Source organism: Lampetra planeri, chromosome 3 (assembly GCF_965212315.1).
Source record: "Lampetra planeri chromosome 3, kcLamPlan1.2.h2, whole genome shotgun sequence".
Classification (NCBI taxonomy): Eukaryota; Metazoa; Chordata; class Hyperoartia; order Petromyzontiformes; family Petromyzontidae; genus Lampetra; species Lampetra planeri.
In genome coordinates this window covers 19,396,164-19,457,111 of record NC_136109.1, presented here as the reverse complement: position 1 = coordinate 19,457,111, position 60,948 = coordinate 19,396,164, and the positions used below count along the sequence as shown (strand labels likewise).

The window sequence follows — 60,948 nt, the reverse complement described above, 5'->3', positions numbered from 1 at the left end:
GGATTTGAACATGGGCCCTTCTGAGTTGAGTTCTTCTGGCAACAGCGACGCTTAAATCACACACCCAAGAGGCGGCCAGGTGGCTCAGATCCTGGTCCTGCGCTCAAATTTAGATAAATTTCATCTCCAAAACTAAATTGTTTGACTGTAATGCGACAATTGCTGTAGCAGGGAGGGTGGGAAAGTGGTGTCCGCTTTTGTGTGGACCCAGGGGTCATTCATTTGAAGGGATCTCAGAAGTAGCTCTGTGGAATCCGCTCCCGTGCACCACCATTCTCCAACACGAAGGGCCGCACTGCTCGGCGAGACCGGAATGGGTACGAGGTCTCAAGCCGTGACGGTAACTGCACAATCAGGATAAGATTGTGGAATACGAAAGTGTAAAAACAAGCACACCACAATCAACTTTTTTGAACAAAATATATTTATTTATCTCCTGATGGACATCTCTCACACCACACAAGCATTCGATTTTAGAAATGTGCTCGGAAATTGCCAGTGTATCACAGCAAACCTGACGCACGAAAATGTGGCTCTGGATTTCACGGATTCATTGAATGAAATGGGACGGTCACACAGCAGTGTCTAACACTAGAGGGCGGTCTCCATTCGTGATCACTCACAGCCACCTTGGCAGCCATGCAATGATCCATCAATTCATTCATTAACTGTTGATCCTTATCACAACGCAAGAATAAATTGTTTTAGATTCGTGAACATGTTCTTTAGACTGACGTTCAAAAACGAACCGAGTACAAACTAGACAGAACAATCGCAACAGTACGAACCAACTCAACAATGCAGAATGATAAAGACACGACGGACAATCAAGACGAGGCAGAATGGGAAAAACCAGGCAACACAGACAGTTCCGACGAGACTGAGCAAGCCCGCACAAATGATACAAGTCATTCACGAATAAATGTAATAATTTTTTCTTGAATCATATCGTGACCCAGAATTGTGGTAATTCATTGCATCACACAGAATGTGAATCGATGGTTTAGCCAAGGAGGTTGGTGTTGATGTTTCCTTAAGGCCATTATCAGTTTACTTACACTCAGATCTAGAACCTGAACCCAGGATTTAATCACTTGGGAGATAACTGTCTCTAATATGGCAGAGGTAGCCAGGTGGCTCAGAGGTCAAGGTGCTGCCACTGCAGAGATCCAGGTTTCAAATCCAGGCAGCTGCCTGTGATTAAACGGAGTTCTCACGTATAAGTGAGTTCATTTTCTCAGCCCGGTAACCAAACAACTCATGGCATTACAAGTAAAAAAAATTAAAATGATCAGTTTGACTGTCATACAACCGTTATGACTCGATGTGGGTAGGTGGAGTGTAAAAGTGCGGCGCCCTGTGGACCAGGGGTCACTTGATGGGATCTCAGAGGTAGCTCTGTAGTATCCCCTTCCGTGGGCTGTTTTCCACATTCGTATCTGTGCGAGAGATACCAATGTGAATACTGAAGTCTCACGACACCAACGGTAAAATTGTGAATAAAAGTGTCTCTACTGTGGACCCGCTAAGATACCTAGGGCTAGAAATCTGGAACTTTGATAGAGACACCTGACCGATAGCTTGACCCCACGAATCCAGGTGAACCTTGATATTAGAGACCTCGATGCAGGGCTTAAACCCAAACACCCCTCAAGAGGTTACTGGTCCCGCACCTCCGATTAGCACAGTTGGCGACGCACAGTGCAAAAGAAGTTCAACACACATAGAACATGGAACGAGCCCAGGACAGAATGCTCCGGGGGTCTCCTTTACTCGCCCTTGTATCGGGGAGGACGCTTCTCCTTGAAGGCGAGGAGACCCTCCACACGGTCCTTGGTCGGGATCACCTGCAAGCCACCGCACAGACACGCGTCATATCACTACAAAAACAAAAAATCCCCCGTCTTAATTTTGGAGCTTTCGTGACTGCAGGAATTAGTCTTTGGTTCTTTCGGTAAAGTCACGTATAAGGATAAAATAATAAATTAAATAATAGCATACTACGACGTTTCGATTGCAACACAAGCAATCATCATCATCAGGTATAAAAGAAATAGCAACAAACATCTAACCAGAAAACTATAGACAGACATATAAGCAGACAGATATCACAAAGATACACAGAGAGAGAACACGTATCGGCACAAAGAGAGAGATCGTCTCTGTGACGAGGCCTCTCTATATTTAAGGCGAGGCCTCTCTATATTGTGCCGATACGTGTTCTCTCTCTGTGTATCTTTGTGATATCTGTCTGCTTATATGTCTGTCTATAGATTTCTGGTTAGATTTTTGTTGCTATTTCTTTTATACCTGATGATGATTGCTTGTGTTGCAATCGAAACGTCGTAGTATGCAATTATTTAATTTATTATTTTATCTTTATACGTGACTTTACCCCGTATCGGCTTAACAGACAGTTGGTGCAAGTGGTGACAGTGAGCACCACCTCTCAAGGCCAGCACGGCATATGAGGGGGTGGGTGGCCAGCACCACACCGCACCAGGTACTCATTTGAGGCTGAATCGACCTAGGACGGGTTCAGATAATAGTCACTGGTGTCGGCCCTCAGCGGGAATCGAACTTCGGTCGTCCGGTTCGTAGCTCAGCGTGCTAACCGCTACACTACTGCCGTCTATAAACTGTCACTACAGTTCACAGACACATGTACAAAGGCATACACATCCACACACTAACAAAGTCTCACACACCCACAAACCCATACACCTTCCATTACTACAGGCCACTTAGCTCCAGGTCCCACCCCATTCCTCAGTTCCAAACACATCTGTCACTACAGTCGACGCATCTGCAAGTCAATGCCATCACACATCATTCCATCTCTCCTCGACCCAGAACGACGCTCCCCGTTATCCCTGGTACCCAGGGAGTTTGTTCACCCAGTCACCCTGACACGGCCAGTGTGAACCGTCTCACCTGCGCGTAGCACGCCTGCTCAAACGCCATGCCCGTGGCCAGGTCCACCTGTGGAAACAGCCACGGGAAGATCCATTAAAGTGAAAGCCCCCCCCCCGCCCGTTCTGCCCATATCACAAGGCTGCGGCCAAACGGAACGGGACTCGCAAACAGAATGTCTTGAGGTCAAATCGTTCCTCCCTAGGGTCCATAAATTCAGTATCATTTTATGGGATGTCAACTGTGGTTGTCCGATTGAGAAACTGTTCCCCATGTCATAGGATGGTGAAATTTACATCGGGAAATGGGTTGTTGTTATTTGTTTTATGAACATTTTGTGTAGCGGTTGCTCAAGGCTAGAGACAGAATGGCGAACGACAAGAGAGCACAGGTAAAAGACAATGCAAATTAAATTGCATTACCCAGCAAAGCCTCCCCGAGTCTCATGGCTCTTTTTGAAGAGGGTCCTGCCAGGTTTTTCGTAGTAGGAGGGGAGGCAGGGGGCGTCGGGGGGGGGGCATGAATGTCATACAGATTCCAATTGAGTAATGCGTGCTTTTTTTTGTTACTTGGCAAATTTTGACCACGAAGCCTGTCACACAATAGCCTACGCTCCTATGAATGACGTCGAAACAACACCTCACACGTGAAGCAGCAAAGGGGCAGCACAAGTGCGATAGAACAACGATGGTGCACGCGAGACATTGCAGACGAAGGCAGGCAGGACAAATGACACGGTACAAAGGGAAACAGGCAACAGACGTGGCAGCACAAATTAAACATTCCAGACTGAGCGCATCCAGACAGAAGAACAATGAGACAGTACATATGACACGACAGAATCCTTGAATTGGGACAATGTATAGCATTTTTAGGGGGAGGGGGGCAGGGGTGGTGAGTCATACAAGCCCGGGGTTTGTGTGTGAACCACGTGTGTGCGATTGTAATCGTGTCCTCGGGGCCCTGACAGTGCATGGTCAAGAGTCTCACCTCAGCACCGCGATCGATGGCCATCTTAGCCATGCGGAGAGCAACAGGGGCCTAGGAGGGAAAAAAGACATACGCACACACACACGTGGGCATGTATATACACACACGTGGGCATGTATATACACACACGTGGGCATGCATATACTCGAACGTGTAAGCATGCTCATACACACACATGGTTTGGCAGTAAGAGTCAACATTACGCAAACGAGAAAGCTTTCCCGGAGAATCGCACAGACGATTGGTGCAATCAATCAATCAAACTTTAATATAGCGCCCTTCAAAAAAAACCTCATCAAATCGTCACTGAGCTCTTGACATGTATACATAACTTGTTACCTGCTGGAATTAACATATTGCTCCAGGTACTCATTTTTGGCTGAGTAATTGCAGGGGAGGCTCAGGAACTGGCTGAAATGTTCGCCGCTGTTACCGGTCATAAGTGGATATCAAACTCAGGTCGCTGGGTTCTTGGCACAGCACGGCACATTAATTACTCCGCTACCACTCCCCACACATACATACATACACGTACATACATGCAAACGCGCGAATATAAATCTATCCCTGTTGATCCAGCCGAACGAGAAGCTGCTTGGCCATGCGGTGGGGCTGGGCATCAGGGCAATGTGACCCAGCCAACGCAATATTGCCTGCCGGAACAGTAAACAGATGGCACTCTACCCCGGCCTCTGGGCATGTGTTGTTGTTACATCATCGGAGAACCTCACATAATCCAACCTGGTTAAACCCCCCCCCCCCCCCCATCAAATGGATCGTGTGGGCAGCAAGCCTCGAGACGGATTGCACCCGGGGCAGTGTCAACGCTTCGACCAGGCACAGGGGTGGTTCTGTCATGCCGCGCGTGCGAGTCACGGTGACCTCTACCGCTCGGCGTCTGCTGATTGAGAGTTTAGTGGAGCCTTCAGTGGGACCCCCAGTGGGAGGCTTTGCAACAGTCCCTGTGTGGAAGGCAGCCTGGCGGAGCCTAGCGTCTCGGTCAGACAGGGTTTAGAGGCAGATTTGCGATCGCTTTGTCAATCCGCTGCGGGACGAAGGCCTGTCCACGTTGTGCCGGTCACGGGGGTGTTGCTCGACCGTTCTTTACCACGGCTGGTCGGCGGCGGTTGGTGAAGCAAAAGCGGCCTACAGGACTGGATTAGGTATTAGCTTTGGCCAGGAATGGGAACGCAGGTCACCGGGTTCGTAGCGCAGTGTGCCAACCACTGCATGGTTATTATATTAATCACCTAAAGACAGAGCGGGTTACTGAATAGCGAGTCTGAATCGCGAGAATTCGTGAAATCTTAGAGGAGCTGTGATTGGTTTCTTGTTCAATTTGTATAGAATAATATTTCACAGCCCCTTGCCAATCCACTGGCGGATGAAGGCCTTCCCAAGCGGTGTCAGTTGCGAGCATTCTTCGACCATACTTCACCACGCTCAGAAGTTTACAATGGCTGCGCATCTCTCTCTCTCTCAGGAGGTTCACAATGGCCGTACTTGCTCTGTGTTCCTACATTGAAAACTCTTTTCTTAAGAACTGCTTTTTGCGTTTAATATTGTTGTCTTTTCCCCGCACCTCTGATTAGCACGGTTGACTACGTTAAGGTGCAAAAGAAGGTCAACAATCATCCCTCTTGAAAAGTTCACAATGGCCCTGGGGGGTGTGCTTGCAGTTAGCATGCTGCGCTACAAACCTGGCAACACGAGTTCGATTCCCGCTCATGGCCAACACCAGTGACGATTATCTAAAACGGTCCTGGGCCTCCCCTAGGTCGACTCAGCCTCAAATGAGTACCTGGTATGTAAGCATCGCACCAGGTACGTCGCACCAGGTGTGGCGATGGCCACCCACCCCCTCGTCTGCCATTGGGGCTCGTTAACAGCACTTGCCCCAACAGTCTGTTAAGGCTATACAGGGGATTTTTGTCTTTTTCGTCTCTCTCACAGGAGGCGTCACGACGAGTCGTCACCTGCGTGCGGATCTCGCGGGCGAGCTCTAGGGCGGAGAGGAAGGCGGCGTCCCCCAGTTGGTTCTGAGCGACGTCTCGCGACACGAGACCCAGCGCCGCCGCCTGGGCCCCGTCCAGCACGCGGGCCGAGAAGATGAGCTCCTTCGCCACGGAGGGTCCCACGAGGCGGGGGAGACGCTGGGTCCCACCTACACGGGGGACGCACGGGGCACAGCTCTTGAGCACGGGGGGTGCGCGGGACACGGCGGGAACACGGGCACAATGGGCGACCGGGACACGAAGACACGCGGACGCAGAGACCCGGGGACATCGGCACACGGAGGGCCTGACACTTGCTGGCGCAATAACGCCGTGGTCTGTGATGTCCCTTGGAGGTGAAGTGGGTGGATCGTGCAGGCTTCTTCCAAACCCACGTGGCTGCACGGCAATCAGGAGGTGGCAGGACAGCAAGTGGTTTAACGAACTCGTTCGTGCGGAGCTTTCAGTGTCGTTAGTTCGTACGCACGGGAGATTTTGCCTGTTGACCTCTTGACCTTGATGTCACACATTTATTTTACAAATACAACAATTACCCACCCACAATGAATCTCAAGTCGCTTTTCAGGGGGGTCCTTGATAGAGCTGTTTGTCCAATTATTATAGTTGTAGTGTGGGGGAAAACCCGCACCGATGAGGGCATGACACCCAGGTTGTCCACAAAGACAAAGATGGGCTAATAAAACCCCCCCGCTGCACTGCCACGTCCTGGCTCTCTCACACTCAACTCAGCGGATTTTCGCAAAGCTGCAGGGTACACCGACCCGAACCCTCCACAATTGTCGGAGGACAGGCATTGCGCCACCAGTGTACGTGCAAGTACTTTATATTCAACACACACACGACATACGTGTAAGTATAATTAGCAAACACTGGGTCCGTTACAATTCTCCCCTCCAGTGATTTGATGAACCATCACGATTTGGGGTCAGAATTCAATTCAGATTCCATTATTTTTTCTCGTTAAAAAAAATAATCTAAATCGTATTTTGTGTAATTGATTCTGTCTTGTTTGTACAATTTCACGTGGATTCCGTCAGTCTAAATGTAAAATTTGTAATAGCAATTTACAGCCTTCATCAATCCACTGCTGGATGAAGATCTCCCCACACCATGGTAATCGTGTCGGTTGTTTAACGACACGTGCCCAGACTGATTCTAGATTTGAAGCTTTCGTGACTGCAAGGATTCATATTCTTAGGTTTTTTCGGTAAAGTCACGTAGGTAAAAAAACATTAAAATTAATAAAAGTAAAATAAAATAAAAATCACGACGTTTCGGAGGCAACACAAGCTTCCGTCTTCAGGTGGAACCGTCACAGCCACGACAGCTGTATCAAGTAAATGAGGTGTGTTGCCTCCGAAACGTCGTGATTTTTATTTTATTTAACTTTTATTAATTTTAATGTTTTTTTATCTACGTGAATTTGCCCACACTGGTCAGTGTGAGTAAGTGAAGGGGTTAGGGTGGGCACTCGTTCAGACACTACTCTCCACTGATAGCCATGACTGGGAATCCAACTCTGGTTACTCGATTCACAGCGCAGCGCGCTAACCGTTGTGCCACTGCTCCATCCCAAAATTATACATATTTTTTACAATTAGTGAATGATCAATTCAAATATGCATAATTATATGCCCGTGCCATGAGCATAATATTTAAATTAATAGATGAATTAACCAATTGTTACAGCACCTAATGTGCATGGTAGATGTATACCTGACCGTACGCATCCATTATCCTCTCTCCACTCTCTTCTTTCCATCTCTCTCACGACCTCCCACTGCTCTCTCCCATTTTGCTGCCCCCCCCCCTCCCTTCTCTACCCGACATTCACACATGACCTACATACGTGTACAAAGTAGGTCAATGCGCTTTTACCAACGCTTGTCTTAACTCTTGAGATCTCGTCCAAAAACTGCGAGCTCATGAATTCAAACCCTGGGTCAGAATGTTCTCCCCGAGGTGGGGGGGGGGGGCAGCAAGGACTGGAGGGGCGGGGGAGTTCACAATGGCTGTGGCAAAAACTATGATCTGGCACCATTGAGATTCTGGGTTCAAGCGCTGGGTCTGGGTCTCTCCCTCACTCTCTTTGGGATCGTAATGGCCTGACAGATACTGAGACAACGCTTGTGAAATGTGGGGTTGAGCCCTGGCTCTGGGTCTCTGTCTCTGTGGGCTCATAATGGTCATTTTGCAGATTGCTGAAACATTACTGTCGAGAAACCGGGTTCAAGCCAGGGGTCTGGGTTTTACTGCGTGATCCATAATGGATGTGACATGATGATGCGTGAGATTCTGTGTTCGAGCTCTGGGTCTGGGTCTCTCTCCATTGGTTCATAATGGCTGTTCCACAGAAGCTGTGTCATCACATACGAGGCCCTGGATTCTTTGTATGGGTGTCTCATTCATAGAAAATAATACAAAGTTGTTTAAGTTTATATTTTTGAGATGGACTGATAAGCCAATGGTTTATTTGAGATTTTTTTTGTACAGGAACCTGGGATGTGCTGCATGCAGACCACTTTAGACACGCAAATCGTCTTTTATTATATCTCTACAAGCTCAAAATGGCAATGCCAACGACGACTTGATGTCGAAGCCATGTAAACATGGTAAAAAAAAAGCCCGGTATTGTATAAAAAAATAAACTGTGCAATAAATTCTAGATTTGAAGCTTTCGTGACTGCAAGGATTACTCTTAGTTTTTTCGGTAAAGTCACGTAGGTAAAAAAAGAAAAAAGAAAAATCACGACGTTTCGGAGGCAACACAAGTCTCCGTCATCAAGTGGGACCGTCACAGCCAGATTTGCTGTATCAAGTGAGGCAGGGATTCCAAGATGCAAGTTCTTAAATAAAAGTTAAGGGGGAGGAGGGGGGGGAGCTTATCAGAATGTGGTAGCCAATGAATGGAACGTATTGGGAGGGGGGGGGGCTAAAAGAGAGCACGAGGTGTACGTGGACATGTTTGTGCACAAGCACCTGTTGGTGCACATGATAGAAGAGAACTGTGCAATAAATGTTAATACATTCAAGGAAATAAAATATTGTGAATCTTTAGAAGCGTATTTTAGTAACTCTGTGGGTAACACCTATTGTGTGACCATGTGCTTGTAGGACACCAGAAGATGGAGGCCAACTGAGAGGGGAGGACGCGTGTGAAGGGAGTGGTGGTGCTGCTGTGACGGGTTCTGGGCTCACCAGCTCCGGGAATGATGCCCAGCTTGGTTTCAACAAGGCCCATCTTGGCTGTAGAGGCTGCGGGAAGAGTTAACGCACGGACGCTGTATTCAGTCGGGACGCCGCGACGGGGAAACACTAATCCAATGTATTGTATGATATGAGATGCGCGACAATCATATTGTTCCTGTTGCAAAATGTCAGCATATTGTGATAACCAATGGTATTTAAAAATATATATGGTAATTTCAAATAAAATTGCTATTACCAAGTTAATTAGTGCTTTAAAAACCATTTTCCAGAGTAATGGACAATTTTGTGATTATATAAACATTCTCGTTTTAATAGTTTGCTTATTTAATTAGTATTTGTTATTGTGTAGCTGGCAGCGTGTGTGTATTATGAACATTATAGATTTTAACGATGCAATGATTACAAGACTTATGGTCGGATTACGTTGAGTGAACTGCGGTTTAACTTTTAAGTTCAAGTTCATTTTATATCATGGGACCTCCTTTGCCAGTACCAAAATATGAGAATATGTTTTCCCCTTTTTTCTGGCAACAAAACAGCTGTGTTAAGATGTTAAAACACCAAACTGAAACCTCTTACAAGGAATCATGTCTGCATTAACCACAATACTTGTGGTCAGAATGCACACAAAAAACACTCTGATAATATATGCATTGTCCTTGAAACTGATCGGTCCACACCAGAGACAGCTTTCTTTTGAGCCTAGTCCCAAACGGTGTTATACCAGAGGATGTCAATAAGTTCATTTTATTTAACCATGTGAGAACTTATTTGGAAGAGTAAACTGGATCATCAAACTGACAAAAGTAAAAGAAATAAAAACTGTATGACACAAAATATGAATTTCCTAACCACTGCACTAGCGACCATACAACAAAGACCACCCGTACACACACACATATGCATACGCATGTACACGCACACGCATGTACACGCATGTACACGCACACGCATGTACACACACGTACACACACACGCATGTACACGCACACGCATGTACACGCACACGCATGTACACGCACACGCATGTACACGCACACGCATGTACACATACCTGCTACACGGATGTCACAGGCGAGGGCCATTTCAAGGCCGCCGCCCAGAGCTGCCCCGTCCAAGGCAGCAATGGTGGGGACCGGCAGGTTTCCTGAGGTCACGGGGTCAGTGGGTCAGCAGTCAGGTCATGAGGTCAGATTACGACACACATGGAGCATGCATGAGCAGGTGGGAGCCCACTGGCCTGTTTGCAAGGGAAACCTGGGTTGAAACACTGAGTGAAAAGTACAATTACAATCCCTGACTTCGGAGTGAGGGGAGTAATTGCATTAGCCAAAGTGTGACTTGGATGAGATTACTTTGGGAAGGAGCTATGCTACGTGATGGCCATCAGAAAGCGGTGCATTCACTTTGTAGTACATCACTTCTCTGTTCCATTACATATGCTCCCCGCCTTCACCAACTCACACTGACCAACACACTTAAGTATGGTCAAATAGCCCCCGCCAAACTGCACAGCGTGGGGGAGGCCCTTTATTCAGCAGCGTAGTGACTAAAGCGCTGTAATTGTAAGGATAGCTACCACAATCCCGTATTACACTGGTCTTTTCTACGTGACATTGAGTGACTTGTGTAGGAAGTTTAATCATATAATTAATCAAGTAACCATATTATTTGAATCAGTAATCACAGTTTGATGACTTAACAAAAAACTAATTCTTACAACATTACTCCTGCCTTAGCCGGGTGCAGGGTGGCATGCGTCACTAATCCAGGACAGTAAAACCTCTCCATTTCCCCGATTTTACTTTCGTGAAATTCAGTTATTAGCGGTTTTATATTTGTATGCCAGTTCAAGCTTCGCACCTTTTTCCTTTGACTATTCGCGATTTTGCAACATCAGAATCAGGGTTTTATTCGCAATGAAAGTTCGCACAGACAAGGAATTTACTTTGGCCGGAAGGTGCATACATTCAACATATAGGAATCTTAAATCTAAAATAAGTGGTTTACAAGTCTAACTATACTAAAGGTACAAGTCTAACTAATACTAAGGAGCTAAAGTATAAATTTCGATTTAAAGCTTTCGTGACTGCAGGGATTCATCTTCTTGGTTCTTTCGGTAAAGTCACGTAGAAGGGAAGTAATAAAATAATAAAAATAAAACATAATAAAATAAAATAACATAATTCTCACGACGTTTCGGCCACAACGCGAGCAGCCGTCCTCAGGTGAAGACCAGGTCTGTCGGGGAGACAGACCTGGTCTTCCGAAAGAACCAAGAAGAGCTAAAGTATGTAAAAATTGAATAAAATACAATCTAAAATATACAATAGCTATAATATACAATATAAAATTACAAAAATGCAAATAGGGTAACATAGTGCAAATATGGCAGGGTGTCATTGTGCAGATATTGTGTTAAAGTCAGTTTGAGTGTTAAAGTCAGTTTGAGCCCCTGGCCTTGTTGAAGAGGCCAGCAGCAGATGGGAAGAAACTGTTTTTGTGGCGTAAGGTTTTGGTCCTGATGGACCGCAGCCTTCTGCCGGAGGGGAGTAGCTGGAACAGAGAGTGTCCAGGGTGGGAGGAGTCGGCCACAATCTTCCTCGCTCGCCTCAGGGTCCTCGAGGTGTACAGGTCCTCGAGGGTAGGCAGATTGCAGCCAATCACCTTCTCAGCAGTGCAGATGATACGCTGCAGTCTGCTCTTGTCCTTGGCAGTGGTAGCAGCGTACCAGATGGTGATGGAGGTGAGGATGGACTCAATGATGGTTGTGTAGAAGTGCACCATCATTGTCTTTGGCAGGTCGAATTTCTTCAGCTGCCATAAGAGGTTCATCCTCTGTTGTGCTCTCTTTATGAGGGAGCTGATGTTCAGTTCCCACTTTAGGTCCTGAGAGAGGATAGTGCCCAGGAAGCGGAAGGACTCCACAGTGTTGACTGGGGAGTCGTACAGGGTGATGGGGGTGAGTGGGGCTGTATTCTTCCTGAAGTCCACAACTATCTCCACTGTCTTAAGAGCATCAAGCTCTAAGTTGTTCTGGCTACACCAGGTCACCAGGTTGTCAGCTTCCCACCTATAGTCAGACTCATCCCCACCAGAGATGAGCCCAATGATGGTGGTGTCATCCGCAAATTTCAAGAGTTTGACGGAGGGATGACTGGAGGTGCAGCTGTTGGTGTACAGGGAGAAGAGCAGAGGGGAAAGGACGCAGCCCTGAGGAGATCCGATGCTGATGGACCGGGAGTCAGAGACTTGTGTTCCCAGCCTAACGCACTGCTTCCTATCAGACAGAAAGTCTGTGATCCACCTGCTGGTGGAGTTGGGCACGTTCAGCTGGGAGAGCTGGTCCTGAAGCAGGGCAGGGATGATGGTGTTGAAAGCCGAGCTGAAGCCCACAGACAGGATCCTGGCGTAGGTTGCTGTGGAGTCCAGGTGCTGTAGGGTCAAGTGGAGGGCCATGTTAACTGTGTCGTCCACAGACCTGTTGGCTCTGTAGGCAAACTGCAGGGGGTCCAGGAGAGGGTCTGTGATAGCTTTGAGATGTGCCAGCACCAGGCGCTCAAAAGACTTCATTACCACAGAGGTTAGGGCGACGGGTCTGTAATCATTAAGTCCTGTTGGCCTTGGCTTTTTGGGCACAGGGATGATGGTGGAGGACTTGAGACAGGCTGGTACATGGCGTGTCTCCAGTGAGGTGTTGAAGATGTTGGTGAACACCGGAGACAGCTGGTCAGCGCAGTGCTTGAGGGTCGCTGGAGAGACAGAGTCTGGCCCAGCTGCTTTGCGGGGGTCCTGCCTCTTGAAAAATATGTTAACCTCTCCCTCCTGAATTGAGAGAGTCATCTCTGTAGTGGGGGGGAGGGGGGAGGCCTCTTGGGTGGGAAGGGGTAGTTCAGGACAGTCCAATTGTCTTTAAAATCTGCAGTAGAACTCGTTCAGGTCGTTGGCCAGGCAGGAGTCGTTAGTGGTGTGGGGGGCTCTGGGCTTGAAGTTGGTGATCTGCCTGAGCCCTCTCCAGACAGAAGCAAAGTCGTTAGCAGAGAACTGATGTTTTAGTCTCTCTGAGTACAGTCGTTTAGCCTATCTCACCGCCTTGCTAACCTGTTCTTCGACTCTTTGAATCTGTCTCTATCCCCACTCCTAAACACTTTCTCCTTCTCCAACCTCAATCTTCTGATCTTTGCTGAAAACCAGGGCTTGTTGTTGTTGAAATTCATCTTGGTGCGTGTTGGAATACAGCAGTCCTCACAGAAGCTGATGTACGACGTCACAGCCTCTGTGAGTTCATCCAGGCTATTGGTAGCAGTCGTGAACATATCCCAGTCAGTACAGTCCAAGCACGCCCGCAGATTCTCCATAGCCTCACTGGTCCACGGTTTCGATGTCCTCACAGCAGGTTTACAGAGCTCTAGTTTCTGCCTGTATGCAGGAATCAGGTGGACCATGGCATGGTCAGAGTGACCCAGTGCTGCTCGGGGGACGGCGTGGTAGGCTCTACTGACTGTAGCGTAGCAGTGATCCAGAGTGTTCCCTTCTCTGGTAGGGCATTTAATGAATTGTTTGTATTTGGGGAGTTCGTGGCTGAGATTACCTTTGTTAAAATCGCCAGTACGATAACCAGGGAATCCGGATTTTCTCGCTCCACACTCAGAATCTGGTCGGCGAGCATTCGTTTGGCCTCTTTAACCTGAGGACCCGGCGGCAAATAAACTCCGACCAAAATGAGCGACGCGAACTCGCGAGGCGAGTGAAAAGGTTTACAGTTGATAAAAAATGATTCCAGGTCCGGAAAACAATGTTGCAGAATCACTGTTACATCTACACACCAGCCACTGTTAGTGTAAAAACAAACACCACCGCCCCTCGTCTTGCCGGACAGTGCTATGTCCCGATCCAATCTTACGAGTTGGAAGCCTGCCAGTTGTAGTGCAGTATCCGGGATCAGATCACACGGCCATGTCTCCGTGAAGCACAAAACAGAAGATGAAAAAAAGTCTCTGTTTTTCACCATCAGTAGCTGAAGTTCGTCCATTTTGTTGCACAGTGAACATACGTTGGAGAGGAAAAAGCTCGGAAGCGCTGTTCGGATCCCACGCCTGCGTAGCCGCACTAGAGCCCCCGCCCGTTCACCCCTTCGGCGGCGTTTCCCTGCTTGAGCAAAGCCGAGCGCGGCTTTGACTAGAACGCCCACTAATTCTGCCGCTGAAAGCAAAAGTGTTTCCCTAATGTTTAAAAGTTCATCTCTTGTTAGAGAACTCCGAAAAACTTGGCAGAACACTGAATTAACAGACAGAACAAGACAAAACAGGGTGCACCAACCGGCCGAGGCTGCCATCATCGGCACCATGGCATCATGGGGGAGGCGAGCTGTACTTGCGCAGTAGAGTAGCATTGTCTTTTTATTTCATTTCCACCATGGGGGTCTAAGCGTCGAGTGAGTGGAGGAAGTGTGAGCGAGAGTAAAAAGTAGAAAGAAGTTATGAGTTTAGCTCCAAAAAGGTGAAGTGTTGGGTTGATGTGCTCATTGTGATAGTGCATCTGCTGACCGCCATTATCATCACACCCCCATCATCGTCAACCAAATTGACAGTGCAATCTACTGATATTTTCTTTTCTTTCTTCTATTTCTTTGGATATTTTTGTTATTATCTATTTGTATTTTTATACAAGTGAATTAAGAATATGGATGCTAATTATGTATAGTGTACTGTTTTTGTTTTGCTGCCTTGCCCAATATTTTATTTGGTGTTGAATAATCTGCAGGAATTGATGTCCTTATGCAATTTGTCCTCAAATACTTTATTTTTTTTAGTGACTTGCTTAACTTTCCTATACTTTGCACTCCTGTTGTTCTATTGTTTGTTGTCGGAAATTTCTGACCCACACCGACTGAACATCTGTGAAAAAAAGCTTCATAGCTCATCGGATTCTTGCAGTCTAAATAAAGATTTTGATTCTGATTAATGTTATGTAACATTTTCATTTTCTCCAGTTTGTTCAGTCAGACACGGGATACCTAACCCCCCATTTCCGATATGAACATAGGTACCTACATTCACGAATTCTAATTTCGCCGCAAATTTTCAAGAACCAAACCCTTGCAGATGTCAAGGCTTGACCGTACAGTGAAGAAGAGGATTGGTGGTTCACACAAAATTCCTGAAACTCACTCCCTACCAGGATATAAGCAGTACAGAAAGTGGATTAATGCCCATATGTATTCCATCTGTACTGACATTGTCACCCCTCAATCGTGTGGGTTTTCTGCTGGTACTACATGTATAAACACTCCTTAATGGGGTTGAGCAATAATCCAAATATAGGATCACAGAGCTTGGGCAATTGTTAGCACTGGTTCTGGCTGCCGTCCCACTTGTCTGTGGATTCCCACGGCTCTTTTAATAATTCTCTCTCTCTGTGGAGAGTGAACGAATACTGCGCACACATTACAAATTCTACGTTATGATTATTATCCAGTAGCGTTGGTTTAGGAGGCCACGCTCTATTGCCGACTCAGAGTCCCGGTCTCCTGGAGTGTCACAGTCAGAGCTCCCCTCAATCCGCTCCCAGCCTTTGCCGACTGTCTCACCGAGGTCCACCGACAACTGTCGAAGGTCTGCCACAAAAGGACCAACTTCGTACTCGGGCATCCGTGCTCTTTCCTTGAGATCGGCCCCTGCAGGAGAATGGAACAGGTGGGGGTAAGAGGTTTGTAAAGAAGGAACACACAGCACAAATGCTCTACAGCTCTTATCTTACAGGGTCTCACACACACACACCGAGGATGCAGGTGCCCTAAGCGACACCACTGCACCGCAAGTGACGTATGTTTTTTATTTATTTATCTTTTACCCAAAATGTATTCTCATTAAGCCACTGGCATCATGTTATGAGACAAGGAGTCCATTTGGGTCTGTTGCAAAGCAGAACAACCATTCGTTGTCTCAGAACGCCTTCGGGTAAGTATGACAGTCAAACCAATATTTTACTTCTAGATTTGAAGCTTTCGTGACTGCAAGGAATCATATTCTTAGGTTTTTTCTGTAAAGTCACGTAGGTAAAACATCAAAATTAATGAAAATAAAATAAAACAAAAAATCACGACGTTTCGGAGGCAACACAAGTCTCCGTCATCAGGTGGGACCGTCACAGCCGAATTAGCTGCATCAAGTGAGGCAATGATTCAAGATGTAATCCCTTATAAGCAAGTTGAAGGGGGGAGGAGAGGGGGGGGGAGCTCATCAGAATGTTAGTACAACTCATCGGGAGGGGGAGGGGGGGGGGCGGGGCCAAAAAAATTGAACGACGGCTTGGACGCGGTTGCTGCTGCACACGCCAACACAATGGACAGAGAGGGGGAGGGGAGGTCTGATACACATGATAGACAAAAGAACGAAAATGCCCATGTTTATACCAATGCTGGCTGAACAATGAAGAGGGTACTGTTAAAAAAACAACTGGGGATGTTAACACTCAGTAAAGTAAAGTAAAATAGTGCCTGTCAGATAAGATGGTCCAAAAAAGTGTAATTAAGTCTTTTTTGAGTGGTTGATAACATCTTTCCAATGATTACTAAGTTTGTACCCATCATCACGGTTGAAATTATGTCTGTGTTTGTATATTTGTATGACAGCTTTGATATAGTATCTTTGTTTACCAAAGTCCCAGTACCGGACACCCTAACAATAATTGAGGACTTAGTCCAACATGGATTGAATTCTGATGCACCTGCGCTGGTTAGGCATTGCCTCACCAACACCTATTTTACCTGGAATGGCACCTTCTACAAACAGAATGAGGGTACCCCTATGGGCTCCCCTTTGTCACCAGTTATAGCCAACATGTTCATGGAAAAGTTTGAATCAAACGCCATCCAGACATCCACCCTGCGTCCTTCCCTGTGGAAGAGGTATGTGGATGACACTTTCGTCATCTGGCCACATGGCCTCCCAGCATTGAACCACTTCTTGGACCACATCAATTCTAGACACCCATCCATCAGATTCACCATGGAAGTGGAGAAAGACGGCAAACTACCATTCTTGGATATTTTGTTTGAGAGGAGGCCTGACGGATCCTTGGGACATTCTGTCTACAGGAAAGCCACCCACACAGATTCCTACTTGAAACCGGATTCCCACCACCACCCATCTCAAAAGAATTCTCTCATCAAAACGCTATACTACAGAGCCCATGGCATTTCTGACAAACACCACCTGACCGGTGAATTAAGACATGTACATCGGGCCCTCAGGATGAACGGATACTCTGACCGTACTATCCGCCAAGCTGTCTCTCCCACCACACATAAACAGCCACATGAAACTCCGACCAAAACCATCACGTTACCATACATAGCAGGCGTGACCAAAGAGATCTCCAAAATTCTAAACAAACATAAGATCCAAGTCCGATTCAGTACAGTGCATAAAATCCGTGATCTGATTCCATCTGTGAAGGATGTCGTTCCTGACTTACAGTATCCTGGAGTCTACAAATTGAGTTGCATTTGTGGTGATTGCTACATTGGAGAAACGAAACGTCATGTTTCTGATCGTGTCCGCGAGCACAAGTCAGATCTGAAACACGGCAGAACTGATTCTTCTGCCGTGGCCGATCATTGCTACAACTCGGTGGGCTCTCATGAAATTGTCTTTTCCGAGACCAAGGTTCTCTGCAAACCTCCCGGCTACCATCAAATGTTTGTACACGAAGCCATACAAATATACAAACACAGACATAATTTCAACCGTGATGATGGGTACAAACTTAGTAATCATTGGAAAGATGTTATCAACCACGCAAAAAAGACTTAATTACACTTTTTTGGACCATCTTATCTGACAGGCACTATTTTACTTTACTTTACCGAGTGTTAACATCCCCAGTTGTTTTTTTAACAGTACCCTCTTCATTGTTCAGCCAGCATTGGTATAAACATGGGCATTTTCGTTCTTTTGTCTATCATGTGTATCAGACCTCCCCTCCCCCTCTCTGTCCATTGTGTTGGCGTGTGCAGCAGCAACCGCGTCCAAGCCGTCGTTCAATTTTTTTGGCCCCGCCCCCCCCCGATGAGTTGTACTAACATTCTGATGAGCTCCCCCCCTCTCCTCCCCCCTTCAACTTGCTTATAAGGGATTACATCTTGAATCATTGCCTCACTTGATGCAGCTAATTCGGCTGTGACGGTCCCACCTGATGACGGAGACTTGTGGTGCCTCCGAAACGTCGTGATTTTTTGTTTTATTTTATTTTATTTTCATTAATTTTTATGTTTTACCTACGTGACTTTACCAATATTTTACGTTCTCACGGCTGGAACATGGCCAAATTAACTGCACAGCCAAATTGAACGCGATGCTTTTTGCGTGCAGTCGTTAGTGACCAGGCTGCGAGCATCAACTCGCGACACGGGGGGGGGGGGGGGGACGTAGTTTAATCACAGGCAGCTGCTGGGATTCAAAACCAGACTCTACGCGGTGCCAGCTTGAAGTCCTGACCTCTAAGCCACCTGCCCAGCTCTGGCTGCCGTGTGTTTCCATACAGTGTCACTGCACAGACCACCACAGCACCATGGCGCCACCACTGTGCCATGACAGCGGTTATTAGATCTACGTAACTTGGAAGATAAAGGACAAAATATTAAGTTGTGGTAAGAGAGACCCTGCACGGATGCATTTGAAATAGCGGAGGCACAATATGAAGCTGTGACAGCATTGACCTTGGAAGGATTGTTCCAGCAGCGAATGGTTATGGACTAAAAATCGAATTAGTGTGAGGATCAGAATTAGTGTTGGGGTCAAAATTCATATTCGTGTTCGAATCATTGTGAGGGCTAGTATTAGTGTTATGGCTGGTATCAGTGCTAGTGTTGGACTTCGGTGTTGAGTGTTATATTTCGTGCTCGTGTTCATGTTAGGGTTAGGGCCAGTGTGAGTGTAAGCATCAGGGCTAAGTAAGGTGTTCATTTCACCTGCACAGAAAATTCCCGGCACCTCGCTCCTCAAAATGACAACTCTCACAGTGCGGTTCCATCTCACAGCCACCATCACCTCCTTAAACTGACGCATTAACAACATCGTGAGAAACATCACCACCAACACCATCATCATCATCGCAAAAAACGAGTGAACCCGTTAAACGCACCAAATTCAATCTCTGATCGACCCAGTACCTAAGACCTACTCTTAACATCTCATCTCACTCCATGCGCAATTGCCATTCCTGCTCCAGTTGCTACTCTAATCACTGTCTAGTCAATACGAGGTTATTTTCATTCGTACAGCGTCCATATCTCAAGACGCTGTACAGAAACAATGGGCATATTTATTGAATAGAGATCGTCAGTCGAAGGCCAAGAATAAAGGGAGATCTTCTTGACCCTGGACCTCCCACTGAGCAAAGGTTGCTTAGGCAGTAGAGCACAGTGGGAGTCAACCCTGAATTGTGAGACCTGCCATTGGGACCGATAAACAACCCACCTGGCCGGGTCTTACGAAGACAGTGATTTGGATGGCTCACATCATTTCTATTCTTGCTTCCCCTGGCGCACTGCCAGTGTATTTTGCAACAAACGACCGCCAAATTTGCTTCAGCTGTCACTGACGACATTCAAGTGGCCATGACAGTCTCTGTCTTTAACTTACGCACATTTAATTAACTCAACTTTTCCACCACCATGATTTAACCTCGGCCGCCTCGAGGCCACGCTTTTTTTTAACGTGAGCTTATAAAAAAAGAACATGTCGTTGTTCATACTTCTCATCTCATATCGACTACAAGGCTGCAATGAACAAATGTAAACATGCCATCATGCAAGGATCAACTTGACTCCGTCAACCACAATTTTGTGAAAATGTAATTAAGTTGGTCAGCTCTTGCCCTTTCTGATCCTATGCCAAAACGGTTTACAACCACTCTTGCAAGAGATCACTTCCACAAATGAATGACGAATTGTTTATTCGAATGCATTTTCCATCCATCATCATCATCAGTGGCAGCAGTAGTAACATCACCATCATGAAAAAAGTAATGATATAAAGAAAATGACCAAACACCAGACAATGAAGGATTATTTTGAACAAGAGTCTTGCAACTTGTTGATGCTTTTAAAAATATATATTTACCATTTTAAAACGATTAACACTATTAGCAGCAGCAACTATGATCAATGGCACGTTACGTACACACGTGTTGTGTACGTGTTGCGTGCATTGTTTTGCACAGTCAACACACTTGGTGTGTATGTGTTGTTGTGCATTGTTATGCTGTATGTGTTATATATGTGATGTGGCATGTGCTGTGCGTGCTATACGTGTGCTGTGCATGCATTATCTATTGTTCACTTGTTCTGAAGGTCCGATTGTACATTGTACATTGTACGACTTACGGCCTTCACCAGGATTTTGCCGAGCGCATTTCTTGCTTCTGGACGATTTAAACCCACGACGACGATTCCTAAAAACACCACAAACACCATCACCACAATCACCATCACCACACACACCATTACCCCACACAGCATCACCACGATAACCAGCACCACACACACCATCACCACGATAACCATCACCACAATCACCGTCACCACACACACCATCACCACTAACACCATCATCACACACACCATCACCACAAGCACCGTCACCACACACACCATCACCACACAATCAGCATTACCCCACACAGCATCACCACAATATCCATCACCACAATCACCGTCACCACAAACAGCATCACCACACACACCATCACCACGATAACCATCACCACAATCACCATTACCCCACACAGCATCACCACGATAACCATCACCACAATCACCATTACCCCACACACCATCACCACGATAACCATCACCACAATCACCGTCACCACACACACCATCATCACATACACCATCACCACAATCACCATTACCCCACACAGCATCACCACGATAACCATCACCACAATCACCGTCACCACACACACCATCACCACAATCACCATCACACACCATTGCCACACACAGCATCACCACGATAACCATCACTACAATCACCGTCACCACACACACCATCACCACAATCACCGTCACCCCACACACACCATCACCACACACAGCATCACCACAATCACCATCACATACCATTGCCACACATATCACATTTATGATGTAGGGCACACAGCTGTACAAACGGGACTCTTAATGAGACACGGCAAAACATGGGCAAACACAATCGATTCTTAAATCAAATCGTTAACATAATTTGCAACAATTATCCCTAATCGAGTCTCAGTATGGGCGTGATGATTCCGCCACGGAAAATAAGAAGCAGTTTTCATTTCAGTACTCTTCTCACAATCCTGTATTCGGAGCACTGAAAATAATCCGCCTTTTTACATAAAAAAAATGCCAAGATAATATGTATCGTGAGGTTTTTCTTTACATTCTCTAGGATTTAAATAATATTCTGCTGAAAACATTACATTAAAAGGAGCACATTTTAAAAAGTTAAAGCAATTTTAAATTAACCGTGTCAGTCTTCTGTTATTCATTAATCTCAATTCTACGACATCGCTGTTCTACACATTCTGAACTTATTCCGCGGTTAAACTCAAATGTTTGTTTGTCACACGGCAACAGCTAACAGCAGCCACTAAGGGGCCATCCATTGAGTACGTACGCATGGAGGGGGGAGGGTGGTTAACCCAAATGCGTACGCTTGCGTATGGGGGGTCTACTGACAATGTACGAACACATAGGAAAAGGGGGGGGGGTGATGCCTCGATAATAATAATGCAGCCGCGTGCGTACAGGGAGGGGGGAGAGGGTCAAGTTTTGACAGATCTTTGCGTGCCTACTAAATGGATGGCCCCTAACAGAAATATTGTTGTGGAGAGGAACCCAGCCAGCAGCCAGCCCACGTTTCCCACTACAAGACACTCGTGTTTTCTTTGCCGCGTCTTAATGAGTATGTTTTGTACGCAATGCGATAGAGGCCGGTACTTCCAACAATTGTAAATCAATCAATCGATTATTTATAATAATTAAATTAAGAATCGCAACAATCGATTCACTGGAGGTGCTGAGTCGTTAAGCCCTCACCAGTGTCGACTAGAGCGGTACCTCACAAGCGGTGTAAGCGGAGTTTTAAAAAGAGATTTGGAAGAGGTTGCTTTGATTGTTGACTCGGATAGGAGAAAATGATTTGGTTTTTTTTGCACTTATTATTAGTAAAATATGTTCCTGAATATTTTTTTCTATAATCTCATATTAAAATTGCTGTTTATTATAAGTAAAACAAATATTTGCTTAATGTATGCATTATTATTACTCCTACAGATGCCGACCTTGCAGAAATGTCGGTGGAAATTATGTTTCTGAGGTCTTTTTGTTAAAACTAGCACGAAGATTTTGATGTGACCGTCTGTCCCGCCAACCAACAACCAAAACTTTGTATGATACAGTACGGTAAAGTATAGCATATGATTACGTCTTTATTATTATTTCCGTTAACCTTCATTGTATAAATAATAGCAGTGGCGGTCACGTCCACATTCCGTGGGGGCTGTTATATTAGGAACACGTTTTGGAGGCTCGTTGGGTCGAGGGAAGCGCTGCTCGTCATTTAGAAACATTAATCCATCTCCCTCGCAACCGTCACGTAGCAACCGTTACGTAGCAACGGTTGCTAAGCAATCCGAGCTCAACCCCCCCCTTCCTCCTCCGAAACCCCCGGTTGCTATGGTGACCGCACCCACCCTCGTCGTCGCCCTCCAGGTACCGCACGGTCACCTCCTCGCGCGGGCCCGGGGAGGGGCCTCCTAGGCTCGCGGCTCCGCCGGCAACGGATCGAGGCAAGCCGGTAGAGAATCCAGCCGAGGACGGGCGTCTGCTAGGCCTCCACGGAGTCGCGCACGGAGCCGGTTTCGGGCGCGCGTCGGCCGCCAGGCGCGCGACGCGACGCGCCCGGGCGAGCAAAGCGACTCGAGAAAACATCGAAGGGAACAGAAAAAATGTGATAAAGAGACGTCCCGTCGGTGTGAGTTTGCGCCTCGCGCAACCACCGTGCCACGGCGTTTTAACGTTGAGCTAATGGGGATATCGTCCCCCCTCCTTCACCCCCCGTGCACTTTAAACCAAGAGGGGGTGGCAGTCTGGCAGAGAGAGGGAGGCTACGCCGGCTGCTGCAGCTGCTGCTGCGATTGGCCTCCTTGATGGGGGTGGCGACAGAGGACGGCGTGCGGGGGGGGGCTCCCGGACCCCCCCCCCCCCCCGGGTCCGAGTGGAGCAAAGGTCGGCGGTGGAGTCTGAGCTGAGCCGGCGAGATTCACTCACGACGAGACAAACACGAAGGTCACCACCCCCCCCACCCACCCCCCGTGTAGCCTTCACGGGATGTTGGGGCCAGTGCTGTTAGCGAGTCGCACGTGTGAAGGACTGTGGCACACGAGAGGGGGGTGGGTGGCCAGCACCACGCCCGACCGCCTTTGTTTCCCCGGTGGCGGTGATCTCACACACCGCACCAGCTACTCATTTGAGGCTGAGTCGACCTAGGGGGACCGGTGCAGATAATTGTCACTGGCGTTGGTGGCCGTAAAGGAAATCGAACTCGGGTTGCTGGGTTCGTAGCGCAGCGCGCGAACCGGTACACACAGAAGCAGCAACGACTCATTCATTGAGTGTCATTCATTTAACCGCTGGTGCCCCCGTTGAGCTGAACAAACTGGCTGTATGGAGAGTGTGAGGACGAACCTGTGAAGCGTGGACTTGTTGAATAAAGGTACCTCCTGGAAACCTTTGTCTGTGAATCGTGACACTACATTAACATGACCTCTGAATATCGATTCAGTATTCTTTATTCAACCATTCCTTGTCCATTATTACGACTACTTTCATGCAATGCTCGTTGTTTCACTGAGAATCGACCAATGTCATCCATGTAACCTTTAGTGACACATTACATGGTTCATATAAACATCGAACAATTAACGTCTGTCGAGTTGGTGTCAACATCTTCTTTGGTTAGTCAGTTTCACATCACATCAGTTTCACATCACATCAGTTTCACATCACACCTCAATGTCTCTTCCTCAACATGTCTTTAGTTCCTTTGCTATAAGTTAGTTCATTAATTATGTGTCCTTGATTTAACCAAGAATGGATCCCAAAGCTGCAGAGTTAGTCTCAAGATAATTTAGACACAAAAGTCACGCACAGCAAATTCGCAAAACAATTGCAGGTATCAATTAGATGGACACAACTGGAACACATTGCAAATTATGTATACCAAGGGGAGAGTTAATGAATGCAGATTTACTATAAAAATGATTAAATAAAGAGTCAGACAAGAGCAGGTTGGAGTGCCTTTGGAAACACTGAACTTCACACTGAAAAGCAACATCGCAATGTGTCCGAATAAGAAAGTGTTTTAATCAATGCGTATTGCTGTGACAGACGGATCACAGGACGTTCACAAAAGAGAACGGAAAGAAAAGTTCCACGCTTCAATTACAGCGAGAGAAATAAAGAAGAACCACGTGGATAAGAGAACAAATGCAAGTTTAAGACATCGTCCCGACTGTTAAGAAAAAAGCAAGTGTGCTTGGGCAGGAATGACACGTTGCTTGAGGGGACAATGGTCGGTGGTCGAAACGAACATGACGGCCAAAAGAGGAAACGCCCCCGATAGTGCACCCACCGTGTAGACGGAGCGATGCAATAAGCTCGTGTGTAGAAGCCACATGGATTTGTTGCACCAAAGACTGAGGTATATCGACTGCTTTTGGAGGCCTTGATACGTCAGTGGATAGATCATTGCTGGTGATAATGCTGAGCATAACTTAACCCAAGAGAAGAGAATTTGGGGTTGGATGGAGTGGGATGCCCAATGCCCCTTAGCTGTGTGGCCCTTGACGCCTGTGGCCTATACAGCTCGGATCTGGTTTCTCATTATCACGGAAACAATCCGCTGTGGGTCATTTCCGGACCAACTCTGGACAGCCCGTGTCCGATTTCTAATTGTCATGGAAGTGTATCGTTTCTGTACTGCCTCCTACAGATGCCGACTTGTAACCTTGCAGACTAGGAGTCTCATTTGGACAAAGTGATCTATGTGTGATCCATCAATCCCAACTCAGGAGCGCGGCCATCATAAGAGTGTTCTACAAATACTCGAGATATTTCAGTTCCACTTTTAAAGACACACACACACATCCACACTAAGACCATGGTCCTCTGCAAGTAATGCCTTATAGACTTTTGGGGAAGGTATTGTTAGCCAGCATGGTATAGAAGGGAATGGTGTGGCTAGCACACCTAGGTCAAATCAGATGAGGCTGAATTGACCGAGGAAACCCAGGAATGGATCATATACCATTTGTTATCCTGGGTTGTGAATCAAACAAATAGTGTTGGGGTGTTAGTGCAGTACCCAATTAACTCACACATGTGCATACACATACCTATGAACACAGATTCAGGTTAACGAGAAATAAGAGGGTTTATTGTCGCTGAGAATAGAAGATATGTCTAAACTTTTCAGCTGAGTCGTCTTCAGGAAATATATTTCCTTGTAATTGAGTTGCTACTCATTATTTAAGTTCACTGGAGCAGCAACTTAATATCTTACACACGCGTGCACGCATACACCCACACACATGTATACATACATTGATGCGGATGTGTGTGCCAGTCTACATTCTGTCTCCATCAGTGTTCACGTGCGATCAGGTGATTAGCCATGTCAATATACAGCAGCGGTGGCCAATCCATGGATCGCAATCCATAGGTGGATCACAAATTATTTTTTGCGTGGATTTCAGGACAAATGAGAAACAAACACTTAACATAAGCACACAGCAATGTTCGTCACCGCTGATGGCGAATACAAATCCTCACTTTAAGGATTCATACGTAAAAAAACAAAAAAACCTTCCACCAATAAATGCCGCTATTACTTTGTCTATAGTATATTACAGGGGCCAACCATCCCATTATTGGTGATAGCTTTGCTGTGGATCGCAAATCCCCCTGAGATCCCCCAACATGGATTACAGTGCTTGGTGTAATGGCCACCACCGATATTCTACAGGGGAAATAACCCAAAATCAATATAGAATTTCTGGTAGAGATATACACCTCACATTGTACGTTCTGGGCTGTTCTGCATACTGTTTGAAGTTTCAGGAATTTTAAAAAATGTTGACATAAAAAACATTGTCAGTCAAAGCGCTCCGATGATGTCACTGCATTTACATGTTAAAATGTATGGGAGCGATTTCACATTTATGTCATGAGTGTTATAACACACTTCATCCTACCTTTAAAATATCCCTTTTTAATAATTTTACAAAGTTTCAAACTCATATCAGACATCCCAGGACACACAGCCTAGGTGTGTATCCACAATATAAGTGCTTATCAGATTTTTGGGTTGCATATTTCTTTGACCTGATAATAACAATATTCACATACACAATTTAGTTTGAGCGATACTGATGGAACTGTAATTGCAATCTCAATTCATCTTTAACTCCTGGTGCGATTGTCAGCATTTGCGGTGGTAATGTGCACGTGTTCATGGTTCCCGGTGTCTTCTGTCCACATCCCCCGTGCTTGTGATGCCAAAGCGACCCCCAGCAGCCACCGCCCCCTCAATTATTGACTGTCGTTTTTGGGGGCTCGTCCGGGACGCTTGAGCGTCAGCCTCCCCCAGTGATGGCCGAGACACTTTGAGCCGTAGCTTGTGAGGCAGCGCACTGCGAGGGGTTTCTGGCCAGGGACGACTTGAGGGTGCGTCGTCCGCTCTGTCCATCACAAACCCATGGGGGTGATTGTCATCCCCATTGCAGTCTTGTGAGGTCATGGAGTCAGACCAGGGAAGATCTTCGTCGTTGTGTCCGTATTTTGCCCCGCCAGAGTGTTTCCCCCCGTGATTGTTTGATTCTGTGCTCCAGCGTCTTTTCCCAGGCGAGTTTCCTTCTAAATTCCATTTTCTCTCTTTGTGGGTGTCAGCCATCTCAGCACAGCATCTGATGTTTGGTTTCTCCACCGACCAGTTGTAGAACCTTTCCGCGCATTTGTCTGTCTTTTCAATCCACTCTCTTTGTCCCCGTACACCTCCGAGCCCGTTTAAAATCACACTTGTCCATATCTCTGGGCTGATGTCCTCCGTCTCTCCTCCCACAGATTTCTTTTCTCCATCTGCTAGAGAAAGAGAAAAATCAGTCAAAAGTTAAAATATGGGAAGTTGACCAGGTGGCACAGGGGGCGAACACCATGTCAGAACACTCAGTCATTAACTGCTGAAATCCTGGATTTGAATCTGTGGGTTTCAGCCACATGTGATTAAGTTGAATATTTCACACTAGGTGAGTTAAAGGTCAAAGTACAGTTATCTGTGACTGCACAAAACAAGCCATAATTAAATATAGATTTTCGCTTTTTTCACTTCATTTTAGATTTTTAAAATTAAGAATTCAGTTTAAGAGGTGACATGTATAGAGTATATAGAATAAGGGTGCCTATAGTGTATAAAATAGACCCATGGAGTCATCTCCCGTAGCTGCTCTCTGACACAAAGCAGTGCACTGCTTACTTTGAGAGTTTTGAATGACAATTTTTTCATCTCACAACACATTACACCAATGGAAAGAAAATCTTGAAAAATCACCAAACAAATTAAGTCAAAGTGTTGCCATGCTGAAATGAGTATAAATATTGAATGATTGCAGATGAGATGCTAAATTATATCTTATGTTAAAGCAGTTTCAACGTCATTTTAAAACACACAAATGGTCAAAGCACTTCACGTGCAGGTACCGGGTGGATTTTTCCATCACGGGACTGTGAATGATGGTGATGTCTCGAGGAGGCCATCATCCACAAGTGGATAGCTTATGGATGATGGTGACGGTGATGATGATTACGATGATACATGATGCTGCTTCAGCGGGAAATGCTCACCATGCTCCTCCCAGCGTCCTCGTTTGGCTTCCGGAGTGGAGTTGCCCTGGCACGCGCCCTCGATGGCACGGGTGGTAGGTGACCCCTCCCCACCTCCCCCAAGACCTCCGACCTCTGGGGACTGACGATCGCCCGTCCAAGGATTCCATCCCCGGACCCTGTCGTATAAGCGGGCGGCGTCCTCTTGTTTGTTGCGGTGCTGGTTTTTGTCATATGGGTGGTGCTGTTGGTCATGGCTGTTGTCTTGCTGGTGGTCGTAGTGCTGCGGCATGGACGGACGGACAGGCGAAGGGCTCTTGACGTCCTCCCCGTGCAAAAGGCCACAGCGGAGTCTAAGTGAAATAAGCTCCGTCTAGAGAGGGAGAGAGAGCAAAGGGAGTGTTCACATTACTGCGTAGGGTTTCAGCGGATTGTGCTGTACAGCGCCACATGCCGTGGGCTCACAGCACACGGAGCAAAACATTGCACATCATGCCAAACGAAGCAAAGTACAAACTCAAAACACATCAGAGAGCTAAGAGAGAGAGGGGGGGGTTCAACATGTGAAGGCGATTTTCACAGATGCAATCCCGATTGAACTAGAAATCAATTCAGTCTGCTCGCTACCCTGAGCGTCTCGCACAGCTGAAGGACACATCGTTTGCCAAGAGTGGCATGTGCATTTGCGAAGGCGAATACAGGCAACGGCGGCGGTGCAGTGGTTACCACGCACGCACACTTGAGTACACGTATGATGCGTGCACGTGTCAAGGCGTATCGGTGCCTGATTGGTCGACTTAACTTGTGGGTGGGGATTACGTGATGATGATGATGTGACACTGGTAGAAGTTCTATCCAGCACCACTGAGGATTGATTAGTGTTTCTAGAGACGACGGCTCATTGGTAACAAACATAATCAACCCTTATGTGATTTGCGACCCAGGTATTTGGTTATTTTGCAGGTATTGGACTATTAATGCTTGCCATAGTCTCATGTTGTCATGGTATGATGATGCCGTGTTGTAGTCATACAATGCTGCCATGGTGCCGTTAGCTCGTGAAGTCATGTTGTAATAGGGTCAGGGTCTCATGGACTTGTGGTCTTCATGTTAACATCATGCCGTGGTTTCGTGGTCTCATGGTGTCATCATGTCATGTTCCGCACTACCGATTAGCACGGTTGGCTACGCGAAAGAAATTCAACATGCACACGTACATGTTCTTGTGCTGCAGTGGCCTTATGGGCTCATGCTGACATGGCAGTGCTGTGGCACCATGGTGTGACACTATCATGGTCTCATCATGTTCTTGTTACATCATTTATTGTGGCATGATGCTGCCGCGTGGCCGTGTGCCGTCGGTTTCCATGGTGTCGTGATCTCGTGACACCGTGTGTTGTGGTGTGACGCCGGTGTGATGCCGGTGAGACAAGGCTGCTGTGCGGTGTGGTATGGCGGCACCCACCTTGAGCCGAGCGTTCTCGTCGAGGAGGCCGAGCACGCGCGTCTCCAGCACGAGGTCGTTGAGTCTCCGCTTCTCGCGCGACCGCTTGGCCGCCTCGTTGTTCTTCCTGCGCTTGTCCCAGTACGACGCGTCCTTCTTCTCCGACGGGGTGAACTCGCGCTTGCGCCGCCCGGAGGCAGACGAAGCCAATGATCTCTGCGACCCCTGGGACTCCTCAGAGGCCTGGGAAACCAGTAGAACTGCATCGTCAGGTTCCTCGTTGCTGCAGAAGACCTGGGTAGTTGTGGCCTGGGCTATATGGGGGGTCTCCGATGTCGCGGACACCTGTTGAACACGAGTCCTCTGGGAGACCACAATATGAGGTTTCTTTTGGTCGGAGAGCCGAGATGCTTCGTGAGTGCTTTGTGAAACTTGGAGCTCCCCAAGGTCCTGGGATTCCAGCGAGCCCACGGACTTCTGGGAACTCTGGGAAAGCTTTGGGACTTGGGACCCTGGAGACGAGTGGGAATCGTCGAGGTTGTGAGACACTTCTGGGAATTGGGAGACGTGGGTTTGATAGACCTGTGAGTCTTGGGAGACTTTTGGTAGCCTTCCTTCGCGGGGACATCTTGAGATGCACGATTCTTGACGGACCTGAGATTGCCTCGAGAATGTTGGTTCCTGGGATACTTTTGGGACCCTGGAGAGCACTGAGACCTGGAAACCCTGAGTCACCTGTAAAGTCTCACTTGCTTGGGAAACTTGAGATTCTTGTGGGCCCTGAGTGTCCTCTGGGACCTGAGCTCCGCTGAGTTCGCCGTAGTCGTGGCTTTGGCTTTGTTGTAGCCGTGTGTTCTGAGAAACCTGAGAATCTACGGAACCTGAGTGAACTTCACGTCCATGGGAAATCCGGCGCAGGGGTTCCATGGAGACCTGACCATGGGAGGCTCTTGAATCGTGTGAGTCACGGGAGACCTGGGATTCTACAGAGACGTGATTTGAGTCCCGGAGATCCTGCTGCTGCTGCTGCTGCTGATTGTGATGTTCCTGCCGATGCTGTTCAGTCTCCTGACTTTGCTGCTGCCGTGAAGACTCTTGATTCTGCTGTTGCTGATGTTGATGATTGAGCTGTTGCTGCTTTTGATGCTTAAACCACTTTTGCTGCCGTTCCTCTTGACGTTTTGGAATGTTCTGATGCTTCTCCTGCTGCTGCTCCTCTTGTCGACTGTCCAGCCTGGGCCCTTCACGAGTGTTCTGCTGATGCTGTTGATTCTGCTCTTGCAACTGTTGCTGTTCCTTCAGCTCTAGATTCTGCTCTTGAAACTTCCGATGCTGCTGCTGCTGTTGATGGATCAGCTGTTGTTGATGCTGTTTATTCTGCTGCTGTTGTTCTTCTGAATCGTTCTGTTTCCGCTTCCGAGCGTTCTGATGTTCTCCTGCTGTCTCTGCTGCTCTCTGCTGCTTTTGCTGGTGCTCATAGTTCTGCTGCCACTGCTCACGATGTGTCAGCTGTTCTTGCTGCTGTTGCTCGTGTTGCTGCACCTGAAGGTGTTGATTATGCTGCTGTTTGTCGTGGTGATTTTCTTGCTGCTGCTGTTGCTTTTGATTCTGCTGTCTACGTTGTTGTTGTTGCCACTTCAGCTGCTTCTGCTGTTGAGATTGCTGCGTATGATGCTGCTGTTGTTTTTGCTGCTGCTGCTGTTGTTGTTGTTGTTGTTCATGATCAGGGTTTTGGGATTGTTGATGCGTTTGTTTCTGTTGCTGCTGTTGATGCTGCTGTTGCTGCTGCTGTTGCTGCTGATGCTGTTGTTGGTGCTGTTGCTGCTGCTGTTGCTGCTGTTGATGCTTCTGTTGTTGTTGCTGCTGGTGGTGCTGCTGCTGTTGCTGCTGCTGCTGTTGCTGCTGTTGATGCTGCTGTTGTTGTTGCTGCTGGTGGTGCTGCTGCTGTTGCTGTTGTTGCTGCTGTTGATGCTGCTGTTGTTGCTGTTGCTGCTGCTGTTGATGCTGCTGTTGTTGCTGTTGCTGCTGGTGGTGCTGCTGTTGCTGCTGCTGCTGCTGTTCTTGATAGTTGGGGTTCCGGAATTGTTGATGTTGATTCTTCTGCTGCTGGTGTTGTGGTTGCTGTTGTTGATCGGGGATCCAGGATTGTTGAATTTGCAGCTGCTGCTGCTGCTTTTTCTGCCATATATGCCCTTCCTGCTGCTGATCTTGACACATCAGCCCTTTCTGATGCTGATCTTGACACATCAGCCCTTCCTGCTGATGATTTTGACACATCAGCCCTTTCTGATGCTCCTGCTCTTGCTTTTGCCACTGCTTCATATTTTCCTGCTGCTGCTGCTGCGGCTGCGGCTGCTGCTGCGGCAGACAAAGACACGGACACACAGAGACAGACACACAACAATGAGGCAACTTGCAGACGAAGGCACTTATTCATGTGAGCAATCAACGGCGTATGGTCATGATACACTGTAGCGAATATAGGGACATCATCAGCAGCAGTACAATTCCTCTCTCTCTCTCTCTTTCGTATGGGAGGAGGGAAAAGCAACAGTTAGTTGTGAAAGACTTTATAGTTGAATGCAATTTTTTGTTGTCCAACCAATCCACGGAGGCGGCAGTGAACGCTGTGTGGATCAGAGCGACATCGTCAGGATGTCGCACGGATGGCGCACTCGCTGGTGTTGCGATTGATGGGTTGGACTTCACCACGGTCGCAAGTTCAGAGATTATTTAACCTTCCACTTGTGGAAGCTGTACGCGCCCATCTCCAACGTTGCGTTCGAGCGCGCTTTAGCGAGGCATGTATGTATGCTGAACTTCTTTCGCACCTCACATAGGCAACCGTGATAATCGCAGGTCCAGAGTTCGGGGAGAAGCCCCGTGCTTCCACAGTCTGCTCCTTAACGAGGAGTTTATCCCAGTCGCTGCAGCCGCCCCAGGATTCCGTCAACCGAGTGTCTGATTGTGAGCACCAATGTTTTAATTTTCGGCTGCTACAGCGCATTTGCGATGAGGAAACGGGGACTTTATTTCTCAACGAGTTTGTGCCGGGCCACGGGTGGACTGGAGTCGGCACGTGACATGTAGCCACTGCCATAGCAACAGGTATACTGGATGTGGTGCGGAAATATTCGTCGGGTCACTGACCCATACGGACCTGAATGAAATTTTGCAACTGTGTTCACTTGGTACAACAGGGGCCTGGAATTATGGATTTCTATATAGCTAAAATAAAAAAAGCGTTTATTTGAAGTGTCTGCTTCACACAGAGCACACTGAGTCTTGGTTGGTCATGTGACCTTTTTTGAACGGGAAGCTGCCCTCCCGGTTGCCCACTCTAGGAGCCAGTGATCAGATTTGACCAGATTTGGACAAAATACATCTGTCACGATTAAAACAGTGGTTGCTGGTAATTTGAAAGGAGCACACTCAGTGTCCCTTCAAAAACACTGAAAGTGAAAATAAAATTTCCACTGATTTTTGTCGAGATTAAATGTTTTGCAATTGGCATATGAGATCGCTTAAGCTACATAGATTAAATTGCAGCTGTCTGTTCCATCCACCACCAACGCAATTACAGTTATCGCCCACACTACCAACATCCCAACCACTGCTACCACCAACAATAGCAAAAAGGCACCACCCATTTAAGGCTGCGTCAACCTAGGCGAGGCCCAGGACCGGTTCACATAATCAGTCTCTGGCAATGGTGGCCATAGAGCGGGAATCGAACTCGGGTCGCCAGGTTCGTAGCGCAGCGCACTAACCGCTACACCGTCGCTCCGTCAACATAACGGGCAACCTTGCAACGAGACTCTGTGCTTGTGCACTGTCGCAGGGCGAATCCACGATCGCAGTTGGCAATCGCGTATCGTAACCGCCACCGTGTTGTTCGTGAGATCATCCGAGTGATTGATTGCCAGCCTGTATCACTTTAGAGGCCTACGTGAAGTGTTGAAGGCTCGCCCGTGGAAGCCAGGTATGTGTTGGTTTAATTGAGATGACTGGCAGATGCACCTGTCTGTTGCACTCTCCCCCCCCCCAACTGCGCCACCTTGCTGTTGTGTATTCATTCGTGTGACGCTCTGCTTCGCTGTCTCCTCGTGCTTGCTCAAGGACAGCTGCTGCCAACTGCCCGGTCGCGCCTTTGTCTGACCAGCCCTCCTCCACTGACATTACCGGCGCGATATCAATCTGGTGGCTTTGTTTTGTTTGGTGGAAAACGCAAAAGTGGCCGATAGTTCCCATGGAAAGTGCCCGCGTTACCAGTGAGACGTGAATAACACCCGCTGTCGAGTAAAACTGAGCTGCACAATCGCCACGTTGGGTTAGAGCGGTTATTTTTTTTTTTAAAGCCTCATTACGCATTGGGTTTCCACGGTGAACCGAACCCAGACATCTTTCTCAGTCGGCTAGTTCGACCAAAATCGCGCAGTTTGACTGTGTACAGTTCCAACACAATGCCGGCACCAGATCTCATTCCTGGTGCACGAACACAGATGCCAATTCCCAGACACTGGGTTAAAAAAAAACCCAGACAGGTGGAAGCCTTATTTATGCACCATTTAGCGACCCCGGTGTTGTGAGATTGGAAGAATGCCACCACGACAGTGTTGGAAATGCAACAACAACAACATTGATTGTCAGCATGTAATTCTGATTGTGAATTTATTGTTTATTTTCATGATCGAATTTCTCCTGCGGCTATTCCTTTCCGCCAGTTCGAGTGAGCCCTCAGCTCGCAATCAGAAGGTTGCAAGTTGGTCGGTTTGGTCTATCATCCTTGCAGGGGTTTGATTTTTAAAAAATGCGTAAAAATTCTTGGGAGGTTAACAGTGGCCATAAACTATCCGCCAGTGAAGCTCCTTTGTGCTGGGAAACATTTCATATCGGGTGATAGGTCGCGACCACATTCCCACATCACATAGCCACTTAACAAGAGTCTAACCGCTGATGACATCCACACACCACGGGCTACGCGGCGCAACGGAGCGTACACACACACACACATCGCCATGAAGTGACACACGCACACTCATCTGTAACACAGAAATCTGCTGTCTAGCCATCCAGACGATTAGAGCAAGTGCTGTTAGCAAGCGCCTATTAAGACCAGCACGGCGCACGTGAAGGAGCGGTGTGGCCGCATTGTGTCCCCGTTTCTGCTGATTTCACACCCCACAGGGGCACTCTTTTAATGACGGAAGGACCTGACAAAGGCGGGTTCCAGATACCGCCTGCAACTGGTACCACACCAGTGGCCATGCAGCAGGGTATCGAACCCAAACGTCTGAAATCTAATTCTAGATTTGAAGCTTTCGTGACTGCAAGGATTCATATTCTTAGGTTTTTTCGGTAAAGTCACGTAGGTAAAAAGTTAAAATTAATAAATAATAAAATAAAAATCACGACGTTTCGGAGGCAACACAAGCTTCCGAGATAACAAGGTAATACACAAGGACTGTTTTCTTGGAATTTCTCTTACTTGATGCAGCAGTCGTGGCTGTGACGGTTCCACCTGAAGACGGAAGCTTGTGTTGCCTCCGAAACGTCGTGATTTTTATTTTATTTTTTATTTTACTTTTATTAATTTTTTTTTACCTACGCGACTTTACTGAAACAACCCAAACGTCTGAAGTCTAACCACAGCGGGTGAACCGCCGTGCCGCCACTGATCCCCGCAAAGACAAAATGAGTTCCCCGCGTAGCATTTAGCAGAACTGTTGGTGCCGTAATGCCACTCTCTAAACATTAATTAGATCAGACACAGAGACTCGCACATTTCACTACACAGACACACTCCTAGACACTTGCATACACGGAGACACATTCACACGCACACCTGCAAATACACCCACGCCACACACGAAGACACAGACTCACACCGCACACAACGTGCACACGGACTCGCAGACACACAAACCAATGGGCGCACATCGACTTACCTCTCCGGAGTGTCCCATCTGTGAGTGAGCGTGCTCGTAGTCGCTCTTGCCGTGGCGCTAACCCTTTATAGGAGGGTGCTGGTGGGTGGGTGGGGGTGCAGGGTCTGTGTGTGTGTACGGGGATCTATATACAGGGTGGGTGTGCAGTGCGCGTGTGTGTGTGGGGGGGCTTATATTCAGTACTTATTATATGAGGGCGGGGGTGTACGATGTGTGTGGATGCAGTGTGTGTGGGCGTGAAGTGGGGTGGTTAGCGCGCTGCGCTCAGAGCCCAGACAACCGGGTTCGATTCCCGCCCACGGCCAACACCAGTGATGATTTTCAGAACCGGTCATGGACCTCCCCTAGGTCGACTCAGCCTCAACTGAGTATCATCTGGTGCGGTGTGTAAACATCACCGCTGGGTAGACAAAGGCGGTCGGGCGTCCTTCTGGCGATACTACCCTGTTTCGGCCTTAATAGGTGCTCGCAAATCGCACTTGCCCCCAACACTTTTCTTAAGGCTATACGGGGGATATTTGTCTTGTTAATGTTATAGTGGTATTCTGTGTGCGTGGCTGGGCAGTGTGCAGTTGTATGTGTTCGTCGAGAGTGTTTGTCTATAGTGTGAGCGTTGTGTCTGCAGAGTATGTGTGTGTGTATTGTTCCACTGATGCGTGCACTGCCCCTCGGCCCTGGTCACACGAGTCGAATTGTCGGCGGCAGTGGCTCTAATATCATTGGCACGTGGTATCTGAAACTGCCCTAGGTCAACTCAACCGTACGTGAATATCTGCTGCAGTGATATGATAACATTGGAACTTTGAAGACAAAGGGGGCTGAGCACGACGCCTCGAATTCTCCCCTGGCCTTAATAGGTGCTCACTAACCGGCATAGGCTCTAACGGTGTACAAGGCTAGACGGATGAGTGTTGCCGCTGTGCGTTGCGATGTGTTTGCAGGGTGGTTGCACACTGGTTCCGCTCCGCACCCAGCGACCTGAGTTCGATTCCCAACCACGGGCTAACATCAGTGGTGAACAAATCTCGGACTTCCCCTAGCTCGACTCAGCCTGAAATTAGTATTTAGTGGAGTGTATAAACATCGCCACTAGAGAGACAAAGGCGGCCGGGCGTGGTGCTGGCCACCCACCTCCTCGTGTGCCGTGTCGGCCTTCATAGGCATTCGCTAACAGCGCATGCCCCAGGAGTCTGTTACTGCGTTTGTTGCACGATGTGTGTGCCATGTTTGCGTGCTACTGCCGTGATTGTATTGAGGTGTGCGCTGTGGTCACGAGCTTGACGTTGTAGTGAAGCGAGAATGATGACCTCTCAGCTCGCTGGATGGGGGACGCCTTCGTTAGCGAGGGATCGTAGGGGATGCCCGGGCCTGGCCTGCCATTGGTCCAGGAGTCACAGCGAAATGCAGCGACATGCCAGTTTCTCGTGTTCTCCGCTCATCGTGGATGTTGTCATCGCATGCGCGATTAAAACGGCGTAATTGCGTCGTTCACTTGGATTGCCAATTCTATGAACGTTGGTCAAGCGTTTGCCATCTTAGATGGGGGGCACCAGCGAAGTCAAATATTTGGTCTGGACCGATGCCACAGCAGCTGCAGGGGTCACAGTGCCGCGCCGTGCCCATTTCCCCTCGGCATCGGGAGGAGGGAGGGGGGTAGGGGCAGATGGCGACCCCAGCTGCAAAATTGGATCAAATTCTTCCTTGCACCTTAAAATAGCCAGTCAAGACTGTGGTTCTCTTTGTGGATGTGAAGGGGATATCCTGGGTGGGCACCCACTACCAGAGTGAAAACATGGCAGGCTTCCCTTACAGATGACCAGCCAGTGATCAAGTGGACAGATTAGCTCCACGGTAGGTCATTTGGCAAGCACATGGGCTCGCATTCACTTCCCCTCCACGGTAGAATTCTTTAGAACAGTTTTTTGTATTTAGTTTGTTGTCCTACCCCCGCACCTCCGATTAGCACGGTTGGCGACATACGTTGGCGACAGATCTCCAACATGCATACAATCATAGGTATAGTCCAACTGATGTTTGTGTTGTTCGCAGCTCGCACGAACCCAGCACGTGTGGGATGCGCCCAGGACTCACACAGCCCCTGTCACATCGCGGAGTAAACGGGAGCTAACCCCCTTGGGACGCTCCAAGGCACGCAGGGCCCTCCTCTTCCAGCCGGGTTTCTCCAGCTCAGCGGCACAGAATACTGTGGAGACTGTATCACCACGCTCGGCACGCCACATCCAATATCTTTATCGCGTCACGTCTGTGGCTACTCGCAGCCTGCCTCGTCCGTGCAGTGTCTACCGGCGAGACAGAACATATTTAATGAGAAATTAAACCCGGGGGGCGCTTGGGGGCGAGTACCGGAATGTTGGGAAGCCACACCCTGTAAATGGGTTCCTGGAAAGAATTATATCTCACGTCATCTCGCAAAGCACGCCGACGAGAAGCTTGCGAAACCCATCTACTGCAGTGTAGTAACGACGATTCACCTGTTTTTAAATCCTTTATATTAAGTTCGCTTGCTTGCTTACGACCGTGCAAATCTTTCGGTCGTTTTTTAACCCACTTCCCGTGATCCAATCGAGCTGACATTTTCCACACAGACTCGTTGTGCGTGACAATTAATGTTCGTGAAACATGTTTTCCAAAATTTTACACTTTTTAGGACAAAAATATTATATTTAATTACCAATTGCTTAATGGTGCAATGCAATCATCTGACCCATAGGTGGCAGCCATCTCAAGCCAGAGGACGAGAGGACTCTAGCCGCCACGCATATAAAGGATTTATAGTGAAAAACTTTGTTTTTACGGGTTATACTTGTTTTATCTCACCTGGGGAGGCCCACTGAGCTGTACAGCTCTTTTTCAGAAGCGACCTGGCCACACACGATAGCCCAACGAAGTGGCTTCTCACGTGGACATTTATGTCAACCAAATACTCTACGCGCGTGTTTCTACATGATGAGGGGTAAAACCGGAGGACCCGGAGAAACATCCACGCGACCACGCGGAGACACCGTGAAATCCAAATATACAGCAGGTGTCAGGGTCGGAATTGCACTCACGACCTCCTGTATACCAGGCGAGGCAGTTAACATCTCGACACCGCATTGGTTGGCCCTGAATAGACTCCATATTCTTCCAGCTCACTCCTCTTATCGACATAAAGGCTCAGATAATAGGGAAGAATCGTCACGCCGATTGTTTATTTTGTGCGGATCGTTTTAGGGGAAATGAAAAGTAGAGTATCAGATAATAGGTGTACAAAAAAGAGGACTTGTGATTGAGGAATCAGGCCATGTGCAATCAGTGGGGTCGTGATACAGGCACTGAAGGATCACCGTAATCAGGTTTGCAACAGCAGATTCCGATGATGCCATTGCAATACTCCACGTTTCGGTGTGTAATCAGATTACCGCTCGAACATACCTTCACCGCTGCTGTCATTAACGCTGCCAAATTATATAACGCAGCACACTCTCCTTTGCCAACCAGCTTTAATGTCCCAGACACTGGCCCTTCAGAACGCAGGGGGCAGCTAAAATATTGACCCCCACCCCCCACCCCTTCACCCCCCACCCCCCACCCCCAGCCACAACTCTACTCTGACGAGTTGCCCTAATTCAGAGCGACAACGAAGGGTTTTATAAAACCTAATAACCCACATTCTGTCTTCTTTTTTAAATTATTAACACATAACCTATTGTGGCTTCATTCACTCGCTTGGAAATCCACTTTCGATTAAAAAAAATGAAAGACGTGTCTGCTCCCTGGGGCTGTCTTGTACCGTGGGTTTACTAACTCGGGTAATCCTCCTATTGTCAACACAACCCAGCTTGCTTGGCAATTGGCCTTTTGTGAGTTACCGCATTTTCTGGGCACCCCCCTAATTTAATTCAACAATGCATTGTTTCGTCTTTGTCACTTCTGTAACAATGCCATTCGCCGCACCGTCACCGAAGAGGAAGAGACATTTTTTGGATGCGATGTTCACGGGGATTGAAAATGGATGCTCCAATTCGTGCTGTCCAATAGCTTTAGGCGTGCATTGTGAGCATTAAGACGCTACTTTAATCGCCGAGTCGATGATTCATGAAATTACAAGGTTCGCCAAAGTCTCGGTGTTCATTGTTAATTCCCCGAGGCTCAGAGAGCCCGGCTTGGGCACCCTTGGGGGATCTTACCAAAGTTGCTGCTTACACAATGGACAACGTGGTTCCATGACTCATGTATGGGTCGACTTTTTTTTTTTGGGATATTATATATTTGTGTGAAACAGAAAAAAAAGTCGGCATAACAATGCATTTCATTTAATAAAGCACATTTCTACAAGGATATCCAAGGCGCTGTGCGTCACACAATCATTTCGCCAAGCGGAGGAAAAGCTAGAGAGGCATTAGAGGCGAATCGATGGAACAGAAAACAAGAGGCGGGCTTTTCTATAGCGCCCCACTCACCAAGCAGAAATCCATGACAACACACGAGGCTCGGAGGCCGTGTGTTTTTCCAAAGGTCTATTCGCATTCAAAGACCTATTTATTACGATTGGATTCATTACACAGTCACGTAGGATCAGCTGTTCACCCCGCGCGACACCCCCTAATGAATTTTCAAACAATACAAAAAGACCGTTTACACTTCCATCAGATAATTCCGATATGAATTATTCCGATATGAATGATCTGACCCGTTGTGGAAAATAAACTTAACTTTGTTTTATTTAACCCGCTTTAGAACCACTGAGCTATGTAGATTTTTTTTCCAGAAGCGACCTGGCCACAAATGATAGCCCAACGAAGTGGCTTATGATATGGAGATGTAGAGAGCAAGCCAAATGCTATAAACGCTTGCTGAGTTTAAATGTGGAGCGAAAAACCGGAGGATACAAGAAAATCCACGTGGCCACGGGGAGAGAGAGAACGTGCAAATTCCAAATTTATAGGCGTCAGGATCGGGATCGAAACCACGGCCTCTTGTATACCAGACGAGGTAGTTAACATCTCGCCACCGTGGAAGGACGGAAGGGAGACGACCTAAAGACCTGCACGTGGCGAGAGACTGCGAGGGTTACCACTGCGCCACCATAATCACATTTCACCGGCTTTAACTAAATAACAAAATATTAAACTCTGTGTTCATCATATTCACGAATATGCACGATTTGTATTACGCGACACACAATAAAAAACAACAACAACCGCAGTTTGGCACTAAGTGGCGGTGACGTCACAACAGCGCTTGTGCCAGGCTAGGTACACTTTGTGGATGTGACACACAAATACAGTCCCCCCCCCCCCCCAAGCCTTAACAGACTGTTGGGGCAAGTGTTGTTAGCGAGTAGCACCTATGAACACCGACACGGCACACGAGGAGGTGGGCAGCCAGCACCACGCCCGGCCGCCTTTGTCTCCCCAGTGGCAATTGTTGACACACCGCACCAGGCACTCGTTTTCAGGCTGAGTCGACCTAGAGGAGGCCCAGGACCGGTTAAAATGATCGTCACTTGTAGTCGGTGTGCTGTGAGCGGGAATCGAACTTGGGAAGCCGGGTTCGTAGCGCTAACCACTGCGTCACCGCTGCCCGATAGTGACAAACAGCAAACCACACCGACACACATAGAACTCACTCCCCACACACACAACACAACATCTCCCACATCGCCTGCAATGCAAACATCTCCAGCTTCAACTCTATGCACTCCATACGAGAGACCTTTGTTTTTGGCCTTCATGTCCTACATATATTGCGTAAGAAAGTACGGGCAATTGCTGTTAGAGAGCACCTATTAAGGCCTCCGTGGGGCAAGATGGGGGTTGGGTGAGGCCAATCACCATGGCAAGCCGCCTCTGTCTCTCCCCAGTGCTGACATCTACACATTGCACGGAATTATATGTTTTAGAGGGCGGCCCAATGCAGGATAATAGATTGAGATGTCACCCGCGACTCGAACCCAGGCTGCCGTGTTCATAGCGCGATACGCCAACCAAACTAAACCATTTGTTTTATTTTAGCAGGTAAGGTCCACTGAGCGAAACAGCTCTTTTTCAGAAACGACCTGGCTGTCAAAAACCGAAGTGGCTTATCATCACGTGGGGATGTATAGCGAGCCAAGTGCTATGAACGCGTGATGTCGATTCTAAATGTGGAGGGGGAAACCCCCCGAGGACCCGAAGACAAAATCCACACGACTACGGTGAGAGAGAGAGAGACACACGCAGACTCCAAATATCCAGCAGCAGGCGTCAGCGTCGGGATCGAACCCACGACCTCCTGCACACCAGGCGAGTGAGATAACATCTCTTAGCCACCGTGGTGGTGCCTCTACGCCAGTGTTCCCTCACACGCAAACAGAAGCGCAGACACCCCCCCCCGCCGCACACACAGAGCCCCCCACCCTACTTCGAGGTGTAATCCCGTCTGACCCAGTTACTAGACCCAGATCTAGGGCACGCAGCCCAAAAAGCATTTTCTCTCATTGTGTCAAGTCTAAATATACACGCATCGTCGGGGACGAGTTGCAGTCTGCGTCTCCTCTGCGTCTCTCTTACGTGCCGTGTACACGTGTACACGTGTTCATGTGCGTGTGAACATATGTGTGCGTGTGTGCGTGCGTTGAGAGCGGTGGCGCGGTGGTTAGCGCATCGCGTTACGAACCCACTGACCTGATTTGTATTTCCGACCACGGCTTGACGACGTCAATGGGCGACTGGCATACAGTATAGTGTCTGAATTGGTTCTGGGCCTCCCCTAGGTCGACTCAGCCTGAAAACGAGTGCCTGGTGCGGTAATGCAAACATCGCCACTGGAGAGACAAAGGCGGCCGGGCGTGGTACTGGCTACACCACCCCCCCGTGTGGCGTTCTGGCCTTCATAGGTGCTCGCGAACAACACTTGCCCCAAAAGTATGCGAAGTCTGCTCGAGGTTGAATTGTCTTTGTCTGCATGTAGCGGTTCGCAGGCTGCGAGAAGAACCCAGAAAACCCGAGTTCGAATCCAATATCAGTGGAAATTATCTGAACCGGTCTTGGGCCTCCCCAAGACAGACTCAGCCTCAAATGAGTACTTGGTTCGGTGTGTAAACATTGCTGCTAGGGAGACAAAGGCGGTCGGGCGTGCTGCTGGCCACCCACCCGCTCGTGTACCGTTCCGTTCTTCAGAGGTGCTTGCCGACAGTACTTGCCTCTACAGTCTGCTAAAGGCTATACGGGGGATCTTTGTCCTTGGTTTCTCTGCGTGTGTGTTAATATATGTATTTAAGTCTTTCCACTTGTACCTGTAATCATGTGTGCTGTTCGCGAGCACCTATTAATGCCTGCTTAAAAGTAGACCCCATGTGTCATTACCTGTCCGGTTTGCGAGTGCCTATCCAAGGCGTTTCCAACAGCAGTCACCTCCCATGAGCACGGTTGGCTACGTACGGCGCGAAAGAAGTTCAACACACACGCGTAAAGGAGACCGTGTTAGGAGCTTGAAGAGAGGTGTTATTCACTCACTTTCAGCGGGGGGAGCGCCACTCTCGCCTGTAAGACATCAGTGTGAGGGCCGTCATACATTTCAAACCGTTGAGTTTGACAGCACGATGATGGGGTGTTTTCGCATTCGTGTATTGTCGGGGGCCGCACTTAAGGCCACCAGGGGCCGCCTGTAGCCCTTGCAATGAGGAGCGCTGTTGTCGCTGTACAGGGAGCGCCTATTAAAGCCAGCAGCACCACGTGGGCGGGCAGTCCCGAATACTCAAGATGTTATCGGCTAATTGACTTGCTGGAAGGCAGCTGTCGAGCAACTGCCAAGTCGCTTCTTTCACGAGACTCCTCTAAAGAGAACCACCTTGACACCGCTGGTTACGAATCACCGGCAAATCCACTCAGCTCCACATCCTCCTGTACCGCATCAGTTCATCTCTTCTCCAGCCCATGCCACGACCGTTTCGCCCCCTCTATCTGGCCAAACAGAAGCTGCTTGGGCATGCGGTAACTGGGCATGCGCACTACATGTCCCAGCCACCACATATTTGCATGCTGGATGAACACAATGATGCGACTCAGTCTATATATTTCCAGTATCTGCGGGTTCCTCGCCGAAATAATATCAGGATTGATCGTAGGCAGGACATCTTGAATGGTTCAGTCGGCATAGGCGTTCTTGTAAAGGGGGGGTCCATATTGTTGCAAGCATCGAGAAGAGAGGCAATGATTGTGGCCTCAAAGGCTTGGTGCTTCGTGTCGAACGACGGGCCAGGCAGATTCCAGTCATCATCATGCAGCCAGAGAAAGGAGCATGCCACTCGACTTCTTCAGAGTGAGACCTCTGCCTGCTTGCAAACCTGACCTGGCCATGAGCACACTGCTCAGACACCAGAACTCCTGCAACTATCTCGACAACGAATTGCTCTACTCGTGGAGCGTTGAGGGGGTGGAGTGTTCGATGACAAATATTCCCATGAAGGCGTTGAGCTTTATGTAGAGCTGACGGTAAGGTGTCATCTCTTTGCGGCTAGCTCCGTGTTCAGCATTGGGATAGTTTAGATCCTTCACAGAATTGGCAGCAATCACCAAGTCACTGTCATACATAACATGCTTAACCGCACAGAGGCTCCGACTGTATCAGGCAATTTTTTATAAACCGGCTGAAACGCATCATAATGACAAGAAACGAATGGGAGATGGTAGTGTAGGGTCGAGCACTATTTTGAGAACTTACGCAATCTACAGCTTGGGCTTGAGATGAAAACTCCAACGATCCGACCATTTATCTTCAACGAGGTGGTCACAAAGATGTTTCATCTTCGTGGAGCCAGTTGACAATTCTGGTGCACTCCAGTATTCTCAGGGAGTGGGGTCTGACCTCTCATCGTGTAGTTTTACTTGGCCCGGCATAATCGGTCTTCCTTGAGAAGAGAGATATTTGTCTTCATGGGCTCTGATCTGGTTATAAAGTTCGTGCGTGCGTGCAACGGGTCAAGGATGCACCCAAACTCTTGGATGCTTGACAGTATTGTTGGTCATGACCAGGTCGATCAAGGTGTAGTTCCTGTTGAAATTGTCTACGCTTCTGTAGCGGACAAACAATGTGGTGTTAATACCAGAACGCTCCTACCTGAACCCAATTCGAGGATTATACATCATTCTCAGCGTGTCTGGGAACACGATGTTCATTCAGGATGTTTAATAGTACGCCGAGGAGTGAGATGCCCCGGCAGTTGCTCCAATTAGTGGCGCCTCCTTCTTATAAAGGGGAACTTGTCATGTGGTCCAAATCGCTGTGATGTAATTCCCGCACACATTTGGCACGCTCACACACAGAGATCCCCCACGTCGCCCTTAGTAGACTGCTGGGGCGTTTGTTGTTAGCGAGCACCACCTATGAAGGCCGGCACGGCACACGAGGGGTGGGTGGCCAGTAACCACGCCCGGCCGCCTTTGACTGCCAAGTGGCGATGTTTACACATTGCACCAGGCGCTCATTTGAGACTGAGTCGACCTAGAGGAGGCCCAGTTCCGATGATCGTCAATGGTGTTGGCCGTTGCTCTTTCGGTAAAGTAACGTAGGTAGATAAAAAATAATAATAGATCACGACGTTTCGATCGCCACAAAAGCAATCGTCTTCAGGTGTCAGAGACTTTACCGAAAGAACCAAAGAGAATGGATTCCTGCAGTCACGAAAGCTTCAAGTCAAGATGAGAGATGAGCATGTCCATGTCAGAAACCTGAAGCTCGGCAAGAGCTCGGACAGGGCAGTGGCCACGTGGAGGTGGAAAAGAATGGCAAGCCGCCATTAAATTAAATTTAGTATTCAAACAAAAGTCTTGCATTCAGATTCAAACAATTATCCATTCGGTGATGTCAAGGGACACACATTTTGATTTAATAATCAGACATGTATGCATAAACTCGTTTTTGTATATTTTAAAAAATGATAAAAAAAAATTGCTGACTCCATTGCATCGTCTCGGGCTCGTCTCAATCATTCTCTCCCTCTCTTGTCGCCGGCAGTGAACGAAAAACTGCGCGCGTCGCCAACGCCACAAATTGATCGCAACAAACGACAGACGCGCAACGATGGTGTCACACGGGCGAGACGCGACACCGGGAGGGGGTGACACACATACGAGCTGCGCCGTGACACACTTTCTACAGTAAATTCACCCGCTAAGCCCTTCGCACGTAATTCTTAGAACTTCCACATAATAACTCACGTAACCACGCGTCTCGTCTCCGCCCGGCTAACCCAAATCTGCACACCCACCCACCCACCCGCACGCGCACACACACACAGACAAATATCCCCCGTGTAGCCTTAACAGACTGTTGGGGCAAGTGCTGTCAGCGAGCACCGATGAAGGCGGGCACGGCACACGAGGGGATGGGTGGCCAGCACCACGCCCGGCCGCCTTTGTGTCCCTAGTGGCGATGTTTACTACACACCGCACCAGGTATCTATTCGAGGCTGAGTCGACCTATGGGAGGCCCAGTACCGGTTCAGATAATCGTCACTGGTGGTGTTGGTCGCCGTGAGCGGGGATCAAACTCGGGTCGCCGGGTTCGTAGCGCAGTGCGTTAACCACTGCGCCACCGCTCCACGCACGTAAACACAAAGATCCCCGTGTAGCCTTAACAGACTGTTGGGACAAGTGCTGTTAGCGAGCACCTACGAAGGCGGGCACGGCACACGAGGAGGCGGGTGGCCTGCACCACGCCCGGCCGCCTTTGTCTCCCCAGTGAAGATGACTACACACCACACCAGGTACCTAATGGAAGTTGAATCGATCTAGGAGAGACCCATGACCAGTTCAGATAATCTCGGGTCGCCGGATTCGGAGCGCAGTGCGAACAGCCACTGCGCCACCGCTCCACGCACGCACACACAAAGACAAAGATCCCCCGTGTAGCCTCATTAGACTGTTGGAGCCAATGCTGGTAGCGAACACCTTTGGTGGCCTACACACACGCACACACACTGTGGAGTCCTCTGTTAGTGGGAGTGGATGTGTCACTCTGTCTTTCGTTAAGTCTGCCGCTGGATTTCACTAAGCTGTTTGTGCTATATGCAGGGAAATAAGTGCCACTTTGCTGAGTTAAAAACAATGTGTGGAAAATCTATTATAAAATAAAATGGACACCTTTTTATAAACGCATCCAAGGATCTATATTTACAACTCATTATTCTAATGCATTTAGGGTTCAGTGAGGAATAATGACAATTCACTTGTTTTTTTATTCAAGGAGAGTGATCTTGCCGACCTATTGCATGCGGCTTCGTCTATTTGCATCTCCTGCTCCACTTGAGGCCCCGCGTCCTTCTTGTCAAGGACGTTGGTGATCCACGGCCCCTCCATCCATGCGAGTTTTGTCCACGATTATTTAACTCAAGAACATCTTGTGGGAACTATAATTATCCCAGCCAAAAACATTAAATTCAGTCCGTTTTTATTTTCATTACACGGCCCTCCTTACATGAAGTTTTGTCCACGATTTTTATTAAATAACTTTGCATCGGATACTCCTGGTTGCGCTAAAATTGTAAAAAAAAAATCGCTTATGAACTTCATTCACTGTCTCCCCTGGCTTCCTGTGGTACCTATAATTGTTGTCGCAGCCAAAAACACGAAATTTAGTCTCTAGTTTTCTCATTTCATGTCCAACAAATTCTAACTTGCTTTTCTGATAGCAGCGGCGGCGAGTGATATCCGAACCGAGGTCAAGTTGGTGTGGAGCGTAACCATCGACATTGAGGGGGGGGGGGACAAAGTGGGTCGAGTGTGATGCTGACCACAACCACAACGACCACGTGTCCCACTCTCCTCTGTTGGCGCTTGCTCGCGGCAGTTGCTCCAACAGTCGTCCTTTTGGAGGCTCTGCTGGGGACCTTTGTCCACACGAGCTGTTCTCCGTGTTCAAGTTCAAGTTTCAAGTTCATTTAATAGGTATAGCCCTGTGAACCATTCGGCTCTTGAATCGGGTGCAACCGCAACAAACAAAAAACAAAAACATGAACAAAAAACATCTTAAAGTGACTGAGTGCAAACAGAAAATCCAAGAAAAGACAGCAAAATATTGCAGAAAAAGCACCGTACACAAAAATGTGCAAAAATCCCAGTGGGATGCAAGTCAAACAACAACAACCACAAGGCAACTTAGATTAAGGCAATCAGTCTAACTCTGTACTACAACAAACAAACATGGCCAAACCAAAAAACTTATCGAAAATCACCAAAATAAAGCCATGAAAGCGATGAGACAGTGGCTCGTGTCCGTGTGACTTAATAACGAGCAGCTCCTTGCAACGGAGTTCGACTCTGGCGTGGTGGGTGCGGGTCAGGGGTCGGCATCCTACGACTCTGGCGTGGTGGGTGCGGGTCAGGGGTCGGCATCCTACGACTCTGGCGTGGTGGGTGCGGGTCAGGGGTCGGCATCCTACGACTCTGGCGTGGTGGGTGCGGGTCAGGGGTCGGCATCCTACGACTCTGGCGTGGTGGGTGCGGGTCAGGGGTCGGCATCCTACGACTCTGGCGTGGTGGGTGCGGGTCAGGGGTCGGCATCCTACGACTCTGGCGTGGTGGGTGCGGGTCAGGGGTCGGCATCCTACGACTCTGGCGTGGTGGGTGCGGGTCAGGGGTCGGCATCCTACGACGCCGCAGCCGCATGCGGCTCTTGAAGGACTCCTTCGAAACGTTTCTTGTTAGGGACACAACAAGGATCCCCCGTATAGCCCTAACAGAACTGTTCGGTAATTGCTGTAAGGGAGCACCTGTGAAGGCCGGAAAAGGCACACGAGGAGATGTTGTGGCCACCACGCCCGGCCGCCTTTGTCTCCCCAGTGGTGATGTTTGCATTACTGCACCAGGCTCTCACTTTGAGGCTGAGTCGAGCCAGAGAAGGCTCGGGACCGTTTCAGATAATTGTCACCGGTATTGATGGCCGTGAGCAGGAATCAAACTCGGGCCGCCGGGTTCGTAGCGCAGCGCGTTCACCGCTACACCACCGCTCCACACTTATTAAGGACCACCGTGCATTGAGGCTCTTAAAGTATTGAGTTGTTTTTGTTTTACCGAATTACATTTTTTGTTGTTAATGGCTCTTCTTATTATTTTGATTGTCGACCCCTGGTGTGGGTGATGCTGATGATGGGAGGAGGAGGGCGGGGGGGTCGGATGACTCCCTTGACAGATCCAACCTGGAAGAGGTTCAAGGAAGGCAATGGTGCAACTCTGCAGCAATGTCTTGCTCACGCTGCTGCTGCTGGAAGGGACTTCACGAAAGGGGAACTCTCTATAGCGGTGGGCTTCTCAACAAATTTTTGGCGACTTGTTGAATTTTGCCTGACCCGACACGGTTCTGAGAAATGAACGTATGAATAATTAACATCAATATTTTAACCACCTGTCCATTTTAGCACATTTTTGCGGAGGGAGCTGGTAGGAACGTTGGGTTGCTCGGTCAATGGCCAGGGTCAACGGCGGCGTGGTGTATTCCGCAAATATGCCCGACTGAGGGCGGGCACAAGCCGGCGTGAGTAGGTTAAACGTTGAGTTTTATAAGGGCACCACGGGGTGACCAGCCCCTCCCCACCCAGCCCCACCCCTCCCACCCCCCACCCAGCCCCATCCTCCCCACCCAGCCCCTCCCCACCCTCCCCACCCAGCCCCACCCTCCCCACCCAGCCCCTCCCTCCCCACCCAGCCCCTCCCTCCCCACCCAGCCCCTCCCTACCCTCCCCTCCCCACCCAGCCCCTCCCTCCCCACCCAGCCCCTCCCTGCACAACGGACGGACGGACACAACAATCCCTGTGGGCTGGTGTAACCAGGAGGTTCCTACCAGTATGAGGTGTCCTCACTAGCTAGTAACTGGGAGCGAATAAAAAAAATCAAACGGACGCTACTCGCTGATTACTCTTGGAAACCCGCGTTGTTTACGATTAATGAGTCTGAAAGGTCTTTTATAGCGGTCTATGTTACAATTATGGCTGTAAATGTTATCGTAGTTATTTTATATTGGCAGATTCACACGTGGCTATTCACCGATGACTGTCACGTCTGGTATCACCTCCCGTCCCCCCCGAGCACACTGCCACGTGTACCCCCAGGGATCCACGTGCCCACCAGTTGAGAACCACTGCTCGAGACAGAGCCCCACAAGGCGGAGCTTTCGAGGGTGCTTTGTTTAGCCTCCTCTGATTAGCATGGTTGGTCTACGTACGGTGCCAAAGAAGTTCAATATATATATATTTTGGCCAGACGTCTTGGAAGAGGTGGAGGTGTCCACACGAGGCAGTAGACGCAGTACAATGAGCCCCACCAGCGTGCCCAGGGGGTGATCTCTGGCTCTGTGTGCAAGAGGCGGAAACCCCCTCCAAAAGAACTCCTTACCATAAAAACTAGAAGATAAACAATTGGTTTTTTTATTTTACCAGGTAAGGCCCACTGAGCTATGTAGCTCTTTTTCAGACGCGGCCTGACCACAAATGATAGCTCAACGAAGCGGCTTTTGTGGAAATTCATAGCAGCCAAATATTCTAAATGCATGTTACTGGTAGGAACCGCCAGGTTACACCAGCCCACAGGGGATTATTGTGTCCGTCCGTCCATCGTGCAGGGAGGGGCTGGGTGGGGAGGGAGGGGCTGGGTGGGGAGGGGCTGGGTGGGGAGGGTGGGGAGGGGCTGGGTGGGGAGGGTGAGGCTGGGTGGGGGTGGGAGGGGTGGGGCTGGGTGGGGAGGGGCTGGTCACCACGTTTAACCTACTCACGCCGGCTTGTGCCCGCCCTCACAGTCGGGCGTATTTGCGGAATACACCACGCCGCCGTTGACCCTGGCCATTGACCGAGCAACCCAACGTTCCTACCAGCTCCCTCCGCAGGAATGTGTTTAATGTGGAGGGTAAAACTGGAGAACCCGAAGACAAATCCACACGACCACGGGGAGAGCGACACGCAAACTCCAGAGATTGCAGGATGGTCTGTCTGGAGCGGTGGACTATTCTCTGAAAATCCAGGTGAGGAACAGAGGTGCTGGTTGCATATTTCTTCATGATAGAGGACCATCTAGTTGGGGTTGGGGGATATAGCGATGTTTATTGCAAGACGTCAAAGCCGGAGTGGGTCACGATGTGTATACAGTACCGCCTCAAAATAGGCATGTTTTTGGGTTAGATCGCGTTAATGTAAATGTGTCGTTACACCCGTCACCACCACCCGACACAGCCAGTGAGTAAAGTTTGTCACGAAAACAAAACATGGCCAATTAGTTGCTAGTTCGGTGTGTTGGAGAGTAAAGCCACAGCATTTACAATTCGAGTAGGACGTTTTGCCGGTAATTACAACCGGCATCATCAGGCGACAGCCAGAATCGTGGAGAAATCCTCCTCCTCCTGTTTCGGTCTTAACTAGAGGGGTGAACGTGATGTCGTCACTTGTGAGCTAATCAGATACGATGCCCAGAGGGGGGTTAATGTAGTCGTATCAATTATGATGGATATCGATAATTATTAGTTGAGCGACCACCTCGTTACAACGAACCGCGCGTGTGACGAGGGTAGCTGCAGGGACGCGTTCTCCTGTAGCTGACTTAGATCTCCCCTGCACAGCGGCCGCGTGACGTCAGCCACTCAGCATGTCAGGATCGGATCGAACGCACCGCCAAACACGCCGACGAACGGAGAGGTACAGCGCGGACGTCCGGAATCAACTCATTTGAGACCCAAACATCGCACCCTCCTGGCGTTCAAGTTCCTCCCCGAAGACACCGGTGGCGTATGTACGTATGTTGAACTTCTTTCGCACCGTACGTAGCCGACCGTGCCAATCGGAGGTGTGACCATCGACCGCATGAGAACGTGAACAGGTCGATGCGCACATCTCCTTCGTGAATGGAAACTTCAAGACACCAGCCACATGAGTGCGACTGTAGGCAAGCAACCCAAAAAATATATATTGGCCATACGGTGCACCCACAAAGACTCATCGAGATACATAGAGACCCATCGGTAGATTAAAGACAATCCAGAGTCGGGCGGTTGTGGTCATGTGACCCAAACTACGGACCATGTCGTGAACCACCTTAGACGGCGCTTCTTCAACGAAGGAGGAGGAGCAGCAACACGACACGGACTCTCTGCTGAAGCCCTCTCGTCGTGGCTAGCAGACCTCCACATTGGCTTTTAGCTCCCGAACATATTGCCACTGTCAAGTATATAACACAATCGTGCATTGTGTGTACAACACAGGGCACTGCTGCACTGTGAATACCGCATGTGCCTGTGTGTGTGGAATGTATACTGATATTGTCTTTTCCGAGACCAAGGTTCTCTGCAAACCTTCTGGCTACCATCAAAGGTTTGTACACGAAGCCATCCAGATATACAAACACAGAAATAACTTCAACCGTGATGATGGGTACAAACTGAGTAATCATTGGAAAGGTGTTATTAACCATGTAAAAAAGATTTAACTACGCATACTTGTACCATCTTATTTGACAGGCACTATTCTACTTTACCGAGTGTTGACATCCCCAGCGTTTGACAGTGCTGCCCTTTTTGTATTTGGATTCTCAACCAACACCGGTTTAGGTCGAGGTACACCGATTGTTCTCTTTTAGCCACCCCCCCCCAACACGTTCCATTTATTGGCTGCCACATTCAGATAAGCCCCTCCCCCTTAACTTGTATTTAAGACCTTGTCTCTTGGAATTTTGCCTCACTTGATACAGTAAATTTAGCTGTGACGGCCCCACCTGATGACGGAGACTTGTGTTGCCTCCGAAACGTCGTGATTTATTATTTTATTTCTATTATTATTTCTATTATTTTTATTATTATTTTTTAACCTACGTGACTTTACCGAAAAAACCTAAAAGTATGAATCCTTGCAGTCACGAAAGCTTCAAATCTAGAATTAAAATCTATAATGTGTGGAATGTCTTCATGTTGCATGTGACCAGGAGACCTGTGCAAATACTATTATAGAACGGAACGGGGCAGACCATCTTCTTGGGTCGACCAGTAGCGATCAGCTCCGATCCTTGGATGACTCCCACAGTAGGAACTCCCCCCCTCCCCCCGCCATGAGTCCAACTCGTCATTTCTTGTTGTTGCTCCTCCCTGAGTCGTGGCGTTGTTGTAGGATGGCAGCACACACACAACCTGAGCCACCACCAAATGTCTCCCACTATACACAGATGGAAGGGGGGGCGGGGGCTGCGAAACGAGAACACCCGCAGCCTTTTTAGGTCACGCGGCTCATCCACTCCACTTACTGTATCCATTCATTACTGACCCACATTTACGTCCAGTACCGAGCAATTCATTTAATGTTTTCAACGCAGGGCCTCGGCTATCGCGTAATGTACGCGAGGGCTCATTTATCAGGTCACCAGGTAATCAGTCAACCAGCGCCCGGCACAATGCGCGCCTTCAGCATCCTTGAGCCCACGCTCACAATCATCTGGGGCCATCGAGACAGCGGGGTACACCCAGATGAAGCTGCGTGGCTGTCAGAGGACCGTCCCTTTTGTTTTTTTAGCACACGACTCATGGTGCCATCAGTTCAATGACATTCTTGTGTAACGTGCATAAAATCACGTGCACAAGGTAGTGAATGTTGCCTTTAGGCTATTGCAGTAAATGCGACAGGACAAATTCGAACACACGAGACGGACAATACAAACACGACGACCGTGCCAAGGAGACACAATAAAGTACGATTCTTCAATTGAATTAATTGAATCACTGAAGGAATGAAACATTACTTTGACCAATTCCTTCTGCACCTCGTGGTGTGACGAGGATGTCCTCTTGCTCCTACAGCCATGGGCGGAGTTTGGGGGGGGGCATGGGGGGGGGGCAATGCCCCCCAAAACTGGACACTTTAGTTTATTTTTAGCAGTTTACAATTAAGAGAAAAATATGTATTAATTATATGCACCCGCGATTCCTAATGTGAGGGACAAGGCGAACCCCCCCCCCCCCTACCCCCCCCCCCCCCAAATATAGAAGTCAAACTCCACCTAGGGTCTACAGCCACTCAGCAACTCTGCTGGAGCACACTTGAAAGACCGTGCGGTGTTATAAAGCAGACGGGATCTACTACCCAGAGGTCGCCGGTTTGATCACCAGGTACGGTAGTTGAATCAGAATGAAAATATGTATTTGTACTGGAGGAAATTCGGCAAGGTTTCATAAATACCACCCCCCCACCCCTCGACCACCCCCGCTGCCTCTGTCCACCCAGACAATTGTATTGGCAGGCCACGAGAGTTAGTCGATTGGCAGGCGACGTCTGCGCGTGATGGGGTCAAGTGTGGCGACTCCCACCTCTTCCAAGGCGACGGTGCAGCTTGGAAGAGTGGACAGGATCCCCTCTCGAGGGACTTCACCAGAACTCCTTCTCGTGAAGTCCCTTCCACCAGCAGTGACCTGAGCAAGCAATTGCCGAGCTGCACCTTGACGTGCTTTGAGCACGCATACAGCAGTCTCCTCCTTTACTATACTTAGATCACAAACAGAAATATGACGTTTTACCCCCCCCCCCCCCCCACAATCATGCGCCCCGCCCTCACCAAAAAAAGGTAACACACTCCAGAATTACACACATGCTATAAGCAGGCTTATGCTACTTTTAGGATTGGTTTTAGGGGGCTCAACAATTGTATTCGCGGGCGGTGGTGGTGGGAAATGCTGTTGAGTGCATTTTAATATTCATGAGAGGTCGGAGCCTTCCCGCTGAAAGGACAGCGACGTTTGGTGAGTGGTGGGCGCCACTCCATTTGGAGAAGATTTTTCGCGCGATTATACTGGTCAACAAAAAAAATAAGTTTTTTTTCTGGCCTGGACTTTTGCAGCTGTTTTAGACTCATTTCAGGGTGCTGATTCCAAATCTGATCTCAGATTTGCTCTATCACATCTCATTTTTATGCTATCGGCATACCCCATTTTAATTGATTTTACCCGAAATTAACTCTGTCACTTATGATTGCAAGTTGTTGCGAGTCAGTGACTGCTTTAGTGTTAAAATATGGTGCTGTGTTTTTAGGATAGTGTATTTATAATATCATTTTATGTAGATATCCACATTTATTTAATATGTTTCTTCTGCAGTTTTTATTGAAAATTCAATATTTGATATCTCAAAAACCTGATGTGATAGACAAAAACTTGGAATCAGCACCCCAAAATTACATTAAAACCGTTGGAATACCTTATGCCAGAAAAAGTGTGTTGACCAGTGTTATTGAGTTGGGGCCCCTATCGCATCGGCGCTCCGAAACGTCCCAGACACGTGCGTCCCATGCACGGCGTGGACACTGGGCAGTGCCCGGCACGAGGATGTGCCAATTGGACACGATAGAATTCTAACACTTGCATTTTATAAGGCGTAATAAATTTTGGCACGGAGGCTTTTGCGATAAATTTATTATAATAATAAAGGGGGGGGGGGGGTGTTGTTAGATCGCGTAAATATAAATGTGTCAAGATGATCAAAAATAAGTGTAGATTTTACCCTTTCTGACAATAAAACAGGTGTTAAGATGTTCGAATACCAAATAGATACTTTTCCCAGGCACCAAGTCTATAAGGCACCAAGTCTGTGAGGCACCAAGTCTGTGAGACACCAAGTCTGTGAGGCACCAAGTCTGTGAGGCACCAAGTCTGTGAGACACCAAGTCTGTGAGACACCAAGTCTGTGAGGCACCAAGTCTGTGAGGCACCAAGTCTGTGAGACACCAAGTCTGTGAGGCACCAAGTCTGTGAGACACCAAGTCTGTGAGGCACCAAGTCTGTGAGACACCAAGTCTGTGAGGCACCAAGTCTGTGAGGCACCAAGTCTGTGAGACACCAAGTCTGTGAGGCACCAAGTCTGTGAGACACCAAGTCTGTGAGACACCAAGTCTGTGAGACACCAAGTCTGTGAGACACCAAGTCTGTGAGGCACCAAGTCTGTGAGACACCAAGTCTGTGAGACACCAAGTCTGTGAGACACCAAGTCTGTGAGGCACCAAGTCTGTGAGGCACCAAGTCTGTGAGACACCAAGTCTGTGAGGCACCAAGTCTGTGAGACACCAAGTCTGTGAGACACCAAGTCTGTGAGACACCAAGTCTGTGAGACACCAAGTCTGTGAGACACCAAGTCTCTGAGGCACCAAGTCTGTGAGGCACCAAGTCTGTGAGACACCAAGTCTGTGAGGCACCAAGTCTGTGAGACACCAAGTCTGTGAGACACCAAGTCTGTGAGACACCAAGTCTGTGAGACACCAAGTCTGTAAGGCACCAAGTCTGTGAGGCACCAAGTCTGTGAGGCACCAAGTCTGTGAGGCACCAAGTCTGTGAGGCACCAAGTCTGTGAGGCACCAAGTCTGTAAGGCACCAAGTCTGTAAGGCACCAAGTCTGTGAGACACCAAGTCTGTAAGACACCAAGTCTGTGAGGCACCAAGTCTGTGAGGCACCAAGTCTGTGAGGCACCAAGTCTGTGAGGCACCAAGTCTGTAAGGCACCAAGTCTGTGAGGCACCAAGTCTGTGAGGCACCAAGTCTGTGAGGCACCAAGTCTGTAAGGCACCAAGTCTGTGAGACACCAAGTCTGTAAGGCACCAAGTCTGTAAGGCATCAAGTCTGTGAGGCACCAAGTCTGTGAGACACCAAGTCTGTGAGGCACCAAGTCTGTGAGGCACCAAGTCTGTAAGGCACCAAGTCTGTGAGGCACCAAGTCTGTGAGGCACCAAGTCTGTGAGACACCAAGTCTGTGAGGCACCAAGTCTGTAAGACACCAAGTCTGTAAGGCACCAAGTCTGTGAGACACCAAGTCTGTAAGGCACCAAGTCTGTGAGACACCAAGTCTGTAAGGCACCAAGTCTGTGAGGCACCAAGTCTGTGAGACACCAAGTCTGTAAGGCACCAAGTCTGTGAGGCACCAAGTCTGTCAGACACCAAGTCTGTAAGACACCAAGTCTGTGAGGCACCAAGTCTGTGAGACACCAAGTCTGTAAGGCACCAAGTCTGTGAGGCACCAAGTCTGTGAGACACCAAGTCTGTGAGACACCAAGTCTGTGAGACACCAAGTCTGTGAGACACCAAGTCTGTGAGGCACCAAGTCTGTGAGACACCAAGTCTGTGAGGCACCAAGTCTGTGAGACACCAAGTCTGTGAGACACCAAGTCTGTGAGACACCAAGTCTGTGAGACATCAAGTCTGTGAGACACCAAGTCTGTGAGACACCAAGTCTGTGAGACACCAAGTCTGTGAGGCACCAAGTCTGTGAGACACCAAGTCTGTGAGGCACCAAGTCTGTAAGGCACCAAGTCTGTAAGGCACCAAGTCTGTGAGACACCAAGTCTGTGAGACACCAAGTCTGTGAGGCACCAAGTCTGTGAGACACCAAGTCTGTGAGACACCAAGTCTGTGAGGCACCAAGTCTGTGAGGCACCAAGTCTGTGAGGCACCAAGTCTGTGAGGCACCAAGTCTGTGAGGCACCATGTCTGTAAGGCACCAAGTCTGTGAGGCACCAAGTCTGTGAGACACCAAGTCTGTGAGGCACCAAGTCTGTGAGGCACCAAGTCTGTAAGGCACCAAGTCTGTGAGACACCAAGTTTGTGAGACACCAAGTCTGTGAGACACCAAGTTTGTGAGACACCAAGTCTGTGAGACACCAAGTCTGTGAGACACCAAGTCTGTGAGACACCAAGTCTGTGAGACACCAAGTCTGTGAGACACCAAGTTTGTGAGACACCAAGTCTGTGAGACACCAAGTCTGTGAGACACCAAGTCTGTGAGACACCAAGTCTGTGAGACACCAAGTCTGTGAGACACCAAGTCTGTGAGACACCAAGTCTGCAAGGCACCAAGTCTGTGAGGCACCAAGTCTGTGAGATGCCAAGTCTGTGAGACACCAAGTCTGCAAGGCACCAAGTCTATAAGGCACCAAGTCTGTAAGGCACCAAGTCTGTGAGACACCAAGTCTGTGAGACACCAAGTCTGTGAGACACCAAGTCTGTGAGACACCAAGTCTGTGAGACACCAAGTCTGCAAGGCACCAAGTCTGTGAGGCACCAAGTCTGTGAGATGCCAAGTCTGTGAGACACCAAGTCTGTGAGACACCAAGTCTGTGAGGCACCAAGTCTGTGAGGCACCAAGTCTGTGAGGCACCAAGTCTGTGAGGCACCAAGTCTGTGAGGCACCATGTCTGTAAGGCACCAAGTCTGTGAGGCACCAAGTCTGTGAGACACCAAGTCTGTGAGGCACCAAGTCTGTGAGGCACCAAGTCTGTGAGGCACCAAGTCTGTAAGGCACCAAGTCTGTGAGACACCAAGTTTGTGAGACACCAAGTCTGTGAGACACCAAGTTTGTGAGACACCAAGTCTGTGAGACACCAAGTCTGTGAGACACCAAGTCTGTGAGACACCAAGTCTGTGAGACACCAAGTCTGTGAGACACCAAGTCTGTGAGACACCAAGTTTGTGAGACACCAAGTCTGTGAGACACCAAGTCTGTGAGACACCAAGTCTGTGAGACACCAAGTCTGTGAGACACCAAGTCTGTGAGACACCAAGTCTGCAAGGCACCAAGTCTGTGAGGCACCAAGTCTGTGAGATGCCAAGTCTGTGAGACACCAAGTCTGCAAGGCACCAAGTCTATAAGGCACCAAGTCTGTAAGGCACCAAGTCTGTGAGACACCAAGTCTGTGAGACACCAAGTCTGTGAGACACCAAGTCTGTGAGACACCAAGTCTGTGAGACACCAAGTCTGCAAGGCACCAAGTCTGTGAGGCACCAAGTCTGTGAGATGCCAAGTCTGTGAGACACCAAGTCTGTAAGGCACCAAGTCTGTGAGGCACCAAGTCTGTGAGATGCCAAGTCTGTGAGACACCAAGTCTGTGAGGCACCAAGTCTGTGAGACACCAAGTCTGTGAGGCACCAAGTCTGTGAGACACCAAGTCTGTGAGACATCAAGTCTGTGAGACACCAAGTCTGTAAGACACCAAGTCTGTGAGGCATCAAGTCTGTGAGGCACCAAGTCTGTGAGATGCCAAGTCTGTGAGACACCAAGTCTGTGAGGCACCAAGTCTGTGAGACACCAAGTCTGTGAGACACCAAGTCTGTGAGACACCAAGTCTGTGAGGCACCAAGTCTGTGAGACACCAAGTCTGTGAGACATCAAGTCTGTGAGACACCAAGTCTGTAAGACACCAAGTCTGTGAGGCATCAAGTCTGTGAGGCACCAAGTCTGTGAGATGCCAAGTCTGTGAGACACCAAGTCTGTGAGACACCAAGTCTGTGAGGCACCAAGTCTGTGAGACACCAAGTCTGTGAGACACCAAGTCTGTAAGGCACCAAGTCTGTGAGACACCAAGTCTGTGAGACACCAAGTCTGTGAGACACCAAGTCTGTGAGACACCAAGTCTGTGAGACACCAAGTCTGTGAGACACCAAGTCTGTGAGACACCAAGTCTGTGAGACACCAAGTCTGTGAGGCACCAAGTCTGTGAGACACCAAGTCTGTGAGACACCAAGTCTGTGAGACACCAAGTCTGTGAGGCACCAAGTCTGTGAGACACCAAGTCTGTGAGGCGCCAAGTCCGTGAGACGCCAAGTCCGTGAGGCACCAAGTCTGTGAGGCACCAAGTCTGTGAGGCACCAAGTCTGTGAGACACCAAGTCTGTGAGACACCAAGTCTGTGAGACACCAAGTCTGTGAGACACCAAGTCTGTGAGACACCAAGTCTGTGAGACACCAAGTCTGTGAGGCACCAAGTCTGTGAGGCACCAAGTCTGTGAGGCACCAAGTCTGTGAGACACCAAGTCTGTGAGACACCAAGTCTGTGAGACACCAAGTCTGTGAGGCACCAAGTCTGTGAGGCACCAAGTCTGTGAGGCACCAAGTCTGTGAGGCACCAAGTCTGTGAGACACCAAGTCTGTGAGGCACCAAGTCTGTGAGGCACCAAGTCTGTGAGACACCAAGTCTGTGAGACACCAAGTCTGTGAGACACCAAGTCTGTGAGACACCAAGTCTGTGAGACATCAAGTCTGTGAGACACCAAGTCTGTGAGGCACCAAGTCTGTGAGGCACCAAGTCTGTGAGGCACCAAGTCTGTGAGACACCAAGTCTGTGAGACACCAAGTCTGTGAGACACCAAGTCTGTGAGACACCAAGTTTGTGAGGCACCAAGTCTGTGAGATGCCAAGTCTGTGAGACACCAAGTCTGCAAGGCACCAAGTCTGTGAGGCACCAAGTCTGTGAGACACCAAGTCTGCAAGGCACCAAGTCTGTGAGACGCCAAGTCTGTGAGACACCAAGTCTGCAAGGCATCAAGTCTGTGAGACACCAAGTCTGTGAGACACCAAGTCTGTGAGACACCAAGTCTGTGAGACACCAAGTTTGTGAGACACCAAGTCTGTGAGACACCAAGTCTGTGAGGCACCAAGTCTGCAAGGCACCAAGTCTGTGAGGCACCAAGTCTGTGAGACACCAAGTCTGTGAGATGCCAAGTCTGTGAGACACCAAGTCTGCAAGGCACCAAGTCTGTAAGGCACCAAGTCTGTGAGACACCAAGTCTGTGAGACACCAAGTCTGTGAGACACCAAGTCTGTGAGACACCAAGTCTGTGAGACATCAAGTCTGTGAGACACCAAGTCTGTAAGACACCAAGTCTGTGAGGCATCAAGTCTGTGAGGCACCAAGTCTGTGAGATGCCAAGTCTGTGAGACACCAAGTCTGTGAGACACCAAGTCTGTGAGGCACCAAGTCTGTGAGACACCAAGTCTGTGAGACACCAAGTCTGTAAGGCACCAAGTCTGTGAGACACCAAGTCTGTGAGACACCAAGTCTGTGAGACACCAAGTCTGTGAGACACCAAGTCTGTGAGACACCAAGTCTGTGAGACACCAAGTCTGTGAGACACCAAGTCTGTGAGGCACCAAGTCTGTGAGACACCAAGTCTGTGAGACACCAAGTCTGTGAGACACCAAGTCTGTGAGGCACCAAGTCTGTGAGACACCAAGTCTGTGAGGCGCCAAGTCTGTGAGACGCCAAGTCCGTGAGGCACCAAGTCTGTGAGGCACCAAGTCTGTGAGGCACCAAGTCTGTGAGACACCAAGTCTGTGAGACACCAAGTCTGTGAGACACCAAGTCTGTGAGACACCAAGTCTGTGAGACACCAAGTCTGTGAGGCACCAAGTCTGTGAGGCACCAAGTCTGTGAGGCACCAAGTCTGTGAGACACCAAGTCTGTGAGACACCAAGTCTGTGAGACACCAAGTCTGTGAGGCACCAAGTCTGTGAGGCACCAAGTCTGTGAGGCACCAAGTCTGTGAGGCACCAAGTCTGTGAGACACCAAGTCTGTGAGGCACCAAGTCTGTGAGGCACCAAGTCTGTGAGACACCAAGTCTGTGAGACACCAAGTCTGTGAGACACCAAGTCTGTGAGACATCAAGTCTGTGAGACACCAAGTCTGTGAGGCACCAAGTCTGTGAGGCACCAAGTCTGTGAGGCACCAAGTCTGTGAGAC

General features: G+C 48.7%; 1 protein-coding gene and 1 long non-coding RNA gene across 2 annotated transcripts; both read right to left on the bottom strand.

The window, feature by feature from the left end:
• Positions 1 to 406: 406 nt before the first annotated feature.
• LOC144739907 (methylglutaconyl-CoA hydratase, mitochondrial-like) lies at positions 407 to 23,224 on the bottom strand. The gene is made up of 10 exons (XM_078622790.1): positions 22,875 to 23,224; positions 20,518 to 20,585; positions 19,102 to 19,189; positions 15,718 to 15,804; positions 10,183 to 10,275; positions 9,117 to 9,173; positions 5,880 to 6,067; positions 3,904 to 3,954; positions 2,935 to 2,982; positions 407 to 1,847 (listed from the first exon to the last, which is right to left on the bottom strand). Exons 1-10 carry the CDS (start codon positions 23,110 to 23,112, stop codon positions 1,770 to 1,772), a joined length of 996 nt encoding a protein of 331 aa, XP_078478916.1. The 5' UTR covers positions 23,113 to 23,224; the 3' UTR covers positions 407 to 1,769.
• Positions 23,225 to 50,505: 27,281 nt separating this feature from the next.
• Positions 50,506 to 53,952, bottom strand: LOC144717362 (uncharacterized). The gene is made up of 2 exons (XR_013585087.1): positions 53,765 to 53,952; positions 50,506 to 52,648 (listed from the first exon to the last, which is right to left on the bottom strand). It is a non-coding gene; the product is annotated as an uncharacterized LOC144717362 (long non-coding RNA).
• Between the last annotated feature and the right edge of the window lie 6,996 nt (positions 53,953 to 60,948).

Bases quoted from the DNA above. Each gene is read 5' to 3' on its own strand.
- LOC144739907 (XM_078622790.1), bottom strand. From the start codon at position 23,112: ATGTTTTCTCGAGTCGCTTTGCTCGCCCGGGCGCGTCGCGTCGCGCGC. The intron at 20,586-22,874 runs GTGGGTGCGGTC...TGGTGTTTTTAG, and splicing joins CCTGGAGGGCGACGACGAGG to GAATCGTCGTCGTGGGTTTA. The intron at 10,276-15,717 runs GTGAGACAGTCG...CCGTGACCTCAG, and splicing joins ACAGTTGTCGGTGGACCTCG to GAAACCTGCCGGTCCCCACC.